Genomic DNA, 56,349 nt, shown 5'->3' with positions numbered 1-56,349 from the left:
AAGGAAAGATCAGCATGGAAAAGCAGGATTCTGAGTCTGAACTCAGCTTGCTCTTGCCTTGCTGAGTGGTATTAGGTGAGTTACTTGACCCTTTCACTACTTATCACTCTGTAAACCATGAATCATAAGTTCTACGTACAAGGATGTTTATTAAGATTTTAAGAACATCTTTACGTGGACAATCCTGGTGCCATGTTAAACTAGTGATGAGGTTTATATTTTGTGTAATTGATCACCTTACGATCGCCAATGTTTTTGACTCCTGTATTGATTGCCGTTTCTAACAGGTACAGACAAAAATATATTAATGTTCCAGTTAAATCCTATATCACAGCCACATTTTTTCAGTGCAGTAATATTCAAATAAACCCATAAACCAACCTCAACAGAGAAGCAAACTGTCCAGCTAACTGGCAATTAAATTGACACGTTTTTTCTTCTGAAAGGCCGTATTCTTAGCTGGCCTCTCCTATCTTGAGCATATGTGAGAAAAACAATTGTGGTGTAGTTGCTTGGCTCGGCTTTGGGACTGCATTGTGTTGGTCATGCAATGACCAAAGTTCAGCTTGAAGGTTTTATGATACAGCCAGTGAGCAGGAGGTCAGGTTTGGGTTATGGTTTTGGTCTCCTCCTGTGTTTGTTTTGTTTCTCCACACACTGAAGGAGAATGAGAAGTGTCACAGCTTTTTTTCTCCTGCCCAACCCCACTACTTTCAGTCTCCTCCCCTTTCTACCTGAACTCCAAACTGTGAACAATTTCTTGCTTCTTTGTTGCTATTACATATTACAGCTCCCTCAAGGTTTGTGAAAAACCCTGGTTAATTCTTGCTTTCTTTTAGGGGTTGCTCCCCATATCCTTCCAATTTCTTTTGAGAAGTTAGAATTCCCTGTAACCATCAGATAAAACCATCTGTAGTAGATGAAAATGTCAGCTGCTTGTGTAGAAAGTCAGTGGTTACCTGTTGCTAAATATTGTGTCACAACGCTAGACTGATTTAAAGAGTCAGAGTTTGGACGGGCAGTACATAGGACAAAACCCAAGAATCTCTGTCAAAGAGCATCTTTTTTGCAATATTCCTGCCACTGGATCTTCAAAGGTGTGTTTTGTTTTGTTGTTTTGTTTTAATAGCTGCCACCAATTGAGGAGCTAGATAGGAATGCTAGCCAAACGTGACTCAAATGAGAACAGGACTTTTTAAAAAGAGAGAAGACAAACAACATGTCTGTAATATTTGCTGGCTCTCCAGTAAAGGCTTACGTAAAAGAAAGTTGGTTGTCAATTATTCATCAGAGAATTTATATATCAGTAGAAACACAGGGGAGTGCTAGATATAACTGAAATCAAAAGGGGAATTAGGTTCATATATATACCAAACATCAAGCAGATCTATGCAACATTAAGACTCCCACCCACCTCTACCACTTCTTTACTGAGATGCATCCTGCATTCCATTAACTGCTGGAGAGAGTCCAGAGGAGGCCAAGATGATTAAAGGGACAGAGCAACTCTCCTGCAAGGAAAGGCTGTGAGAATTGGGTTTGTTCAGCCTGGACAATGGATGGCTCAGAGGTAACCTAATTGTGGACTTCTAGTACCTGAAGAGAGGCTACAAGAGGATGGAGATGGACTTTTCACTGAGGCATGTAGTGACAGGACAAGGGCTAATGGATTCAGTTTGAAAGAGTAGATTTAGAGTAAATTATGAAAAACATGTTTACTGTGGGTGTGTTGAGGCCCTGCACAGCTTGCCCTGGGAGGTTGCCCTGAGTGGCTGCCCCATCCCTGGTGGTGTTCAAGGCCAGGCTGAACCGGGCTCTGAACATCCTGGTGTAGTGCTAGGTGTGTCTGCCCATGGCAGGGGAATTAGAATTAGATGTAGATGATCTTTAAGGTCAGTCCCTACCCAGGCCTTTCTGTGGTTCTATGAACCACATAATTCACCCCTTGCTGACTCTTCATGTGTCATAGCTCCTCAGTTAAATGCACTGTTTCTTTGTAAAGCACATCATTAATGGGTTTTATTGACAGTTTGCTACGGAACAGCCTAGAGCAGGAGTTGGAGTGACTCAGAGTAGGAAAGGCTGTGCAACATGCAACTCCCTGTGCATGAATTTGCAGGAATAATGAGCCTTATTCTGATCATCTGAGTTCAGCTCCACTGCTTTCCACTGGTGCGAATCAGCACTGTTCTGGTGTCTCTGGTGCTGCCCAGGTTAGCCTGTGGTGGTGGGTGCTGTGAGTTAGCCATGACCATACTCCTTCTTAACTTGCTGACTGTCTAGGACCAACCCTGGGTGTGAGGAGGAGGGCAGCTGCTCCCTTGCAGGGAAAGCCCTGTGTCTCTGTGCATGTCTGCTCCCTCATTATCATTGACCTCAGTGCCGTATTTACTTTTACCTGCTGTGTGATAGGCGCAGTAAAAGAGCACTGTTGTCCTAGCTAGGGTGTGATTCCACTCTCTCAGAGCCCGAGAAATTGGCAGTAGGTAGCAGTAGGTTGGTCACTAACTCCGGGACCCCAGAGGGTGCGAGCTGTGGGACTGCCACTGCTTGTGCTATGCTAAGTAGTGGTCACACACCAACTCTGGAACAGCCTTGCTAGTAAGGTCTAAGCTAATCTGTTTCAGTAGCTTAAAGAGTTACTGCTGTGCCACTGAGTCACACTTGCTCACTCATAGCCTTCCCTCACTGCCAAAAATGCTTCCGCACAGAGAATCTTGATGCTAAGCCTTTCTTTCTCATGATCACAAACGAGGACTGGGTATTGTTGTCAGCAGGTCAAGCCATAGTAACTTAATTGTCTTTGGTCATACATGTAACACATTATTTAAGAATAATTTTTCAGCAAGAGAGAGAACTACCTAATTTCTTAATGACTTGGGATCAAGTTTATCCCAGTGGAGATATATATAGGGCTAATCAACAATGGCAAATTTAAGAAGGAAAGAGCAGCCAAAGATTCTTTTTCAATTTAAAATAAATAATAGCTATATTTTTTTCATGGAAAGACTTAGTATTCAGCAGCAAAAGAGGTTAATGGTAAAACTTAGTTGGTAAGGTATTTAGTGGGATGGAAATTTCTTTCAGTGTTTTCAGATGTTTGTAAGGTTTTGGTTCATTGGTAAATCAAATAAAATCATTCTCTGTCCTATAGGTAAATGGTCTGTGTTAGACTCCATGCCTCTGTGAGGAGGAAGGAAATTTTATTCAAGTGTTGAAGCAAGTGAAGTGGGCTGAGGGAAGCTGAAGAAAAAGGCCAAGACCCGTAGAACTGTTACAGCCACCCATGCATGGCACTGATCTCTGAGAGAGCAACCAGTGTCTGACTACTTCCAAATCAAAGAACATCAAGTAGAAATCATTGGCAATTAGTAGAGAAAAATATCAAGGAAAAAGAGAAGGAAGAGATGCTAGCATGGGTGAAATGGCAGTGAAGGAGGTCAGGGGGATGTTCCAGAGAAGCAGCACCAAGAGGTGAGTTGGTGTGGTACAGGGAACAGGGAAGTTTGATTCCATGACATACAGCTACAGATGAGCAGCTGTTAAAGGGGACATACAAAGGCCTTTGGAAGATCAGTGCAATGTGTAGGCTGGGTTTTGAAGAGTGGATTAAAATGATGATATGAAAATTTCAATTTCTATAAAAATTAAGATAGTAGTGGTGTGTTTGAGGACAAAGTGACAAGTCACAAGTTTGGAAATGACAAATCTTTGCCAGAGCCATAAACATGACCTTTGCTGGTTGTGGTTTAATGCTCAGAGTATTTATGTGACCACATGCCCTTTTCAGGGTGGAATAATATACCTGTCAGTAACATGTCACTTCTGCATATGTATAACTTAGGATGATTGAGGAAAAGCCCACAAAGTCATCAAGGTATAATGGCACATTAGTTCAGATACTAAATATCTTTATTTTACTTTTGCATTTCACAGCATGGTAACAGAAGTGTGGTAGATTTTTCTTGGAAAATTAGAATGAATTCCAGCAGAAACAGATGCAGAAACTCCATTTTTTCCTGAAAACTAGCTTCCACTATTTCCCATAGAAGGACTGGGGCCTAACAAGCCACACATCCTTCTTACTGTTGGTTTGGGTTTTTTTTTTTTTTTATCTCCAGGAAAACAAAATTCTCCATGTCTCTGTGTTAAAATGATTGGAAATTAAACTTTGGGGGATCTAGCATGTGATTGCTTTTTTTAGACAGGATTTTCTTCATAGCTGAATTGGACTGAGTTTTTCCCCCTCACAAAGCAGATGGTAAGTGATTCAGTACTTTTAGCAGTAGAAAAATGATTAGTTTTCTTTCCTTGGTAGTTGGTGTGAATGTACTTTTCTTTATCTATTTACATATTACATAAACACATTTTACCAGCATTTCTGTACATAGGTTACAGTCCTGATCCTGCAGAGAGCCTTGCACACATGGCTCATATAGAACTATTTGCATGGAACTCATGACGGTGTTGTAACTTATTTGTGTCTTTATGTGTGTACTTAAAATTTCAACACTGTATGAGGATGCCAATACAATTTTAAGTCCACAAAACAATTGCTTAACTTTGCACACTTTGCTTTCTTTTCAGCTAACAAATCTCTGATGTCTTCTGCTGTGTTCCTGTAGTAGGCTGTAGGTCCTTGGGGCTTTTGAGTTATGCTAAAAGCTTTGTCCTTATTTTACAGTGTAAGTTCTTCCTGGTGTGCAGGGGGATTGAGGTCCTCATTCATGTAACTTTTTGGACCTGTGCTGGTGCTACTCTCTTTGGAAAGGATTGCAGTAACAGTGACAAATATTTGGGAGAATATTACAAACAAATCACACGAGTACTTGATTTATCAGGGTTATCTGCATCTATATTTGTTGGTGTATACATAATGCTAAAGAGAACATATGTGTAACCCATATATGCTGTGTCAGCATGTGGGGATTTGAGGCAGAAGGCTCTGAAGCTGTTACTAGACTTACACTCCAGGCAAATTCTGTATTACAGTATCCAGTCACTCATTCCCTGTGCAAGAAGGTGCAAGTAAGCTTGTCCAAGCAGCCTGACTGATGTCCTTTACAAGCAGTTAAGAGCTGTTTTGTAAACTTGCTCTGCTTTTACCCTAGCTTTACCTGGAATTAAAATGTTGAATGCATAGTCTCATACTGCTGCTTTATTGAGATGATAATACTCCATTTCAAACACAGTGACCATATTCTTGGTTTACAAACCTGGCTGTACACACTTGGAACACAATTATCTGATTCTCTTCTTGATTCCTTCCTCATGTAGGTATGCTCTGGTTGAGTCACTGGGGGACTGTGCACGGAGGAGCTGTCCCCTTGCCTTGTTTTCCAGGCTTACCAGAGAGTTAAAACCCACTTATTAGCATTTTTTCTTGAAAAATGTGACAACCTTCTGCTTCCATGTATTCTAATAAGGAAAAAAAGACATATGAATTAGCATCAGAGATACTGTGCTGTGACACGTCAAGTTTTTCCCTTCAATTAAATTATTCAGTGGAAGGGTGTCAGAAGGAGCTCCTTGAAACTAGCACTATTTATTTAGCATGGATCAGTAGTCAAGCTGGGGCGATTCAGTGTGCCTTGTGTTTGTGAAATAAGTTACTTTTCCCTTTATGCAAGGGGAAGTATTTGGGGGAGTTTTCCTCTCAGGCTGTGTGGTCACACAAGGTGGCAGAAAACTCTGTCTGCAGGGCACATAATCCTGTGGGATTGTGCTGCATGGGGTGGTGTGTGCCGCCAGTCACACAGACTGCCTGATGGGAGGAGCAAGAGCTTGTTCAGCCACAGCCCTGTGTGTGCTGCATAGCAAGGGTTATACCTTCATTAACCTCATTATGGTCACAAATGCTCACATTTCTTATAACTGGGAATTGCTTTATTACATTACCAGAAGAAAATAGAAGTGCAAAGCAATGTTTATGCACTTCCAAATGCTGTGTCTGTAGGAGACAGAGCAGTGACTCCTAACCCAGCTGTTGTGGGCATGCAGAGCAGTGCAATTAAGATTTCTGTTCTCTCAGGCTGGCTGTGCATGCTCTTGTGCTCGTTGTAATTGACTGACTGGCAGCTGCATGCTTCTTTCTCAGTGCACTTGCCCTGGTGCCCACTGGCACCCAGCTGCCTGTCCCTCACTGGCCAGGTGTTACACCAGGAGTGTTCCCATGGCTGTGACATGTATAGCAAAGGGTGTCCAGGAAGTTAAACCAGAGTGATCCGTCAGTCAGGAAGAATGAGCAAAATTTGCCCTCAGTGTGGAGGGCACTGAAGAAACAATGTTGGAGACCAGTTATCTGTTTGCTCCTTTGGGTTCCAGGGAGTAAATACTGTGGAGAAAACTTGGCTCAAAGCTTTCGGGACCAAGTAATTGATGTAAGCCCTGGGTTACATAGGACGTAAGCATGCTTTTATAAGTACTGGAAGTATTGAGGAGAGTTTCTTCTGGTTTCAGTTCATAATAGGGAACATTGTGTACAGTTTGTTTGCTTGATTGGTTCATTTTATTGTGTGTAAATATACTATAGAAACAAGTTTGCCTTTTGTTCAGTGGTACTCAGCTAGCATGCTTCTGGTAAATCCAGTGAATTAAGGGGAATAAGTAACATTCTCTGCTCTGTCAGTGAAACAAAGTCCATTTAAAATTAAGGCCATGAGGAATATGGTGAGGCTGCAGAAGAGTTAGAAGAACAGTGAGCAGAACTGGTGGCCTGTGGCACAGAACAGAAACCTTCAGGTCACATGTGCCGCAGGCACACCACTCACTGGCAAAGTGAGCTGCCTGAGTGAAAAAGGAGTGGTGCTCTCCCATGTATGGTATGAAACTCTGGCTCCACTGATCTTAAAATGATGTGGTTTTGCATTGGGACAAATGAGAGCAGAATCTGGCCACTTGTTAATGGCTTTTTGTATTGGAGGCTGAAATAAAGTGGCTGTGTATGCAAATAATTGTGTAAGCATAACTTCTGAATGACTCCTAAAAGAAGGATTCAATATTTAATTGTTGCAAATACAAACTGTTTGGCACAAATCTCCTTGTTTGGCTGAGCTATACTTGACCTGTGACAGAGAGAGCAAAGGTGATTTTAAGTCCTGGGATCCTGAGAGGCCAGTGTGTAATGTAACTCAAGTCAGAGTCAGTGTGTTGACTGCTTTGTAATTACAGATGCTTGTTTTGTGTACAAAACCAGTTGATTCATTATCTTTTGTTTCCATTATCTCATCTCAATCTTTATGTGTGAATCTGAGCTATTTAAGTTCAAGAGAATGGCATATAAGTAGAATTAAAAAAAAGGGGCATGATAACAGAAAGTCTGTTGTTCTGATATAAAGATGTTCTGATGTAACCAAAATGATGGAATTGGTTAAATCTATCTGCAGAAACTGAAAACTTTGTGAGAAGTCTAAGAAGTTCAAAATAACCTTTCTTTTACTCCATGACCTGCATTTCTTGCAGTACTTTGACCCATGCTTTGGAACAAGGGTAGTTTAGCTCTTAGAATATGAGACAATTAGAAGCAGCCATGATGCTGGTAGCGTAACACTCTGTCATTCTTCATCTGTGCTTCAGGAACCAGCTGAAGTCCAGAAACTCTGCTCTTTATGCAGAAGTCATGTGGTGAAGATGGCTTAAGCCATCTTCATTTTGTTAAATTCTTAAACTATGGTAATCTCACCATAAGTTATCCGCTGTCCCTATGCTTAGAAATGTGGCCATCCCATTTTAAACTCTGGAGAGTAGAGAATGTTTTTCCTGGAGCCAAGATCTGTAATTCTTTCAGCTTTCAAAGAGCCTCCAGTATTTGATAAAGTAAGTTTTACTTTCACAAGTTAAATATTGCCACTTTTAAGTACAAGTGTTGATGGTGTGGAGAGATGTGAAATTTTATTGGGCTACAAGTGTGAGCCCAGAGTTGATGGGGTATGTTTGAAAATAGCTCCTGGCAGAAGTTACACTGTCTGAGAATCAGCTGCTCACACTCATTCCAGCTGACATCAGTGGAAGATGCACACATGAAGTGAGAGTACTGTGTGGCCTTTAAGCTTCTGTTCCTGTGGTACATGAGGTTTTATAGTACACAGAAGAAAGGAAACATTCACTTTTCCAGGTAATTGTTACAGAATGGGTGTCTGATCTATTTCAGTCTGCTCTGTCTGGGGAATGTCTCCATAACTTTAGTGAAGTGCTGTGCATGTACAATAAGGAGGCTTTTTGGATGGAATTTGTAATGCAGGACTCATTAACTGATGATAGTGGATAATTTTGAAAGAGATGAGTACAGCATTTGCTGCTCACTTAGATCATAGAAATAACTTGAGGGAATATGTTCACCAAACGGAGATGTTCTCTAAAATGCTTGCTAACAGGTTTCTCATGCTTCTGTATGCCAAGAGCAGTAGCTTTTTTTCCAAACCAAACATAAAATTAGATTATCTTCTTTTTTAATTGTATGGGGAGTAAATATGAAAATTGTTTGGGTTATGTGCATGTTATGTAAGGGTCACCAGTGGAAAATCAGGCCCAGTGCTTTATGTGTTTAAAGCAAGTGGCATTTCCATTTTGTTTTTCAAGACCCCTGAGGTCTTGCCTGCAACTGTATCAAGAATATAGTCACTCATTCACCACCACACAGAAAAATCACTCAGTCAAGTTTCCTGTTGGTGTGTGTCTCCTCGCTTTGGCTGTTTGTTATTTTAGATGCAGCTCTGTGGGACAAGAACTGTTGGTCAGCGCACCAGAGCCTGTGGGCACTGCTGAAATAAAGACAGCAGCTTTCCTTCCACTCTGCTGCTTCTTGTAGCTGAGGACTGAGCTGGAGGGCTGGTGGTTTGCTTTTCTAGGTGAACCCAGGGAAGCAGATGGATTGCATGAGGAGTCCTGCATCGCTCTGGTTGGCTCTGAGTGTGGCTGGATACATCAGAAATCCCAGAGCTTCTCAGTTCTCAGCCCTGTCTATGTGTCCTGCAGCACCAGTCTTCAGGGAACTGAGGTTACTGGATTGGAGGATATGAGTTGCATAAAAAAGTCCCAGTCCCCAGGAGTTTAGGAGTGATAGCAGAATAAATACTTATAACTTGCTTTCATGTTGCATGGCATGGGACTTGCTGTTCCTTGCAGATGACTTCTCCAGTGCTGTTTGGATGTGCCTGCTGCTCTGTGATTGCTCCTAAAGCCTTGATTTGACAGCAGCCTCTGGCATGCTGTGGGCCACCAGATCTGCATAGCAACAGACCCGCCAGTCTTCCTGCAGAGAGTTAAAGAAATTTTGGAGAAAATCAGCAAGTCAAAAATTTGCCATTCTCTTCTGTGGCAATTACCTGGATTCAAAGTGTCCCTCGGCTCTGGCACAGGTGGGCAGCAGGCTGGGGAGGAAAGCAACACAAGTTTTATTGTCTTTCCAATGCTTGGGGCTGCTGATGTCGGGTGCTTTAAGTGTAGGCTTTTGAGAGAAGAGTTGTAGGTGAGGGAGAAGCATCATTGTTAAGTGAACTGGAGGGATAGTACTTTGACCCCTTGGAACATAGAGCAGGCTGAGGAGAAGGAATAAGATTAAAAGAAAGAAAATCCTCTTAATCTGGGTGATGTCAGCTTGTCATTGTCAGTTTGGTAGTTATGTAGCTGCAACCCTCCTGCTGCTTGCTGTGCAAGGAGCAGATCATTAATTAAAAGGCATGGCAGAGTGCATCATGCTTAGGGCTTTGAGGTGCTGACAAGCTGATACTGCTCAGCTGAACTGCAGAGAGCATGTCCAACATGAGGTACAGTTCTAAGAACTAAAAAACCTGTTACCCAGTGTGTCATCCTTGAGGACATGTAGCATACATGCTGAAACCTAAAACTTCCTTACTGTCTGCCTCCCTAGCAGCCTCATGTATATCCAGCTTCTCTTAAGTGTGAGCCACAAGGCAAGGATCTGTGTAACACAGGGGTTGGGCAAGCTTTGGGGTTCCCTAGGCCGCCTGGCTGTGCAGCAGTCCTGTGCCTTTTGACCTAAGAAGCACTGAAGCACCTGGGTAATGATGCTGGGCATGGCAGAGGGTAGGAGCAGGTGTGCTTCTAAGGTGTATAAATGCCTGGCAAGACTGAGTGCCTGTTCTGAGATGCAGAGATGTGGGTCAGAGAGCGTGGGACTGAGTTAGGTAAGAGAATGTGAGAACATACTCACTATATGGCTGCTAAACAAGGAGCAGGAAAGGATTTAACTGGTTTTGGCTTGAGGGATTAAGCAAGAAGTGATGGATCAGATAGAAAAGAATCTGGTTGGACTGTGGTATCATTTGTACAATATACTCTCAGCTATGCCAGGTTAGATTGTAAATGTTCAGTAGTGTTTACAAGCCTGATCATCACTGCCCAGATGATTTTTGTCCTCTCATTTGTCATACACACTCGCAGATTTAATACTTTTATTTTGGAAAATACAGCACTTCACTGTCTTGTGAAACAATGCATCTCTTCTGCCATTCTCATGGACATGTGATGCAATGATACCACTTCCTACTGAGGGACTGGTGAATTATTTTGTTGGTGTTCACGAATCTCTTCTTTGGTAATAGTTTCTGCACTGGTCTTAATACAATTTTCAAAAGCAAAATCATGTCAGGGACTTTTTTTTTTAACCTTTTGTTAAAAAGACAATACTGCTGTTATTTGTTGCATACCATACTGAACCCAAGCTCTCAGCATGCTGCTGAAGTGCTTTCCCAAAGATGTTTGTGTAACTCAAGGTATTCCACCTATCCTTCTCCAGTAGTGGGAAGTGTGCTTGCAACAAGGTGGGAGACAGAGGACACATATTTGTCTCACAGGCTCAGGTGGGTGGTCTGATAATTAAACTTTGAAGCTCTCCTGTAGATCTTTGCATTGGAGCAAAAGCACTCTGAGCTGTCGTGGCTGGGTGTGCAAAGGCTCTTCTAGTTGGGAGCCTCTGATATTTTATTGTCTGCCTAGGAGGTGTGACTGGTTGTTCATCTCCATTAGCTTTGCACCTCAAGTGGTGTAAAGAAGGTGGAAATCAGGAGTAAGTAGGTCCCTCAGAACTGCGTTGTCCTGGGAAGAAGAGATGGCAGAAGAAGGCTGTGTAAGAGATGGAAGAAGAAGGCTGTGAGATTGAGGCAAATATGCAAGGCCTTTATATCTTGTGCACTGGCTCGGGCATTTTCCTGGGGAAAAAGGAGTTACCTGTGTTGTGAATATGATCCTGTGAAGGTAAGGGCACTTACTCTTTATTATTGTTTTTATTACTAGGTTTATTCTTGGCCAAACCTGAAGCTTCTTTGTTGTCTTTAAGACAGCGCTAATCTTCTGGCAACTGCAGAGTCAGGGAATTGCACGAGAAGCACCAAAGTGCCTTTGCACATTTCCTTGTTTGCTGGGCCAGGCGTCCCTCTGTCACACAGATCCCGCCTGTTTCTCCAAGCAAGCACACAGCGTGCTGCGGCCCACTGCTGCCCTCGGAGGGTGTTTCCTTGTTATTTGTACTGCCCCTTGCGCCTTTCCTTCTCTCTCTGATACATTGCACATTGCCAGCTGGTATTTGTAACATGTTCCGTAGAATTCTAAAACGAAACTTTTTTGGAGGAGGTCAGCACGCTGTGTGGGACACATCCTGTGTGTGGGCTGCATCTGACAGATTCCTGTCGCTGTTATCCAACAGGCTTGTCAGAAACGACAGCACCTGCCCGTGGACTGCCCTAACACAGCAGTACCAGCCAAAGCAGGAAGTGTTAATAGTATTGTTTGCCCCTGTGTGTTCGTATTTGTAGTCTCTCTGCAGTAGGAGAGACGCAGTGTAAATATCTGGATGGATCGTTACATGTTTTGGAATAATGATTCCAAGCACCATTCAGTTCTGAGCAGTCAACGTACAATTATTGCAATAGGACACAGCACAGAAGGTTGCCTAAGAGTTTTTCAGTTATCAGTGACTTTGCTACCCACAGACAGGTAAAGAAGTAACCTGTCTAAAAGTTTTGTCATTCTGGAAATAGTGCCAAAGATCAGATCTTCCTGATCCATTGCTGGGAAGATCTGTTCTCACACTTGTGCCTACATGCTAGGGAATTTTCTGTTACATTTCTTTTTTGTGATGGATGAAATCACTTTTATATCATTCTGTAAGGTCGTTTGACTCCTTCTGCCTGCGTTGCAGCCGTTAGTGCATTTGGCATGTTGTTAGCACACTATAGCAGTGCCCAATAGGGGTTCTTAAAACAGGCATTGCTTCACCCTCTCTCTAAGCTTGTCTGCATTCCAAGCCACTTAATTTTCCATATGGTCCACTTTTAGCCTCCCATTACAAATTATCGGATCTCCTAACTTACAGCCCAATTTTTTCATAGTATATTCAATGGAACTACTGACCACTGAGTTTAGCAGATCCAGGTTGGTGTTATATCTGTGACAATTTCCTGGTTGCATGATTTCTGCTTATTTTGTAAGTTTTTCAAGGCTTTTTGGTTCCCTGCTGCCTTGATTTCAAATACGTGACCTTGAAAACAGTTGATTTGAACATGACTTTTATTTTCATTTGCAGTCCCTAGAGGATTGTACTTGCAGAATTACCTTGTAACTGTGCTGAATTAAGAGCCAGAGCCCAGCTGAAATTCCCAGACCAAAGGATAGTTTCTAGTAACCTTGGTGCCTTTCTTATGCTTTTTTCTAAACAATGCCTTTTTGCCTTGTATATGATCAGTGATTTTGAAAAAAGTAGTTCCTTAGTTGCCTATTACAATTTAAGAAAATAGTGTGTCCTCTTCCCACTTATGTGCACACTTTCTCCTTCCTTTGGTGTTGTAAATTGATAATCTCTTTCCATTGTTATGGGAAAACATTGAATAGACACCATTTTATAAACAAAGTAAGAGAAAATCTAACAACTTGGTACTCCGCCTCTAGGAACTCTCAGTCTGAGTATGGCAAAATTGGCAAATATGAAGTGTAGACCAACAGCTAAGGAGAAGAAGGGAAGAGTTACAGAAGCTAAATAAAGACAGGATGAGGCAAGAGGAAGGACAGGGGATGCTTGGCAAGAGAGCCCCAATGATATGGGTCAGCTTTACTCCCATTGAATTTGAGTGTTACCCCAATTTATTGAGATAGGACATCCAAAGCCTTCCTGGGTGTGGGGTGGGGGGGGGAGATCTTAGCCCGGAGACCAGCATGGGATAAGGCTCAGGAGCACTGAAGAGAAAAGGAGACACGCAAGGACAAAAGGAGTGAGAAAAGCAGAGTGAGTGAGTAGGGAGGAAGAAAAGCAGAGGAGTCAGGAGCAGCCTGAGATAGGACTTTGTAAAGGCCTTGAACCCAAGAACTTGAATTTGACCTGAAAATGAGAGGATGACAGCATTTCTGCTCTATGTTAGGTCTGCATTTGGAATGTCCAGCTTTGTGTTGCCTCTGGAGTCCTGGGTCTTACTCAGTCCCATTAGAGCAGGGGTGGGCAAGTCAAGTTTTAGTGACAGTGAGTTTCCATCCTTGGGCACCTGCACCAGTCATGCCTGGTAAATGTTACTGGTGGAACTAACAGTGGCTTTTTGGAAAGCAGCACTGATACCATAATCATGTTTTCCCCAGCCAAGCACAGGGGCTGTGTGGAGAGCTGTGTTTGATGGCACCTGGGGCAGCAGAAGGACACACAGGTTATTTTGCTACTTGCATATCTACTGGAGAAGGTGGAGGTGTCCCTGTGCTATACTGGTAATACAACAAAACTGCAGTGAAAGCTCTGATTAGAAGATGAAGTGTGATGCTATAAATAAGGTAACTTACTGACTGAAGAAAAACTAATAATGAGATGAACAATTAGCTTATCTTTCACCTTTTTAGATACTTTAAGAGCTAAAGATTTAGAATTAATCTAGAAGAAGCTGGAGAATTAATTTGAAGCTGCTTAAGGCTTCTTGATTGATTTATGGTACTCTTCTGGAGGAAGAGACACTTACTTGAAATTAGCTTAATCCTCACTTTATTATTGTTACTGGTCAAATTGATTGCTGTCTTTGTCAGAGACCATAAACCCTCAAAAATCTGATAATATTTACTTAGGTGTTTTTATTTCTTAAAAGGTGAAGTTGTGAAAAAAAAAAAGAACTTTGGTGGCAGTTTGCTAGAATCTTAGTAATATACATGAATCTATAGAACATAATCTGAAATCTTATTCCTTTTGAGGTTTGCACTTGTTCCTCTTGTGTTTTGTCTCTTTTTCCAATTTTGATTTCAAAAACTTCAGAGTAGCCACAACAGAGCATTTTTCCTGTTCCCACCTGTGCTCTGTGATGTGAAAAAATAATGTTAGTACACAGAGATCTTGACTTCCTCTTGAATGCATCTGGATGATTTCATTATACAGTCCACTGTGCCTGTTATCTGTCTGAGAGCAGCTGGTGATGAGCATTGCCAAGATATTGGACTGGGCTACTGATAATTTTGTGTATTTCAGAAAACTTAAAAAACTAGCTTCATGAAACAACACTTGTACACCACAGCCTCACCATGAAGATGTTAGGGTGGCCATGGCTGTACAAAGTATCTTAACCAGCCATCTTTCACCCTTTCACAAATCTTTTCTTTTTGAAGGTAAGTGTGGGTGGTCTTCCTTTGTCCGATTTCTGTAAATTTGGTACATCACTTTCTAGTTATGCAGCTGATTCTTGTGTTTATGTGAATGGCTATTTTAAAAAAGGAAAGATCAGATGTTTGTTGTTTCATTTCAACATAAATCAAACTTTGTACTCACATAGCAATTCTAGTTTAGTCCCAGGAATAGCTTTAGTATTGCTAAGTGTCTGGAGAGTATTGACTACAGAGACATGATTTTAAGCAGGCTATAATAGTTTCTACAGCTGTTAACAGTTCTCGGAAGAAAGGCAGTATTATTCATCGGTATTTAAAATGTGCATGACTTGCATTGCACAGAAGTCAGATTGGGAGAATGTCAGAATTTTTTTTCTGAAATTCTGCCAGGAAAGTCTTCAATAACTGGAGAAATTCTTTTCACTGGTGAAATCAACATGCAGCACATTGTGTTATTATACTTGCTTATAGCTCACCATGAAAGTTGTCTTTGTATGTGTGGATGTACGGCTTGTACTGTTTTGTTTTTATTTATTCTGCATTCTTTATTATAATGTTCTTTCCTTTTTTCCAGACCAGAAAGATTGTTATTGAGCCTTCCACAAAGCTGAAATAATGCTGTGTGTTAAAAAAATGTTAACAATTCGAAGAAGTTATAAAAATTTATAAGTTGACTGAATACTTTGGAAATTTCTGCATATTTTAATATAAATAGGTAATGCAAATGTTTGTTCTTTGCATTTAGAGGTGGGTCTCTGTTTTCTAAAGGTCTTGTATATAAATTTGATTCTTATAATTACATTAGAACAAAACGAGTATTTTTTTCAGATTGTATAATAGGAAAAATGTATTTGCTAAAGACACAGAAAATACATGGTTATCTCTGAATGTCCTATACTCATGAAATTCAACATAAATAGCATCAGTTGTTTGAATGACTTCATTAAGTGCATTTAGGGGACTGCCTCTTGCAGTCAGCTGAGGTCCTTCCATTCAGTTCTGTGTGTCCTGGGTTAGCCCACAAAGAGATGCTGCAGTTAATGGAGAGAGAAAAGGACATGATTTCTCTACAGGTAATGTGAAGGTTCGGATTGTGCTGGTGGGACTCACACAGAAATTCAGTCACATGAAATCTAAGAAATCACAGAAAATTGTGTTATTTCAGATTAATTTGGTGTTAGTGATGAGTTTGAGATTTATTCATAGCTGAAATCATAATAACAGGACAAGTGAGTCTAAAAGGAAGAGTAGAAATAGGTAAAAGGGAAGAGGTGACTGATAGAATACTGACAGATGGGCAAGGACCTAAATGAAGGCAATTCTAATAACTAGTCCAGAAATATAACAGTTCAAATGTTATATTCACTGGAGGTACTGGCTGGGTAAATGTCTGAAAAGACAGGCATCAAGCTGTTTTTTAGAGAGGCTGGAGGAGGGCAAAATAAGTTTTGGGTCATTGTACAGAGTAGAAAAGATTTGTTAGGTTTGCCTGGAGTAGAAGGAATGTCTGATACTCCAAGGCAATTTCTGCACAAGTGACAGTAGTAGGAGCTAGGAGTGGACCTGTAGAGCTGCATCTCTGCTGAGGTGCCCTGGCCTGCACACCCACACAGGTGTGGGGCCTGTGTGCTTTGCCTGTGCTGCTGGGGTACCTCTTCCAGCTTAGTTCCATCTGAAAGGAGTCTGCTCTGTACTTGGGGGCTGCACAGTAAGTGGGGCATTTTGGCTTCAGAAGCACACTGCTACTCCAAACTTGAACACTGGTGTAATGGGAGGGGGCAGAGGGAGTACTCAAAATGCAGTGTATCATGTTACAGGTGCTGGCAGCATGTGGAGCTGAGAGCAGTGGAAGTCCAAAGGACTAGGGCACCAGAGGAGGTCACCAGGAGCTGTCATGCCTTATAAGCCCTGCAGGAAAGAGAAAAGGAGAAGGATTCATTGGTTGATGCAAGCCTCTGTAGGTAAAGTTGGTGCATATCTGAAATCTACTGTGATTTAGTATTTTAGGATGGATTGCCTTCTGACATATTGCCTGTGAAATTTTGATAGGGCTAGAAGCACTTTGTAGCACCAGCTCCATTAAGTGTGCAAAACTAATGCACAACAGTCCCAGGCTTTTGACTGTGCAGTTTTTATATATCTTTTTCTCAAGACATCCTGGAACATGCTTTGCTGAATTGGAAGGCTTCCATGGTCATTGACACCAGTGCTATGAAATAACATTGCTGCTAGCTGGCAGTTTACTCTGTAGAAAGATGCTTATAATTTTCAAAGACTGCTTTCCAAATGGAATCACTATGGTAAATGAACCCTTTAAAGCTTACAGTCACAAAACTGAATTCAGTTCAGGAGAGTGTTGATTCTTCAGTCTTTTGTGAGTCACTTCCACTGTAACATTCTCTGGAATCATTCATTTTTGGGTGTTTAAGATGACTGATTGGTAACGTGGAGTTAGATTCAGAGGTATTTCCATGTTCCCTGTCAATGTGCCACTTCATACCATATTCTCACAGAGACTGTTATATAAAAGTACCATTTTACAGAGCGGGGGCACAGAGAGAATAAATGATGGCAATAAGTCTGTGTAAGGAAATATGTTGCAGAACTGCTGATCCTAGATTTCCTCATGTTACAATATTTAGCCTTTGGACCAGCTCTCTTGTTCTGCAGCACAGGTTCATCCCCTTTGTGCTGCAGCTCTTGGTCACTCCATCCAGCATGGACAAAAAGGCTGCACAGCATTCAGGTGAGTCTGGAAGCTGATATGATTCTTGGCTTTAGTGACAGCATTATGTCAAATAATGTGATGGTTAGCTGAGACAAATGTATTTAGTGCCTAAGTATAGTGTGTTTCTGTATGCCAGTACTTTGGAAACAAGGAAAATAAGAAATGTATGGGGAGCTTGTCAAGAACTGTTCTTGCTACAGGCACTGAGCACAGCACTGTCTTTAAAGTTTGCTAAAATGATTTGCTGGTAAGATTTTGGCTTGTGAAAGGCGATGAAATGCACCGGCACAACACAGACATCGTTTCTAGATCTTATCAGCAGCTGTGAATACACATTTTAACAATGTTAAGATTTTCCAGGCCTCTTCCAAAATGGCTGTGATGCCTCCCTAAATGTGCCCATTATCTGTCCAAGAGCAGTTGACTTTAATTGCTTCTGAGCAGTATTTCCTTGGAACCTCTCAGATAACTAAGAGTCAATCCAGAGAAGTCTGAATGGATCTCTACTTAGAAACTGGCCATATTCAATCTGTAAAGTATGTAGATTTTTTTTTTCCCTTGGAGAAAGGCTGAAGAGGGCAATAGGTGCAGGATGTGGAGGGAAGAAGCAGTGTCCTGACCCTACAGCATTTCTGCATGTTGAGTCAGGGAGTGACATTTAAACAATTCTCACTGCATCCAGAATGAAAAACTATAGTGCAGATCAAATTGCTGGCTGTGCTCTGAGAGAGATGAAGAGGAAAAAGATCAAGGTATCTGTTGATAGGTAGCCTTTTTTATGTTTTAGGTGTTGGAGGAAGCTAAATGGTCTTGAGGGTCTTTTTTCTCTTCTTTTTTCTTCTTTTCTTTTTTTGAGGTAATAAATGGCTCTGGACTTTCCATCTTTAGAGCTGGTGGTTTCCACACCACAGTGATTCAGCCAGCATGAACTCTTGACCAAATCCCAGTTTGTTTCCTGGTTTTGTTTTTCTAAAATATTTTACATTTAGCAGGGCATAAAGGCCTCCCTACTATGTGACAAAGTAAGGAGAGCCATGGTCCTTCTACTGGCTAGCTCTCAAAGGACAGCTCACTGTTCTTCTGAAAACTTTGCAACTGAAACAGTTAAAAGGAATAACTGAATTTTGACTGAAACGCAGACTGAATTCTTACATGCTCCTGGCTTTTTGGTGCTGTGATTTTATATGCAATTTCCTTTGAGGGTTAATAAGGTCTGATTTTTATTTGAGGAATATGATCTGCCTGAAATGCTCTAAGTTTAATCAGTATGTTATTGCATGGGAAAATCATGTAAATCATGTACATTTGTCTACTTGCAAGATAAATAGATTAGTATTGCCAATGATTTCGGGGGATAGTAGGTTGTTAAAATAACATGGAGGGCCCTATTCCTTTGCCTTCCTGGATGTGTTTTGGTAACTGAATTCTCTGGGGTGCCCTGTTTAGGGAATATGCTGCTTGTTATCCCTGTTACCTTATAAGTGGTAGGCTCAGTAAGGACTTAGAATAGCTTGGCTGTTGAGTTTTGAACACCAAGAGAGAGATAATAGACATTAAATCTCTAGCCTGGGAAAGCTACAAATGAAATATATTATACCCTGAAAATTCAAACTTCTATGTATTTACTGACTTTCAGACTTTCATGTTTTGCAAAATCAGACATTTCACTGAAGGAAATCATTCCAGTCTGCTTTTGAGAAAGCAGGTGTTTGCTTCAGGTGACAGAGAATATTACTAAATTGACTTACTGAAAAGGATCCTTCAGGATATGGTGCTGTCACTGTATTAGAGTGGTATGGCCACAGGTGGGACCTAGGTGACACCTGAGCCAGCACAGGCAGCTGTTCAAGCAGTGCATCGTCCCAGATTAGTCAAGGCATAAATGCTCTGCTCCATTACAGCGTCACTGCTGCTCCCAGGGAAAGAGCCCAGGCCTTGTGTAATTCCAGCTGTCACCCTAGCCTGCTGAGGACCAAATCCCCATCCTGAGGACCCTGGTGAAGGTGTGAGCAGCTGCTTTCTCTTGGCTCCTGGCAAAGGCCTCTGGCTGCCCATTTAGCTGTGTGTAAAAGCATCTTCCAGCCAAGAAAGTGTGAATAATCTGCCCAGCTTCTGGCATTTCTTGGCATGGAGTTAACCTTATGACTCTGAAGGAGGTTTCAAAGGACATGCATTAACCCAGGGATCCAGTGCTTCTGGGGGTGAGTGAAGCATGAATGATCAGAGCATGGTTAGGTTGGTTGAGAGGTAGGAAACTGGTAGGAGACAACACCTCTGCACAAGGATGAGGAGTTACTGCTCCCCCTGAGGGTCAGGAGTGAGTAGATAATGAAATGTGGACCTCCATATGTGGAACTGCCATGGGGAAGGGAGAAGCCAGGGGCCAGGTATGGAAGTCTGCCATGAAGCTGGGATAGATCCAGGGGTTTAAAAAGATATTGAGAGAGATGACTGGAGGGGGCCTTGGGGTCAGTGGTTGAAAGAAGGGCACCATGCACTCTCAGGACTACAATACAATATATACTATTCAGTACCCACTTGCCCCTACAAGCAAGAGAGAGATTCCTATGTGGGTCTGCAGTTTTGAAAGCATCTATTTATTTTGTATACCTCCATGATTAGGAGGCAAATTTAGGGCTTATCTACTTGGGGAAATCCCTGTAAAATAGGTTGGGTGTGAATTTACAGCCTACTTAAGACCCAGAATAAATGCAGTGTAAATTCACACTTCAGCTTACTTCACAGGAGCTCCCCCGCAGAAACAAACCCTCAGAGTCACCTCTGTACCTCAGTCTGGTGCTGAAAGTGAGTGGAAGCTTTTCAAAATGTGGGCCTCCAGTTCCATTTTTATAGCTGGGTTTTTCTGTCTCCTGGGGCTTTTTGCAGCTGCTGTAAATCACTGTTGCTTTGCTGAGGTTGGAGAAGCTGGGCCAGTTTGCGCTGCTCAGGATCTGACCCTTTGCCTCAAGTAACCTTTTATTATCAATTGGCCAGAGGGTATTTTCCTTTTTACTGGCTTCGTTATTAAGCTTGTTCATTCACTCCCACCACTACTGATGTCTTTTTTTCTATTTTTCTCCCTGTGAATTTTATGTTGTGTCTTTCCTCCCATGTAATTTCCTAATAGTGAACTAGTGACAGAGTGGGCTGCTGGTATTTAATCTTGTGGCTGGAGAGGTCAGGGTGTTTTTGATACAGACAAATACTCCATTACAGTAAACTCACAGAAAGTTTCCTTTTCAACCTGAAAGGAGAAGGAAATGCACTCTCCACCAATGGCCTTTCAAGAATTACTTCTGTGAGCTGGACTTATACTAAAGGCCAGTTTGGTAATGTTTTGTGAACAAGGGAAAAAAAAAAAGAGGAAGACAGAATATTTTTTCTTTCTCTTTTTACTGAGATTTGGCTTGAGTCTTGGCTCCTTATCAGATTAGAGTCATGCAGGGAAAATAACAACCCCTTGCACTGTGAGTTGTTGAAGAAATGGATATTACTGATGTCCAGCTGAAAGAACATAAGGATTTAAATCTTAAAGTTCTCTCTCTGCTTCTGGTGTTTAGATAAACTTACTTCTTGGCAGAAAGAGCTAAGTAATAAGGCAAATTCATAGCACAATACATTTCTTGCTGTACTGTATGGCAAGACCAAAAAGACTGCCCCTGTCTACTTGATGGCAGTTTAATTTAAATTTATTAGACTGCTGCTGGCTATACACAGGAGTCTAATCCTGTAATCCATGGGTGACTGTAGGTACACAGTATTGCAGTGCTCCCTGTGCATGGAGTAATTTGACATAAAATGTGCTTTCTGCTTCTTAAGGGAGAGGCAAATATAACATCGTATTGTCTTACTGTTCACTACTTGGACTTGGCTGAGTTGCCCTTTATTAGAAAGGGTTGAAGGAATAGAAAATGCAAGATAATAAATATTTATGTCCCAAACATGACATGGCATCATAAATCATTAATTTTTGAAGACATTAAATTATTCTTTCTGCCTAATTACTTGATTTGTGGCACCAGTTTGCTTGAATTTGTTTCTGTGGTAACCTGAGTTATTTTATTACTCTTTCTTCTACAGAAAATTTAGTACTGATTTGCTGGTTTCCTCTTTAAATGCAGGCAAAAATCCTATTTGCTAAATTAAGAAAACAATATTTGGAATGAAAACATGCATTACCTTGCATTGCCTGAGCTGTTTGATTGTTGACTTTGATACATGCTGTCAATTACTAAAACGCATATTTTTGTTAAAAAGATACTCTTTCATTTTCCCAACTATTCTGACATTAAACCTGTATGAAGAAAATAGATTGAAGCGTAGTAAAAAGTTTGGTTAATTTAAATATGGGAGCATGTTATCAGTTGAAAAATGTTATTTGAAAGATAACTTTGAGGTTGAAGCTGTTCTATTACTGGAATGAACATGGCAAGGTCAGATGCAGACCAAGTGACAAGAAAGTCAATCGATGTGATGTGTTGGCACACATTTCTGGTAGGTGTAAGTCATGACTGTTGCATACTCTTGATAGTCTTCTCCCATCGTTCATTGACTGTTTTGTATTATTTATGATATACTTGCAGGGAAGGAACTGTCCTCCTGCTACTCTTGGTTTGTGATGTATCTATCCACAGCACATACAGAACTTGGTCTAGACAGTCTGGTTAGCTTATAAGCCTTTGAAGTAGGATCCTACAAGGAGTTGTACAGGACAAAGTGCTGTACACAGTAGTGCTCTCAAAGCATTCAGCTTATATTGACTAATACGCATATTTCAATTGGTGGCATACACTTCAGTGTGACTGATCTTTCAAAAGCTGGTTGATGAGGAATGTTGTCATAAGCATCAGGAGCCCAGTGGAGTAGTCAGTTCCTGGCTACCTGATGCTGTGTGCTGACTCAAACAGAAACCCTTTTTCTTTCCAGATGTAGCTGACGTAGACATTTGCTCTTCTGCCTCAGCCACAGGTTAGGTACAAGCTGTGCCCAGCCAGATCAATGTCTCACTGCCATTGCAGTCTCTATGCCAGATCTATGTATAAAGACATCTCAATGACTCTGGTCAAAATTCCCATGTGAAAAGAATAGTTAGGTTTTTCAGAGGGAGAACAATCCACAAGTCAGAGATCAGCAAATTGTTAAATGAAGAATGATGTATGTCACTTGCAGTCTTCATACCTACAAGAAGTTTTTTCAGAGCTTGACTGTGCTGTATTTCATCTAGCTACCTGCTTTGTGTGTTTAGAATGGAAATGCATAAAATCCCATTCCCTCCAGGAGATAAAGGGACATGTCACACCACACAGCTGGATGTTCCAGAGCTGGTCAGACTTGAATCCAGTGCCTGGGCTTGTCCCAATGGGCCTTGAACAGCCCTCTCATGGGCATGGCAGGACCCTCACTGCAGAAGTAGCAGCTGCTCTGGGAACACTGGAGCACAAGGTCTGTGCATGTAAATACTGTGCTTCTGTATGATGTAGTGGATCTTTTGGGTAATTTCTGGCAATGCAACTCTTACTGAGAGAAGCCTGGCAGCCTGCCCTGCCTGGTGTGCCCCGCAGAAACTTTGAAACCTGCAGGAGAGTCTATCTGCTTTCCCACTGGCAGAGCCTTGTTCTTCCCTGCCACTTCCCCAGAAGTGCAGCTTGGGCCCAAGCAGACCCTCTCTGGAAGGTTTAAAAGTACTGCAGAAGCCAAGCAAAGGATATAAATCAAAGCTATGGTGAAAGCATGAGGTTACAGGTGGTTGTCTGGACAGGAAGTTTCATGCAGACACCAGGATCATGCAGAAGGAATCTCATGACCTGGTTTTCAGACCCTTGTATCAATCACTTAATTTTTTTTCTGACTGAAAACATACACAGCATGTGAATTGGCAGTAGCCTTCATACTGGGCAGATACACACAGGCTGTGGCACACTTGAGTTTCATGTGGAACAGCTGTTGACTTCTACAGGAACTGCTGCCTGTGCTACTGTAATTAATACTAGTGTGTTTGGATTACTGCTTTCATTATATCTTTGTAAGGTAATTGTGTCAAAAAGCTACAGTCCGAGTTACTTTTTTATTTGCCTTGACCACTGGGTACATTCAAAAGAAAAGGCCATTCAGGTAGGCTATATCTTACCCTTCTTGAGCTGTCTGGAGGCCAGGTCTGTATTCCAAGCAACATGTATGGGTACTCTTGTGTGTCTCCTTCTTCAGGGAAGGTGGCCAGAGTGCTTCATTATGGATTTAGGAGAGTGAATCATACAGCAGCACTGCCTGGCTCTGTTGGTGGTGGAGAGAGCCAGGACAATTAGCTAAGCCTAGGCATTAACTCTAGGCTAAAGGGGTATGCTTTTCTTGCTCAGGGAAGTATAAGTTTGAGTTCCAATTAGCAGTATTTAAATGCAAATGAGCATAAAAAGAGCCTGGAGTGCTGCATGTCTGCAAAGGCATCTGTTGCCCACAGACAGATCGATTTGCTGCAGATGCTTGAGCATACTGCATATGCCCAGAGCTCCTCTTTGCCATGTCTTCAGTGAGCATCTCTTGTATGATGAGACACAGAGAGATGTTCCCTTTTGCTGACTCTGCAGGGGCAGTTGTAGCTTCTGGCAGTATGTGCATAGACAACTAGGTTGGACATATCTTAAGGCCTAATGGAAGGCGCTAATAAAGTTCATCTATTAGCAACCTCACTCCTAGTTTTCTTTTGCCAGCAGTATGTCTAGCTCAGGTAGAGGTGGAGAAGAGAGAAGTGTACTGGTGTGAAGATGCTCTGCATTGAAAGTTTGTTCCCCTCCCTCGGGGATACATCAACACCTCTTAGGTAAACATTGCTTCATTCATTCACCAAGCAAAGCAGAGGCCACCTCAGAGTTTATGTTGTCAACCTTTTATGCTGCTAGCATGGGGCAAAAAAAGGCATTTGTTATAATTGTGCATTGGAATATAATTAAAGTTGTATCTTACAGTGTCTGGAAGATCTCTCTTTCTCTGAGAAGAATAGGGCTGTTCTGAGTCTTATTTCACTGTGATTAAGTTATTTCTACTGGAGAGTGTGAAAAATCAGAGAGTCTTAGATACCATCTCTTAAAGAGAATGAATCTGGATTCAGTGCAGCTGGATGTAGAAAGCTGAGGCCTAGCAACAACAGCAGGGAGCAGTTACTAGTCCAGTTGTCCTTCTTCATCTTCTTTTTATAGATATGTTATCTGATTTATCTAGTTCAGGCATGTTTTAGTTTTAGGGTTGGCATTCAAATCTAAGACTTCTTCTGGAGATACTCTGAATTATTTGATAATTATGAGAAATCTTGGGGAGGTATCTCAGTGTTTACAGAGGAATATCTTGCTGTACCACACTCCAGATATATCAACACAGCCAAATCTCCTTCTAGTATGTTATAATTTAATTAGCTCCACTTCTTGAGTCATAATCTGTTTCTCTGGTGCTGAAACACACACACACACACACAAAAGACAAAATGCAAAATGTGAAGAAGTAATTGTGATCTTTGCTACTTGGATTTGGTACCATCTGTTAACATGACTTCTTGTATAGTAATTTTCCAATTTGTTTGTTGAATTGGAGTTTCATGCCATGGATAACATTTCCTTTCATTGTGAAGCTGTCAGATGTAGCTCCCATGAGAAAACCATCCTATCTGAGATCCTGCTCAGAATTGTCCTGCTTCTAAAAAGCAGCCGCACAGTTTTCTCTAGCTGAGGATCTAGCCCATAAAATCCTTCAAGGGCAAATTCTAACTGGGCAGTGAGCCAAAATGTCATTCCAGAGGACCAGATACCATGAAAACCTTGGCAGAGTTTCCCTAGATGTACTAGATGCATCTTGACTTCTCAGCCACAGATCTTTCTTTGCCTTCTCAAGAATATTACTTTACTATTAATTTGCTCTATTTACCCCTCTGTTAGAAAGGTTGATATTTCTGATTTTTCATCCTCTTTTTCACTACCTCCATCTTCCAAAAACAAAATGTTGGAGGCATTTCAAGAGTTGATATTTCCAGAGCTGGCCAGCCTGTGCCTTAGGGATGTTTGTAGCTGTTGAGTGCTTCAAAGATGCCTCTGACATTGGGACAACATCACATGCAGAGATCTCTGTGCTCACTAGGGCCGCTGGGTAGTCTGGTCTCCTGGCTGGGGGGAAAGTGATAGATTGCTACATCAGCATCTCTGGGATTCCCAAACCATCCTGCTGTGGAAAAGCAGGGTTTCATCAGCCTCTCCTCATATCAGTTGCTCCTGGGCTTCCCCCACATCACATCTCACTGAGATCAGTGGTACTTACTGATCTCAGTAGTGTGGTTTATTAGGCTCGCTACTCCAGGGCAGTCTGTCTCTGCTGCAGTGTTATTCCTCCATCTGTTCTTACAGTCCTACACTTTGAACCCTCTGCAATTTGCATCTTCTGGTGCTTCACTATCAGCTTTTTGGAAGATTTTCCTTGAGTGTCCTCTTTTCCACATGTTGATTACCACTTCTCATGCTTTTCTAATTATTACTGATGTGCTGAGTCATGGCACCACGTATGACAACTCTCTCCTCTGTCACTGTTAACCAGCAGTCACGTCTCATTCATCATGCCCTTACAGGCTGCAGAGACTGATGGCATCAGGCTAATGGCAACATTTTCTGGTCCCATTTTCTTTTTGGGTCATGTGGCGATCAAGAAAGAGCAGAGGGAGTATGAAACAGTTAAATGAGATCAAAGTCTCTCTTGTAACCTGCACAGAGAGTAACCACCATTCTCCTAGAAAAGGAACAGAAAATAACAGCTCGTGTCACTTTGTAACAATGATTGCAAAAAGAATGGGAAATAGTACACTTCCCTCATGTTTTCCACAGCTTCAGGAGTAGATGAATGACAATTTTTGGTTCCTTCTCCTCAGAGTGAGGAGTGAATGACTAATATCATTGTGACTGTTGCCATCTAATTGGCTCAAAAGAATTTTCTGGTGGTTCTCATGATTAACATCAGTTCTCATCATGTGCAAACCATTGCAGAGCAAAGACCTCCATTTGAACTGTTATGGTATGAAGAAGATGTAAAAGTACTGGGTTTCTGAAGCAATTCAATGTATATAAAGTATGTATGAATCAGTATTCTGATCTTCCTCTGCAGCAAGTCATGATGACTGATCTATTTCTACAGTTGCTAATTATATTTTGTTAAAAAATACTTGATCTTCAAGTGACTTTTTTGCAAAAATTTGGAGAGATTGAAATTTAAGGAAGACTTGCCAGGAGGGTACTACTGAAATACTTTGCTTTGAGTCGGTTTTATCCATTTCAAAACAGTTTGTTGGGCTGGGTTGCTGTGTGTTACTTAATATTGAGTCTGAGCTATTTGTGTGAACTGCTGTGATATTTTTGGGACAGGAAGCATTGTATCCTGATTATTTCTTACAGCCACTCCCATCTCTGCATTATCTAACCAAGGGTGTGTTGCAATTTCTCCTCTTACCTACTGTAGTGCTGGATCATGGGAAAAAGCTTGGACAGAGAGGCTCACATTAGACAGATGAGACAAACTGAAGGCAAACTGGGTCAGATCAAAATACTTTGCTTTGCGTCAGCTTACAGAAAATAAGTGTTTCAATTCAGAAATACCAAACCACTTCATTTTTAAATCAAAAGTTTGGAAATAACGTATTTGGCACTTGCTAATGTCATACTTTGAAGTCAGGGATGTGAATTTCTCATAGGTGATGAAGAAATAGGGCTCTATCACAGTGCAACCTTCACCAGCCTAGTGAGAAAAGGACTTTATGCTCAGTTTGAAAGAGATCAGTGCAAAGGTTTAAAAGAGTGAATATTACAGCAGCATCTTTGGAAGGTTAAGAAGACAACATCAGTACAAATATGGGAAAAGGACTAGACATTGTAGCAATAGAGTCAAATTAAATATTTCATAGATCAGTTACAGGACTGGAACATTCATACAGCTCATTCTGTACAGGCAGGCTTGGAGAAATGGAGAAGTGTTATCCATGCTTGTCCTGAAGTTGGGGAATAATGAAGGACAGACTTGTCTGGGAGATGATAGAAAGAGAAAGAGCAGAGCCTCTTTGACAGGTGGGTGTCATTTAAGCCACTTGCCTGGGACAAGTGGAAAGATGCTTTTGAGCAACTCTGGGAAGCACTTATTAGTGGCAAAGGGACACTTTATGTAGATATTGCTGGGAAAGGCAATATGGCAAAACCCCCTTAATGTATCACCATGGTAGGATATATTGAGGCAACTCTGTTTCACAAAGTAGAACTTATTAGGGAGATATTTTTACTAAGTTTTACAAGGGAAGATTTACTTGTTCACAGCATCACAGGATGGTTTGGGTTGAAAGGGACCTTTAAAGGCCGTCTAGTCCGAGCCCCCTGCAGTGAGCAGGGATATCTGCAACTAAATCAGGTTGCTCAGAGCCCAGTCCAGCCTGACCTGTTTCCAGGGATGGAGCATCCACCACCTCTCTGAGCAACCTGTATCATTGTTCCACCACCTTCATTGTAAAAAATTACTTCCTTACATGCAGTCTAATTTTGACTTCTTTTAGTTTAAAAACATCACGCCTTGTCCTAGCCTACAGGCTTTGCTAAAAAGTTTGTCCCTATCTTCTTCACAAATCCTCTTTAAGTATTCTAAAGAAAGAAGTGTTAATGAAGTTGGGAATCCACTCAAGAAAGAGATTTGGATTTCTGGACGGCTAGTGGGACGGATTTGTCAGACAGTTTGCATGGACCTAAATTGTACAATGATTTAAAAATGTAATTTCCAAGAGTAATTAATATTTAACTAATGTAATTTCTCAGTTTACAGGGCAAGTAGTATGCAATAGATATCATATAGATATTCTGATCTTGGTGTATCTCTTGATCTTGGCTTTCAATGTCTTTCCTTCATTATATTCTCTGACTCTGCTACCAGTCAAAATCTGGGGGATAAAATGGGGTAATCTGACCCAGTCAAAATTGCCTGCTTGGACAAATACGAGGTGATAAAGTGATACACAGCTCAAGTGTTAGGAAAACATTCTCTAATTGCATGAGTAGTAAAATTGTAGATTTTAAGTAATCGTAAGTAAGATTTTTAAAGTAATCATAAGTAAGATAAGTAAAATCGTAGATTTTAAGTAATCATAGATTACTTAGGGAGAAAGTGGCATATTCTTGTCTGAATTTTTGCAAGAAAAAGTGTGATGAATGTTTTTCAGAGGTGGTCTAAGTTATTTATTCTGTTTTAGAGCAAGGAAAGAGATTAAATAATCTCTCCAGATCACTTCTAGGCATGGGTTTTTAAGATTCTCTTAAGTGGGCACTTTGAGGTCTTTTAAGATCACTGCTTCTCGGGTGGGGTCAGGACAAGGATAGACATTGTACTGTGGAAATTTTCCTTAGGGCAGATGGTCATACAAGAAAAAGTTGTGGGTTTTACTGAAAATAATTATTCTTTACCTGCTCTGCAGAACTTCAGACAGGAATGCCCAGTGCATCAGACAGTATAAGCATTCCTGGAAGCTACAACAGATTATGTGAAAGTGTTAAAATGTTTTGTATTAACATAATTTTTATTGAAGAGTTGTGCTCCAATGATGAAGAACAAAGGAAGGGCATGTGATAGAAATGTGTAGTATAAACAGCTCACATTGCTCCTAGCAATTACATGGTTTTAATTGGGTAACAGATCATGAACTGTATTTGTAAAAATTATTCAGCAGTTTCAAAAACCACAAATATTTAGGAAAGCTGTGCCTTTCTGGAGGCACATGGCAACCAGATAAAGAATCAAAGTTCATTAACAGATGAGTCATTGCTTCTATGTCCTTGCCTGAGATATCCACATAAACTCTCACTGGCTTCAGCAGGTGGTGTGGTCAGACTAAAGGAGAGCGTGGTCTCTTGGCCAGGTTCTGGCCTGACTTCAGGCTCACACTGATTTGTTGGTGATTTTAAGCAAACAGAGAGAAAAGAGTGCCTCAACTTGCAAGGTTCATTAGCACTCCTCTTTCTCCCCTTCATCTTCTCATCCCATCCCTCTCATTGCTTCTTCTGCTCTTTGAAGGCCAGGGGACTTGCTGTCCTTTTTTCCGGGTGGTGACCACATGGCCAATCTCTCTACAAAGCCCTGGCTTGCTGGTAACTTTATGGCCATCCTGGTTTCTTCCAGGCTACCTTGTCCTTGCTACATGGATGATTGTTGCTCATGAAGCTGGGTCTGATTTGCAAATTAAAAACTTTCAATAGTTCTCTCTATTTTATATTGAATTACAGCAGTACTGATTGAGTTGACTACATGGATTTGCAACCAGCAGCTCAGCAGCTGCTTCATGAACCATCCTTCCAGGAGGGGAACATCACAAAGATGGGTGAGTTGGATGCTGAGGAGTGGGAATTGATCTATTCATCCCAAGAGAAATCCTCCCCAGTTGTGAGTCAAAGCCTGCTGTCTCTTGCCTGAGATGAGGGGAATCTCCCAAGGGCAGCTAATCTTGCACGATCTGATTACTTGAGATCAAACATCATGATATTGGGTCATTAGATACTTCTAAAAGTGCATGCAAACCTCATTCAAATTCCCATATAGCTCTAGCCAAAACACAAGCCAAATCATGATCCAAATAACCTCCTCCTCAGCCCACCTTCGTTGCCGTTCTGTTTCAGTGGCAAATGCAGCACAGAAAAGATGCCTGAATGCTTAATTCAGAAATTTACTGTTTAAGGCATTACTTGTATGAACACCAGCGTAACACATAGAATACCAATGCCCTAAATTTAGTAGTTTAGTCTGAGTCATTTTCACTACGTGGGAGGGCTGTGAAGACACTCCACAGAGTGGAGAAACTTGCTGGTGGTGTCTGTCCAATGAGATTTTTTTTTTAAAGTCAGAACACAGCAGAACTACAGATATGTTTGTGAGTAAAATGCAGTTCAGTTGCAGGCTCCAGCACAGGAGAGGGGCGGTGTTGCTCTCCACCCACTTCAAAAGCCGAAGTCAGGTTTGACTGATATGTATCTCTGACACTGAAATAGGTACAGAATTTTTCATGACAGCAACACACAGACAGAGGTAAACACTCTGGCTGTGTGATTTGGAGGGACATGGTGTAATCCCCAGATTTGTCTGTGCAATTACATCTTATTTTCAGATTCCCTAGTGATAGCAGCTGGGTTGAAACAATCCTACATGTAACCAACCAGGTGGCAAAAGTTATCCCTGGGTTCATTCACTGAGGGGTGAAATGTCCCACTGAAGACCAGGTGACTTTTGCCACATAAGTCATCCAGCAGGGCTAGAAGTACACAACAGTCTTTGAAATAGATGTGGGCACGAGTCATTAGGTGTGGATGTGAAGGAGGCATTTAGACTTGGTATTCTGAACTGGTAACACCTTCCTGCCAGTCTGGGTTTTATTCTTGCTCCATTAGCCTTTTGGCATGAATGCAGCTGATTTGAAGTTGACACAAATTTAGCAATTCCATTTTGGACAATCTTCCTGGGACCCTATGGAATGAAACTGCTCCTCTCCTCAAATGAAAACCTAACTTCAGTACCTTATTTTAGTCAGAATTGATAATGTTTTTATTTTGAATAAAAGTTAGTTCTAGCTCAACCCCTGCTCTCTGTGTTGAGAGATGAAGCAAGCAAGAGATAAAGGATGTTTTCATGCACTGTATCCTGTCTGATATCAGCCGTGGCAGATGTGTAAACATACTCAGGCTTGACCCTATACTCTGATTTTCATGAGTGGTGCCACAGAGGTCAGGGCTCTGCTCACACAGACTGGAGGATTGGTTGTGATGTGTTTCATGCCAATGAGATGAACTCTGTTCCTAGAGAAACTCCAGTAAAGTCAAAAGCTTGTTAATAAGAAAAGTAGTTAGCTGCTATACTAAACAAAGTAGAATGCCAAACAAAACCCTGTTCTTCTATTTGTTCCTATGCCGGCATTTAGCAGCCAGGAAAGACCAGTCTTATAAATGTGAAATCATATCCATGGCAACATGCAAGCCATGTTTAACTTTGCAGCATGTTAAAAGGTACATTTTAAAAAAAAGTATTTTACTGTTGAGAATAACAATTATGACTTTTAACTCAGCTATTTGAACTCAGTCAGCCTGAGAATGTTGATGGTGAGGGTAAGGGCCAGAGGCACAGCTTGTTCCTCAGAGCACTTGTTGCTAGACATTCCCAGAAGGTATTATTGCTTAAATACAGCTTGTGTTTTCTTTACCCAGATTCCTTTAGCAGGGAAGATATGACAGGTTGTGATATCGGACTGCAGTGAAGTTCCATTGGTGCTATTCTGCCCTTCATGAGTGAGCATTGCTGGGCTGTGCAGCTGGCAAGCACATGCCCTGTTCTTGGGTAAGTACTGGATTCAAGGAGCTTGATTAGTGGTAGGGCATCCTGGGATTATAAGCACCCTACTCAGGTGCTGTTTGGTAACTCCTGCATCGTGCTAAAAAGCAGACATTGCTCACAGAGTAGGAGAGCAGCTGAAGTAGGGAGTAGACTGAATTAGTGTCTGGGCTTGAAAATGTATTGGGAAAACTAACAGAAAGATCCCAACTTGGAGCAAAAGCTGGAGCTGAAAACTGCAGATGGTTTTCTTGCCTGTACGATAATGTCAAACCCAAAAAAAGTGAGTTTTCACACTCTGTTGTCTGTTTAACACAAAGTGAAAATTATGTACTGGAAAATGGAGCCCCGTGACTGGAGAAAGCAGCTCTGACTGTGCCTATACAATACCATACAGGGCTTTTTTGGAAGTTGGGCTTGACTGCTTTTGCAGAGGTCTCTGAAGCCTTGAGCTCTGAAGCCTTGTTTGCTATGGAGTGAAGGGAGGGAGAAAGAGCAATGGGATGTGTCCTCTGTAGTTTTTATCTATTAGCAGCTTCATGATAATGCCATTCAGAGTGAAGAGTGCTGGAATGTCTTCTAAAAACCACAAGTTTCATCTCTAAGGGCAACAGAACAGCCCGTGTTGGTTGTGAGGGCAGTGCCAGAGGTCACAATGGCTACAGCTGGATTTCAAAAGGCATGGTGGAAAAGAAGAACAGGATTTTCTGGTAGGTACTGTCATGTGTGTCTTGAAGCAAAAGGGCTGGTAGATGCAGTAACCTGAGTGTCTGGCTCTGAAAAGACAGCATCATCTTGGAAGAACACACATGTATTTGCTGTCTTCTGTAGCTCTTCATCATGGTTCTGGTTTCTCTCTTTTTTAGCTGCACAGAAGTGAGGCAAAGATGATACAAGGTGCACTTCCTATAGAAATTTAGCAGCATATATATTAGCATTTAGCTCTCTTTACAGAAAAATGGAGATAATGTATCAGTACAACCTATCCCCTCACTATTTAGGAGAGTCTCAGACCTGTGTTTAGCTGGACAAGGAGGGTTAGACTGAGCTGTACCTTTCCATTTTTGTAAAGTGGACACAGATAGTATGTTCCAGCAGGATTAATGATTTGACACTGTACCTCAGTTATTGGAGGTGTTGAGTTCAGTCTGGGGAGAAGTGTCTGAGATGCCTTGCTACTAAGCTGTCTGCATTCTGGTGTGAGGGGAGAGAATGAAGCACCAGGCAGTACCAGAATAGCATCCTGGGGGATTGAATCCACAGTAACTCTTTACATGGGACTTCAGTGAGAGTCGCCTGTTTCATAGTTTTTTGAAATACTTTATCTTCAGATGCCTAAAATGAGAGCCAAGGAGCCTGAAGTACCTAATTTTGACAAGTTACTTTTATTTGTGGGAAGTTTCCTGAAAGGACTTCAGGAGTTATTCTGCGGTGAACTTTGGATTCTGCCTTGGGTGGTGGTATCCCTTGTGGAATATGTGTTGCTCAGTCTGTAGAGTTGTCAATACAAGGCATATTGTTCTGTGAGCCCTGTGGGTGCTTTGGCCTTTGCTCTGGATCTTAGCTTTAGTCATGCAACTCTTCTTTTGCAGGATGTTGGTATCTTTAGATCTGTCTGCTGTGTTCTTCCTGCTTTCATGCTCAAGAGTGTGTGGGAGAAGGTGGCCAGGAGTATAGTGTTGGAACGACCTTTTACTGATGGAGGCACAGTGGTGGTGTGTGCTGCCAACACACTCTGGCAGTGGATGCATCTATTTCAGCAAAGCTGTGCCTTCTACTGTTCTACTGCTCAATCTTGTGGAGCCCGAGAGAAATGGTACTTGCAGAAGCCTGGATTGTAGGGCAGTGGGTGTGTGACAGCTGTGCGGGTGGACACCCCAAGTGGGGGTGCCATGGGTTTTACCCCTCTCATTCTAGTGTACATAGCTACACCTGCTAAAGTCAGTTGTGCCCATGTAGCTGGGATGTCTTCTGCTGCTGTCACTTCTTGGGGAAACCTCCTTTAACAGGTCCTTGAGCACTGGCTAGAACTGTGGCACCCATTGGGACACACAGGGACTCAGAGACCCCATTAACAAGAGGATTTCCCCCTAACCTTAGCAGACCTCAGCAAGACCTCCAGCACTTGGATCTTGACCTCAGACCAAATACCTCCGTCAGGTATCTTTGAGGGGAATTTGGTAGAATTTTCCTCATTTCATCCTTAAGTGCCCACTGGTGGTCTCTTTTGAAGAGGCAACAGGACCCACTGAAAGGCTGTTTTTCCATGAGGGTGACTTCAGCATACTGGTGACAGCTATGGTGGGTGTCTAGTGAGCCAAGAGTGTCAAAGCCAACAGCTAAAATGACCTTTAGGCTGTTTACTCAAAGCAGTAACAGACTCGCCCCCGACTTCCTGATAAGGCCATCACTTATCAAGAAATAAGAAGAGCAAGTGGCTAGATATGGAAATCATTGTGGGAGTGCCTAATTGAAAACACACAGCATCGTATAGAAATAATGCTAGACACCAGTAACCTTTGCCTCTTCTGTGGAATATGTATGTAGAAACCAGGAGAATTACCAGGTATTGGAAAAAAGTTCATTCCAACACAAATAGAAAACCTTTTCTTGGAGAGACAGAAGTGTGTAATTTAAATCAAGTTTCTCCTCATGCTCCATGCTTCTGTTTTGTAGATATGTAGTAAAGTATCAGAAATCAACACATTTCATCTCACTTGAATGAAACATTTTAGAAGAGGAGTCTAAAGTAAAATGAGATTAAGTAGACACTAAAAATCCAGTAAGCTCTTAATTTAATAGCTAGATATGTAGAAAGCTAAGTACCAAATAGAAGCCAATGAGTTGGTTTCCACTCTAATTTAGAAAATCAAGTTCTTTCTTACAAAAAAATTTTGCATAATCATAAGACAAAAATATACTTCAATACATGCTTTAGAAAGTATTGGTATTTTAATGGATTTACCTCATGAAGTTATATTGTAGCATTTTACCATCTCAAACTGAGCTTTGTTTTAGCTAATGTTCACCTGATTTAGTTGGTTTTTTCTTTTAATTAATTTTTATTATTTAATTTATATTAATTGTTATTTGGGGAGAGAATAGCAGCACCATCTAATCCCACTTTTGTATTTGCTGGAGAATGTCTAGACTGGCTCGTGTGAGGGTTTTCATCCTGGAAGGTTTTAGTAAGATCCCTCTGCACTTGGTATATACGTCACATAAGTACCGAAACTGAAAGCTTTAGATGCGATACAACACCTAGTAATAAACTGTTTCAACTTTTTTTTTTAAGGGGAAAGAAATACCATCTTTTGGCAGTGTTTCCTCTCAAACCTCAGAGACTTGCTGATCTGCTGTGTAGATCTGTGCTGTGGTTGCAAAGTATCAAAACAGAACTAAGGATTTTTACATCTACTCTTCCCACCCAGCACTCACAGCTCCTTCCCCCTTCCCTGTCTGTCGGGTAGTTTCTGAAGGCGGTGAGGAGACAGGAAGGGAAGGGACACAGAACTGACCATTGGACAGATAAAAGGAGAATAGTGCCACCAGCTAAGCCTCATTTCTTTAGGAATACAGCCAGAAAATGCCTTGGTAATTAGAATGGATGGTGAATATTGCTGGTTTTCTTTGGGGGGGTAGGGGAGAAAGCAAGGCAGAAGCACCTGGTTTCCATGTCAGAGTAAGGAATTTGCAAATGTTCGGGGCAAATGGTTTCATTTTCTTCCATAAACTCTGAGCTTTTTTAATGAGAATGATGGTTTTCTGTTGTCTTGTGCTGTTGTGATACATCATGGGAACATTTGGAAAGGACACATGTTGGACATGGAGCCCAGTTGCAGCCAATGGGCCATGAAGGATAATGACATCCAAACCAGAACTCCAGTTAAGTCATGGGGATGTTTAATTTCTTATCAGATTTTGGAGTTTTCTTTGCAATTTTCTATGCAAAGCAGACACTTGGAGTGGAAAAGGTCATTTTGATAAAAATCCAACTTTTCACTAAAATCAGTTCTCTTCAGCACCCTGTCCCAAAATCTGTTATGTTCACAGTGTTCCAGAACAGCCTTGCCATCTGTCAGAAGCATTTTTAGGTAACAAATTATTCAACCTAACTGTGCCCTGTCTTTACCACACCAGTTGTGTTGTCTTTGAACTTCCTTGGGATAGACAAGCCTGAGGCTCACCACAGGCAGCAGGAATCTCCAGACACTGGAGGGGAACCTCTAGAGCCAGGAAATAGAAATGTCCTGAGGATGTGGGTGTTTCTGAAGCACCAGCCATCTCCTGAGTAGGGATGTCTTTACCTACTACTGCAGAAAGTGAGTGTGTTCCAGCACGGAGGTAGTGCTGTTCCAGAAAGGAGTGTATGTCTTGCTCTCCCTTTAAAATGGATCCTCTTTTGCATATTTTGTATTCTGGTAGGAGGTGGGAGGTCACACTCAGACTCTTCCTGACAAGATCCAAATTCATATTATCCACCCCCAGTTACTGCCTAAAACATATGAAAAGTTCTCAGATAAAGGATCTTTCTCTTTCAGCCATGTGTTCTGATCACTAGACTGAGGATTCAGCCCTCTTAGGATCAAAGCCTGAATTTTTGTTTAGAGGGGAGTCCCCCTATCCAAAGCCCTGTGGTTAAGGCATTTCTTGAGAAGGTGAGAGACAAGGGTTTGAACTGCTGAATACATATCTCATGCTTCTTTTCAAGAGCATGCTAATTACTAGGCTGTGATATGAGAAGCAGACAGTGTTGCCACTATCAAATTGGTTATGCAGCCTGGGTTTCAAAAGCAAGTGGCCCAGCCAAGTTTGAAGCCCCAGCAGTGCTGGGTCAGTGTGCTCACAGCTGTGCTGCCTCCAGTGTGGGCTCTCTGGGCTTGGCTCTGGGGCTGGAAATGGGTTCTGTCAGCTGTGCGAAGCTGGGGAATATCCGGGGCAGGCGGGATGATATGGGAAGCAGTTAAGGGGCACAGATGGCTCTGGTGGGGGGCAGAGGAGAAGCCTTCTCTAGCCACAGTTAAGGAATTAACTTTCTCCAAATGCTGAGTTGTACATGCAACGTGTCACTATGAGAGCTGTTGAATATTATGTTGTGAGACCACTAATGAACTCGATAGCCACCACATTCACCAGTTGGTGGAACAGATTTACCCATCATTTCTGAGTTTAAGTGATGGGACTTTACTTGTGGTTAAAGTTGTGGGGTGAGGTTTTTTTTTTTTGGGGTTTTTTTTTTTTTTTTTGGTTGTTTGGTTTTTTAAAAATACACTTCAGTCTCACTTAAATACATTTCAGCTGGACTGGAACTTTTAACAGTGTTATTTTGTCTCCTCAAGTCTTCTTCAAGATAAGGTTTTCTTGTATTCTGAAATGATGTGGCAGAAGGCAAAAAATAATCTTGTGACTCATTAGGAAATAAACAGAGGCATAATTGCCATCTGTGTTGCAGTCCATTTAATCTTTTCTCTCTCCAGTCATGGAAAAAAAGTTCATAAAAAAAAAGTTGAGGTCTGGTTTTGTGATATTCTTGAGAGAAGCTAGCATTAAAAAAATACAGAAAAGAAAGGGAAAAAAAGCCCCAATATGGGCACTATACATTATCTTAGACAAAATGGATTAAATTTCTGACACCCTACTCATCAAATTCTGACCTTCATTTGACCCCATTGGCTTTTTACTGTTTGATGTTCTCAAACGATTTGGTGCCACTTTTCCTTAGCAGTGCAGTTAATTTTGAGTGTTAGATAGAGATCAATAGTCATAGCTTGAAATTGGCACTTTTGGACGAAAAATATGTTGTGTGGCAGTAACATAGATTTGATAGTAGTTCAGTTAAGAAAATGGTGTACTCTTTCATTATTGTTTTCAATGACAGTATCCAGAGTGTTACTTCATTCTCCTAGCAAGCTTCTGACAGTCTCTTGTAATATCTTATCTATCAAAGAGTTTTCATTCCTCTCCTTTCATGCTTGGCTTCTGGAGTGGAACTTTATTTAAAAGGTCCCTGAAATTAGAAAGAATGACCATGGCACTTCTGCTATCAAGCTCCTCAGTAAGAAATAAACCCCCTTACTTCTAGACTTGTGTCTGGCCTCCTGCTTGCCCACACTGAAATCTCATTTACAGTGCTGGCTGTGTGGTGGAAGCTTGACTGTCAGGAGGAAGTAAGTGGCCTGTTGGATAGGGTTTAATCTTCTCACAGGTAGGTGGGTTCTGCATACTGCCTTCCCCACCTTTGTCTGTATGAATGTGCCCTGTGCCTTGCTTTCAGCCCATTGCTGCAGTGAGAGGTGGGCCTCCATTCAAGGGGTGTTTAGTCCTCAGCTGCGGCTTGGAGCATCTGCTTAGAGTATACAGCTACTCTGGAGTGCTGGGCTGGGGCTCAGGCAGTCTCTAGGGCGCAGGATTTTTCAGGACTGTGCTCCTTTCTGTGGGGTCCCACTTCAGATCACATAGTCCTGTTTAGGAGTAATGAAGTTCTTCTTCAGGCTTCCATCAATGCAGGTACTGAACATTTTGGGGAGTTTTCAGCAAGCTGCTAAAATCTGACTTCCATGCAGGTGTGTCTTTCCTCCAGTATAACTTTGGATATCCTGACTAGTATAATCCAAATTTGACAGGTAGTTGAAAATATCTTTTTGACTAAATTAAATTAAATTATATATGTGGGGAAGGAGAAGAAAATACAGATGGCTGAGGAGAGGCTGTAGAGAGAGACACTTGGGAGAGAGATGTCATGACAGTCTCAGGTGCAGGGAAATGTCAGCCATGGCTTGTGCCTTCTTCATACCAAAGGAAGAGTACAACCTTTGAACACAGATGAATAAGGAACCTGGCTACAGCATTCTTCTGCTCCTGGAAATATTTGATTAACTTTGACATATTTCCTTGGAAAATAGTGAGCACCTCTGTTTCAAAAACTACTTGAAAAGTGTTCCCATAAGCAGTTGTGGCAGGTGCACCATGATGCTTTTCATGAAGCAGTGGGGACTTCTGTCCCAGGGACAGGCATCTGCAAGTGGCTATATTTTCCTTTTCTGTTTTCTTTAGACTTAAGTCTCTGTAAAGTGTGTACAGATAAAATGTGGACAAAATATTTCTCCATGACTTTCTGGCTATTTAGCAGAGGAGCAATGGCAGTGATGGATAAAGACTGCTGAGAAGGGATATTGTAGGTACCCATGACTCATGCTCTTTACCTGACAGCACCTCTGGGGCCTGTGGATATGAAATGGAGTTAGACCTTGTACTAAGGAGTTAGTATGAAATGGAGTTAGATCTTGTACTTCACATTTTTGTTGTCTGACTCAGGTCTGGAGATGCTTTGTGTACTGCCTTCCTGACATTTATCATGTCCTGAAGGCAATTGCATATAGCATGCTTTTTCAGAGGCTTGTGTTCTTCCACCCATAAGCCCCAGCCCACTGTCAGGAGGGCTTGGAGACATACCAAAGCAAGGCTGTCCTCTTGTGTGACCTGAGTTTAACTGCAGCTGTTTGAGGAGATTTCCCTGATGAGCGCACAGCAAGTGTGCTGCGATACCGACTTCTCAGATGTGTGGCTGGAATTCAAACATCACCTTATAGACAGAAACCCATGGGTGCACATCTACACGAGGACTGAAAACTTCAATTCCTTTCAAGGATGTGTCTTTATGACAGTCTCCATCTGTAATCATTAAACTCATGATAAATCACAAATCCCTCTCCTGGAGACCAAGCCTCGATGGTGCTGAGTACCAGCAATTCCCATTACCTTCAATAGCCACTGTGGGTGCTGAGCATCCTGGTTACATCTGCTCACCTCCCAGGAGGCCACACTGTCCTATTGCCTTTAGGTATATGTACTGTTCTCATTGGCTGGGATTTGATAGACTAAAGTTACCACACTGCTTTAAATTCCATGTAAAACCAGGAACAAAGATTTAGTGAAAACAAACTTTTAATAAAACTTTGACCACAGTTCTCACTGAAAAGATTTTAAGTAGGCTAGCTTCTCACATATCTTCTGTGACTCATCTGCAACCCTGAGCAGCCTTCCTTCCCAGGTTCAATTTTAAACCTAAAAGAAGGCTCAGTCTTGCCTTCCCATAGCCATGTGTGTTTCGAAAAGCAGTGCCACTGTAGCTGCTCGTGTGCCTCGTTTATACTCTTCCTGACTGATACGTTTCAGTGCCTAAGTGCATTACTTGTGAGTTTTTGTAGAGCAGCTCCAAAACTGTGCCAGTGGATTTTTCTAGTTTATAGCATCAGCTATTCAGACAGGTGTGTAACAACTTGCTTGACTATACTTGTAGGTGATGCCATTGATTATTAAAGCAACACATCCACTTACAGGTAAGATATGCTTAAAAATGTCTTGCTCAGTCAGGAGTGGAGCCCTTAATCTGCTCTGCATCCTGCAGTTTGCCAGGAAGGCTGTGGGAGCAGAAGCAAACTCCAGAGCATTGAAGAGGTGAATTGAAGAGAGTAATCACTGGAAGAATTTACATATGAGATTTGATCACCTTGCTGAATTCTGGGGATTACTGAGGGGTGGGATCTGGGAGAAATCCCTGGCATGCTGCTAGTTACATTAAATTGATATTAATAGTGAATTGTTTTTAGGAGGGAAGCTGGCATATTGTAAAAATATCAAATGATAATGCTATGGTAGTTGATATACAGAATGTGCATTTGCAGCCTGGATTGTTATGTGCTTCTAGGTTTGCTAGAAATTTTAGGTACACGCTTACTGCAGCTTTTAATGTAGGCAAAATACCCAGCAATATTTAAGTAAATTATTTGGAACAGGAATTGCAAAGTCAAAATAAATGGTTTATTTGCTTTATTACCAGGGACTACACATGTGCTACAGTTGGGCTGGTTTTTTAGAGCCAGATGAAAAAATGCTGCCTTCAGATAACTCCATCTCTTGCACACTCTCTTACTGTGATGTCTTCCGTGTTAGTGTGGCATGGTTGCACTCTTTGCTTTACTGTACAGAAGGGAGTGCCTGAGTTTGGGGATCTGGAAAGAAGTGTTTTTGTGGACACCCAACTGGTATGTGGGGCATGAGTAAGCACAGCTATGCAGCTTTGTAGATTGAGAGCAGTATTCTGGGAAGCTCAATGGTGCCTGTGCTGTTTTGGCTCAGCTGTTTCGGTCTATGGCTGAGTTTGTCTGAACTGTGGTTATAGCCATGTTGAACAATGGATTGAAATAACATCCTGGGGCTGATTGTAGCAATGGGATGAAAGGATGGATTGTGATAAGTGAAGGAAATACTGGACTTTGGTGCTTTTAGGAGTAATAAAATGTCTGCTCTGCAATATGTTTAGCAATACATACAGAAACAAATTGTCTGTGGGGTTGCTTAGTGTTTTTCCAAGCTTTTGTTAGGTTGTTAAAGGTAAAATCTGGGCCATCTTGAATACAGTGGAAAACTGCCTTTGTCTCTTCTGGATCAGAGTTCCTCCCTTATGTCTGTGCCTACTGTACTTGGTAAATCACCAGAACCCCATGACAGCTAACCTAGGAAAGCAGAGAGTATCTGAGCTGTACTTTGGAAATTCAATGCAGTGCCCCGAGGTAGTGCTCAGGGGCAGGTGCTGTACCTGGGCACTCCCACTGCTTGTCTCCATGCTGAGGGTCTTCTGAGCAAATAGGTGGGAAGAGCCAGCAGGAAACATAGCTGCTTGAAAAGAAGGCTCAGAGATGGCAAGGGACTGATGGCAAATCAGGGCACAGCTGGACAGAGACCCTATTGGACTGACCGCCTCTGATCACATAGCAGTCTGTGTGTGCAAGGAATTTAGATAGGATCACAACTAAGTAAAGTTACATTGCATTAGATGCATCCCAGAAGAAAGCAACTTCTGCTCCAAAATCCTGACAAACAAGCAAACTAACCAGAAAAAAACTCTCAATTGCCCAGAAGTCTTGCTTATAATGGGCATTAGCGCATGGATATTCTCCATAAGTGATAAATATTTGGAGTTGGACTGTGTGAAATGGTGCCGTACCTCATTTCTGAGCAATGCAAGCCTGGACCAGTTTGGCCATGGGCACCTCTCCTCTCGTGCCTTAATTCTAAGTAGATAGATGGTAGTTACTATTCGTACTTTAAATGCTGCTTTTCCTCTTTTGACCTCAGAACACTTCAAAAAGGAGGGATACTGCCTCCTGTCAATTGTGGGCTGGGAATTTCTATATAAATTTTTAACCTAAAGGGCAGTCACAAAGCCTAGTTTATAAATCTCTCAGAGATCTTAGAACAGTACTGCTGATCTCCAAATGATAGCCTCTTGGATATTATTGCTGAAACTTTCTGGAAGTAGTGCAAACCAGGAGGGAACAATTAATCCTCAGAGTAACCCCATTTACTCTAGCAGTTTGGCCCTGAGGGAGTAGGAGCACTTGATGTCTGACAGCAGCCCCAAATGTCAGTATTTCTCCACTTTTTCATTTGCTGCTTGCTGTGGTAGATTTCATGCCGTTATAAGCTGTTTATGTACAGCCTGATCAAAGTACTTAATGACAGGGTTAATTTCTATGTATAATGAGGAAGTCAAGACAGGAGACAGGTACTGTGTAATCGAATTTTTCATTTTGGAATTTGTTTCTCTTCATGTAGGGCTTAGCTTTGATTTTTATTACCATTAATGTCTGCATTTACTGTTATTTCTAGTTTCTCAGATGAGCTAAACCTACTGCAGAAATAGTGGAGGCACTGAATTGTTCCAACAGCTTGCATGAAAATATGAGGATAAAGTAGAAAGAGTCTATAACTTCTCTGCACAAGACCTCAAAGTGCAGTTTGGTTTGGAGGACCAATAAAACTGTACTTCTTGAACAGTTTACTGAAGACATCTAATCCTCCTTTTCTGACTCAGTAGGTATAGGCACAGACATGGATGCTTAGATATGTCTGTACGCAGCCAGAGAGACAAAGACTGTGTTAAAATCTGGAAATCTTATGGTTTATGAAATGTGTGTCTTCAGCAAGACTTTGCAGACATAAATTACTCCCAAGAGCATCCCTTTAAAAGAGCTGATATTGAAAAGGAATGGTTCTCCTTTTTCAAAAGATGGAAATGGTGCATTAGATCTGCATTTGCTGTGCTTATTTTGGTTTTAATTTTTACGTGCACTGAGCACTGTAAATATTTCTGGACATTCAGAAATCTAGGGGTACAGAAGTGATGGAGGCCTTACAAAACACATCTCTGAGGTAGCCAGCTTCAGGAATCAAGCTCAAAGTGGGGATGACATTAAACCTCAGTGTATCCACACTACCCTGCATCTACTGTTTTTCTCTTTTTCTAGCACTCTGTATATTTCAGAAAAATAGGGATTTAAAAGTTCATGCTAATTCTGTGAACCACTGTTACACAAGTTTCCTTATGGCTGAGGTAGAAATTCTTCTTTGTGAGGAAAGTGTGCACCTCTATTAGCACCACTGTTCGAGCTATAGTTTGCAAATTCGGTGGGAGGCTTTGCTCATGCTAATTTGGGCTCAGTCATGCACCTCTTTTCCTCTTTTACATGCAAATAGCAGCTGTGTCAGTCTCTGGGATGCCTGCTTGTTCCTTTAACGGAGAGATTCCAGTTCATACCTTCAACCAGTGCATTTGTGCGTGGGCAGAGGTATAGCGCAGTGGTACAGTTGCTGACAAGGGAAGAGCTGTGACGGAGGTTGGAACAAGTTAGTGAAATAGAGAAGTCTTGAAAGAAGACACTGAGCTTTTCTTGTATGTTTTCATTTATGTAAAAAAAAAAAAAAGGTGTGGGAGTGGAGAAGAGCAGAGATCTATACAAAATGATAGTGCATAATCCTGCCCCCATAAAAAGGGATCTCTTGATTCTCTTGACTGCCAGAGAGATCCATTTCTTTCTTCTGACCCAAAGGGTTCTGGCAGCAGCCATGAGGCTGGAGCACATCAGCCACCAGCCTGTGTGGCTGGGATGGCTGTGGGCTGAGTGCAGGTGCTTGGATTCCTCATGGTGGTGCCCCGGTGCTAAGGGAGTTGGGCTGGTGAGCTGTCCTGCTGCAGGCATCATGCTCCAGAGGGTCCCTGGCCTTGCCAAGCCACTGGCTGTCCTGTGCTCTGCTCTCCTAGGGTTTTACATGATGGAGTGCAGCACATCTGCCCTGCTGTGAAGACAAGGAAGTTCATGGTACTTGCTTAGACCAACAGACAGATTGATTTCAAAGCATATTACTATGATGTTATTTCTTCCTCTGTCTTCAGCCTTCTCCTCTGCTTTTTGGTTATGGCTACCTGAACCTAGCCACCACCTTCTTTTTCCTCTCCTACTCTTGTCACAGAAGTCAATGTAAAATTAATCAGGTGAAATAATTCCTATGACATCACTTCTGATGCTGTTGAACTTGCTGAAGAAAGTTGGTATTAGTACCATGCAGGCTACAGAATGTAAGTGTTGTACGTGGACCAGTTTAAAAGGGTGTTTGATTTAAGGTGCAAGGATTTCCAGACATTTGGAGTACAGAGTTTTCTAAGAAGACCAGCTCAAAAAATATTATATCCCTGTGAAGTTCTCAGTTAAATCTGTGGGCAACTTGTCACAAGGGTTTTCAGAAGATGACAGCTCACCTTTTGGAAAGCCTGGCCCATGTTTGTTTCCTCGCCCAAAAAGAATGCCCTGATGTCAGTGCCACAATTCAGGACTCAGCGTATAGCCAGGATTCAGCTTGCATTCGCTTCAGTGTGTGTCCATGGACATTCTTGAGGGCTGTAAAATGATAACTGTGATATATCTGTCTCTGACCCGTTTTATAATCTACTTGATCATATCCCCTCTGTGTGTGTGCAGGTGGCAGACGTGGGGTCAGGGATAGAAACATGTACATGCTTTAGTCATAGTAATGGCATCAAAGTGATGCCACCTCTGTGTATGAAAGGCCCTTAAACCCCTCTCTAGCCTCTCCACTGATCCAGGGGGAAACAAGGCTGTGACCTGTAGAGTTTCCACCGACTTCAGGTTTGACAACGCTACATTAAGTGGGTAATATATTGTGACACAGCAGGTTAAAATTCTGGCCCTCGTAATGACCGTGGATCTTGGTGTTGATTTTGGAGGTATTTTAGGATTTCAGCTGTAGAAATTAGTGGCAAATTCCATAATGAAATTATCTAGTAATTTCCTATCAAACAGACTTTTCAGCAACATGGCTATTCCAGAAAATACTTCTCAAACATCTTGAGCTATTGACCCCACAAAGAAATACATGCATACAATAGAATTACTTCCTGTCTATTTAACACTCATGTGTAACAATGTGGGTGGATCTGGTTATGTTATTCTCCACCATAATGACAATTTATCCAAAGCAATTTGTTGCCTGGCCTAAATTCTGCAAAAACACCTGGTCTTTAAAACTTTCTGAGAAAGGGTGATATTTGCACCTGACATGTCTACAAGTAACTTAGATCAAGTTATTGATCGGTCCTGTATATGTCGCTTTCCAGTGGGAGGATGAGATGGAGAGGCCAATCCGTTACTGCGGCCATCTACCACTGGAAAGCAATAGCACTAATGATACATGTTTTCAATAGCTGATTTATATTATCCTGCAGTCAACAAGAACTCATGATTTTGTCACTGTACTGTTTAAAGGAACACTCCCAAATGCTGGCAGGCCCCAAATCTGACCCATTGTAACAAAGCTGCTGTGTTACAAGCTGGAGAAAACTGAACAAAACCCCACCAGTCCTCCAGAGTACGGTCTGGGCAAGCTCTTTGCTCACTGAGTGACGGATCTTGTGAGCCCCCGGTTCACGAGAGGCTCATTCTAGGCAATGATTCCTGTTAAGATTCGCTTTAGTTCCACCAGCTGCTCGCCAGCACTGTGCTACCCAGAGGAGAGGAGGGAGTTACAGTTCTTTCTCTGCACTTACCATCTCAGTGACTGACTGCTAGTTTGGTAGTGATTAATGAGAAATATGTGTCAGTGGCTATAAATGAGAGGCTGCTTCCCCTCTTCTTCCATCTAGTGATATGAGTACCTTGGGCAGCATAGAGGAAGTGTGTGCAGAATCCTCCAGCACAGAACAGAGCTCGTGAGGGAGAAGAGTAGCAGCAGTGAGGAGCTGAGTTTGCTGGAGAAAGCTTTTGATGAGCCATGCAAGAGTTGGCCTGGGCAGTCAGTGGGCACAGCCCCATCCTCTCTTTTGGTCATGTTTGAACATGGCAACAGTCACATCAGCTTGGTGAGGCTGAGGTCTTGTTTTGGGAGCTCCTAGGAACACTGGCATGAGGGAAAGGCTGTGTGCAGAGCAGCCAGGCTCTGAGGCAGGGGAGTGGGCATGTTGTGTGGAGCTCTGCATGCTCAGATGGGCTGACCTGCAAGGACAAGCACTGTGTTTTTGGACTTGTACACACCCTGTTTTCACACAAACATTTCATGCAGATTTGTAAAATGCAATAGCTGCTGAGCTTATTTTACACAATCACAGCCTAGTGACTGAAGGATCCACTAATTAAGAAGCCTCTAATTAGGCTTTTAAATGATAAAATGTAATGGCTCTAGTGCAGCTGTTGTAAACTATAGAGTAAATTTTATCCAGTTGAAAGAGGCCTTAATTATGTAATTATATAACATACTCTAAAGACTTAGAAAGATAAAAGAATTTTTAGTATCTGCAATTAAAAAAACCAAGGGAGTAACAATAGCGCTCTTAAACCAATGAAAGCAAGGAAATTCAAAATTAATTTGAAAAGCTGTGCTGGTACTTTCTTTTATTGTCATGTTGTTCTAATGTTTGGAGGGTTGTTTTTGTTCTTTTTTGTTTTCATGATGGATGAGATAAAGAAGTGTTGTCAACCAGGCGTTTATGTCCTCTGCTTTCGTTTTTCTTGCTTTTATAGGTCCGTGTACAGCATTAATGATACTCAGCAAACCTGAGGCTTCATTTTTTCAGAAATCCCTAGCAAGAACACACTTATTAGCCAGCTTGTCTCTTTGCATTCTGATTTACAGAATGGTTGGTAGTTACACATGATTTTCTGAAGTCAACAGGACTCAAATGTTGGTCACATTTGGCACCTAGAGATCATGTTTAGGCTACATCTGGCCTACATGTTGTTGGTGCAGTGTTGGCAGCCATTCTCCATGCTGGACTTACCAAGTGGAGAAAAGGGTTTGGATATATCTGGGACAATTCAGTTAAGTGGAGATTGCACTCTGGGCTTCTTTTTTGCAGGGCTTAGTTCTGCTGGACTGAAACTGGGGAGAATTTATCCCTTGCCCACACTGGAGCTGGGCCATACTCCAGTCTGCTTAGCCTTTAGACACCAGCACTCTTCCCCTTACCCCAGCTCTGCCTGACAGTGCTTCCTTGGGAACTTCACCAGCTCTCACCAAACCTGCATCTGCTCTCAGCGTCCCTCGCTTACCCAGCCCTGTCTGCTGCCCTTCCTTGCCATCTCCAATCACAACTGACACTGATGGGCTGCAGTGAGCAAATGCCTCTTTACAGAGAAAAGGAAAGGTGTCTCTGATGTGAGCCTGGTGGCTTTGCTCATCTATTGCCAGTTTGTTTCTTCAATTACTGCTCCTCGGGACAGGGGCTGTGCTTTTTGTGTCTGTGAGCTGCAACCACATAGAAGATACAAACTGTAGGCTTTGATGTGGAGAGAACTTAGCTCCTACAGCTGTTCTTAGGAATTGGCCTTCACAGCTGTAGGACCAAGCACCCCATGATAGCCAAACGAGCAGTGCTTTTCTTGCTTATTCCAGCCACATCCAAGTATTTTTATCTGGAAATGTCACAGTGAGGGAAATAAGGAATACAGATCTCATAGTAAATTTTTATGGTTGATTAATTAGCCCAAAGAGTATTAAATTGTGCTAATGTAGTTTGCCTCTTCGATGCTGTCTTTTGACTTCAATGGAACTAAATACATGCTTAAAGTTAACTACATGCCTAAGTGCTGTGGTGAATCGGGGCCTAGGGCATTAATTAGAACTTGGCTCAGATTTACTTTCAAGGCTTTTCCCCCCTCTTTTTTTTTTTTTTTTTTTCTTTTTCCTTTTTTTTACTCTTCAGCGCTCAGCAGTTTAATTGGTATGCAGATGTTCCCCTTTATTGCTGGCAGAGGCCTCTGTCACTGTTCTGAAGGTACTCAGACTTCAAGGCTGGTACAGTGGGCAGGAAGAAACCCCCCCTGAGGGCTTTCAAGCTTTGTGGGAAATAATGATATATGAGACAGGGATTCCTTTGGAACCTGAAGGGAACATGACAGACAGAATAATATGGGAGGAAAACATTGTCTTCACAATTGAGACTGATGGTCTCATCTTGTCTCCTTGTTATTGTTACCAACCAAGACTGAGATGAGCTTTCTTATGAAGAACTTCATTTTGTGGCAGGTTCTGTATGTTGGGCACACTGCGCTCAGTGGTAGCTTTCCATCCAAAGTACAGATATTGACAGGCTCTGAGGAACCCTTTGAGGTGGTGGTTTAGCTTAAACCTAAAATTCCTTCCAGCATTGAGATGCATTTTGTCAGGAATGACAGTTGCAATTTGATAATCTTTTACCACTTTGCCTACCTATATGAAGAGTTGTTGGGCACAGGAGTGTCAGCTTTGTGAATCAGATTTTCTCACACTTTATTAATTTCACTTTGCAGTGGTTAGTGCATGTTTGCAAGAAACAATTGATTTGTACAGATCTGTGTAGGATGGAGCAAAGCTGGAACTAAAGCAGGAATGCAAGTTGACAGCAGTGCAATAGCTCTAATTGACAGACACCAAAGGCACTATTTAAAGTGACATCTCCTCTGATGTTTAGGTTAAAAATGACCCTCAATTTGTCCTCAGGTTACTATGTCCAAAAAGAAAGGCTTTTATGTGTACTTATTTCAAATGGATTAGCCAAAAAATCAAGTGCTCATTTTCTATACTTTTATTTTCAAGTTAGAGATGATTAAAACTGCTCTTGTACAAGGTACCGGAAGATGGCTGTTTCTTAACTCCTCCAGTATAAAAGCTGTCTTTCAGGGGATGCTTTGCACATGTGAGATTTATGTTAGAATTTTTTTGGCACCCACAGTTTGCATTCCAGCTAATGGGAGGTAGGACTAATACACATAGTGTACATTGTGGGTCCAAAAATACAAAAAGAAATTACATCCAATGTGGAAAGGGCTAGGAAAATGTACCTTCTTGGATGTGAGCAGGGCAGGTTAGGAAACAACATCTTCCTTTTACAATTGTCTGTTACTCTTTACATTTCTGGAGAACTGGGATCTTGCTGTTAATCTTACAAAAATAGATGCTGTGGTGAAGCCTCAGGCATGAATAAAATTGGATGTTAATCTTAAAGCAGATTTTTTACAGCTATGCACTCAGAGCAGTGAATCCAAATGATTTTGGAAACTCTGTGGTTTTTACTTGTTTAGATCAAAATGCTGTGGGGAAAAAGGTCAGTGGCACAGGTACATATTGTAACATTTGCGGCTCCTGAAAGTTGAGCAGATAAGCATAGCAAATATTAGACATCTCTGACTTGACAGAAATAATAGGCAAAGCTGAAAAAAGCCTGCTGACAAGAGGAGTGGGTGTTGGTGGGTGACTTGCTGCAGTTTTAGAGCTGTTAAGTGTAGGTTTTTTAGCATTTTCATTATTTAAAAGTGGAGTGGTAGTTTCTTCACTCCTTCTGAAAAGTTACTAATTTACTCTGAAATATAGGGTAAGCCACAATGATTTAACAGATTTGTAATGTGCTTTAGAGTGACTTTAAGTAAGATACCCTCCTTCTCTCTGAGCTTACCACTATCTCAGCTCTGCCCTCACTCCTTTCTCTGTGTACATCTGCACCAAAATGCAAAGCAAGGGCTGCCCCCTGCATGGCTTTCGTCTATATCCTGTGCCAGCTGGAGTGCCTGGATGGCTGTGACCACTGGTGCACATGCAGGTTTGCCTCCTTGCCAGAGTTCAGAAAGACTGACAGGCTGAGCTAGCTACATTTTGATATTGGGAATAGCAACTTAGACTCTGGAGTGGTTCAAAAGCTGCTGCTCTGCAGGTGGACAGCCCTTTCTTGGAGGAGCCCTGGCATACAGAGCCTGCCTTTTGCCTAATGCAATGAAAGTGCCTAGTGGAGCATGGCCAAGGACTGTGATTAAGGTCCCAGATATTCCTGGGATACAGGCAGCGTTAATTAATCTGTGGTCCTCCGTGTCTGATGCAGAGAAAGCAGCTGAGTTGTGTTTTCAAGGGGCTGTCCAAGAAGGGAGGCAGCCTGCAGGGATGGAAGGTGCTCAGGACATTTTCTTCTGTTGTCAAGCTGAAAGGGTCTCAGCTGTGTCATGCCCACAACTGTGCTGAGTAGCCATGCCCATGGCAGGATTCTTCAGCTGCAGGCCTTTTGCATGGATGATATTTAAATCTGATGGTGCCTCGCTGAGAAGGAGCTGGTCCTGCATTTACTCAGAGAGATCTCTAGTGGTTTGTGGTAAGGATTTGGGACCTGGGGCTGAAGCCACAACCTCCAGGACCAAACCACAGAATTTACACAGTTGCCAAGGCCTGCCCATTTGCCTTCCCTGATGAAAGTCTGTCATCACACAGCTCTTGCACTTCTGTCTGCTCTAGTCATTATTGGTGGAGGGAAGAATCTGTTTTGTTCAATATAGCAATGATGTCTAGCTCAGTTTAATTTTACTAGCTGCTGCTGATTTGTTGCTATTCAGTGCATCCAGGGATTTGTTTAGTGTAACATGGAGGGGTGTGGGTCGGAGACAGAGCTGACGCACACTCAGTGGTCCTTGTGACAAACAACCCCAAGTTTATTCCCACAGCGCCTTTTATAGAAGCTCAAATTTCCCTAGGCTGCACATGTGATTTGTTGAGGTCTTAGCACTATCCAGCTCTCTGGCCAATGATACATCTGCATTTAGGGCTGAATGACATTGGCTGAGGGTCCTTGTGTAGATTTGAATCCAACCTATCCTTGCCTATCCAACTGTAATGCTACAGTTTAGTATCAATAATCAAGGGTAGAAAGACTTGAATAGAAAGCTAGGTGGAAATTCTGAGTTTCTGGAGGACTCCAGAGTTTCTTTTGCTCTTCTTTGTTTCCCTGTTCTAGGAGGTGTGAAGAACACTTGTCCATTCATAACTGAAACTATTCAAGATGAATGGGTCTGAAAGGGCACTGTAAGTTTCTCTTGCTGTCTGGTGTAGTAAAGCTCTTGTCTTCTAGCTAACATTATGAATGAAAGCTTTTGTTACAAAGAGGTGGTAAGTTTGTGTACTCAACTTCTATTTGGAAGAATATTTTGATGTGAAACCTTTCTTTTTCTAGAGGCTTGAGCCAACTGCTTCTGATCTGGGAGCTTACAGAATGGGTAAGTGCAGCTGTGTTATGCTGGGTAGATGTCACCCTTAGGGATTTGTGCATGGATCTCTCCTTGGCCTGAACTGGAGAAGGGCAAGAGTTTGTTCACTTCTGCTTTGTGTCACTGAGAAAAATGAATGCTGTACTATAAAGCTATAATTTCTTCCTAGATTAGATGATGACTAAAGGCCTGAACTGAGTATAGATAATCTTATATTTACTTGAAATTAATGTAGCTCATAACTCTTATTTTAGCACCGATCTGGAGCACTACTGTGAGCAGATTTACGTCTGCCTCTTCCCTACCTTGGCATTCTGGCATTTATGCACTCATTGCACTGCTAGTGCACATTCTTGCAGTGATACTTGGGAGTTTAATGAAGCCCAAGTGTCTGAAAGGTGAGTATGTAAAAGGTAGATACTTTGAGATCCAAACCTATTCCTTTTGTGTGCTCCACAATCTTATTTTAGTTCTTAAATATGGTTTCATTCTTCTGATACTAAGAGTCAGCACTGATTTCAGTATGTGAATCATCAGGAGAGTTATTAACTATTTTCTAGTTGCATGGTCCTTTTTTGCAGCACTGAAAATACCTAAATTCAACCATGTGTTTTTAGATGAGATACTCACAGGAAACCTTTTCTGTGATTATAGAAGAGCAGATTTAATCTGGAAGTCATTGAGAGAATCCAATAAAGAACTTCCTTGATATGATTTTTGGAGTTACTTGCTGGAATTGAATGGAATGGTTTTGGGTATTGGACATAAAGACACTTGAAAGCTTAAAGAAGCTTAAATGTAGATGATAATGAAAATGTTACTGGTATTTATAGGTTGGTTGAGAATGTCAAGATATTCAAGTGATATGAAATATCTCCTTGATTTTATGGACAGTGCCTTAGTTTATATAGTTTATTTTAATAACATGATCCTTGATATACACTGATGATAAGTTTAGCTTTATAAAATTTTTTTTTAGTAATCCAGTTGCCCTGAAATGCCACATCAAAAGCATGTTTATTACAGAACAAGTAGAGTTACTCTCTGCCAGTGTTCTCTATGAAAGCAACCTAAGCAAAGAAAGCACATTTGGGAAAAAACATGCCAAGCAGAGGTGGTTGGGTTTTTTTTGCCTTTTGTTAGACTTTCTGGGAACATTCATTAATAGTTGGAGATGTGGTCTTTCAACTAAATTTCTTTCACCCAGATTATATGCAAATTGCAGGATTCTTCAAGCATAAAGTCATATGCCATGAGTATGATATTAGCATTTCTTTTAATAAAAATAACTTTTAAATAGGTACCTTGTTTGGTGAATTGCCTTCCTTGTCATTCATCACTGTGTCACATCTTTGTAGAACGTCAGTAACTGGAAGGAAGGAAAATACTGGACAGTGTTTCTTGGAACTGGCATTGGCAGAGGTCTGCCTTTCTGGAAAAGAAATGCTGATTTTGGTTCTTTATTTTGTCCTGGTCTTTTTATGCTGTTGTGTACTGGAAGAAAAGAATAAAAGTGAGCACTAGATGAGCTGTGAGTTCCCTTTGGACCAGACTTTGGGAGTCTCTGCTCTGACATGTATTTTGGGGTTACTTTATCCTGAGGGACTTTATTCACAAAATCTCAGAACATATTCTTCCAATAAGATTTCACATAGTTCGATAAATGTTTGGATAAATTTCATACCATCTTATCAAAGCAGACAATAGTTCTTTCTTGAGGAACTGAGCTTAAGTGAAATGCTCATTTATGTTGGTGGAATAATAATTAAGAGTACAAGATCCAAATCAGTGCTTTGTTATTCTGTTGCAGGAGTAGGCTGAATCAAGCCTCTGTCAAGAAGCACTGCTGAATTACTGAATTAGCATACCCAAGACCAGCACATCAGGAGGATAGCCTTCTACCAAGAATAGTGTGGAGATATACCTTGTTCACAGAAGCTCTGGAAACACTGTGAGACTTGGACAGACGCAGTGCATCCTTAGAAGGCAGAGATGTTGCTGGTCTCTGAGCTTTGCACACTCTGTGTTCATGACTGATGGAAATAATGCCCAGTTTGGGGGGAGCTTGGTGGTATGGGAGACAGTCACAGCAGCTCTAATAGGGTGGCTTATCACTTTCTTGTGGTGCCAGGTACAGCTTCTGTTCTCTTTTGCACCCACAAATCTGGTATAATATTAATTAGATTGATATTAGGTTTTATTAGTGAAGATCCATAAAACAAAAAAAGGAAAAGTTCCATAGTCATTCTAAAAGTTGGTATGTCATTTGTATGAAGGGGGTGAACAGAGATTGGTAACAATGAAACACTGCTTTTCCAGAAATAAGAAATGTTTAGGTAAAATATCTAAGTAAAATTTAGCAGAAATTTGATTACTGCCTGATAAAATGCTGTCTCTTCCCTTCTAAATCAGTTTGATCATCTCCCTTGTGCAAGCCCTGCACCTTCACCTAGATTCCTTCTCGGGCAGCTACAGTGGATCTGCTCACCAAGGGAATTTGTCCCACTGGATTCCTTTTTTTTTTTCTGTGCAGTTGAATGAAAAGTGTGAGCCTTTTGAAGAACAGCAACTGAAAGAAATATTGATGACTGCCAGGGCATCTACAGAAAAAGATAAGAAAATTACTACAACAGTGAAAACAAAGGGGCTTTGTTAACACTTTCTTGTGTTGTATATATTAATAGTAACAAGTAAAGTTTTGTATTTTTTCAGAGAAACACACAAGGCCTTGAATTGTATTGTTTTAATTGCAACTAACTGAATGAATTAAGTGGAAAATCGCACACAGTACTTTGATTGTCTAATTCTCTGTATGTGAGGCTTTGGGAACAGTTTGTTATTATAAAAGAACAGCACTAACCAGAAATCAGCCAACATGTAATTGCTAGGCTGAGGGGCAGTTTGGGGAAAGCTGATATTTATTTATACATTATTAAATAAAAGCACATAATATGAGGATCATCTCTCACTGCCTCCACACTTCATACATTACTCATCTTCCTGAATTTCATGGTTTTGTACTCCCTTAGTACATTTCTGCTTATAGCCAGTGCAGGCATCAAAACCACCCACATCCAGGAAAGGAGATGCCTGTGCATTTGTTATGATAGCAGATTTGGTTATGGGACTCATCAAAGATTATGAACCTTCAGTTCAAGGAAAGGAATCTTGACTCAAGTTTTAAAGCTTGTTTTCAGTACCTAAAATACACCTGGGCACCTGGGACTGTTCAGGTGGCTGAAACTCTGGCTGGTGTTTCCATTTGACTATGTATCTTTAGAGATTTGCAGTCAGCCAGTACCCTAAATAGAAGACTTAAGAGCAATTTTGGCATTAAATTTGACAGAGTTCCCAAAAAAACACTGGTTATGTAATTCCCATCAGTTTTGGTAAGAATCAGGTAACTTCTGATTATCTCCAGTGGTTCTCACTGCTCACTTGTGCCTTACTACATAAGAAACAGCCACTTGCAAGACACAGAGAGGAGGTAGGTGGTGACTGGACTCATGAAGAAGGTAGAGCAGTACTTCATTCTCAGTGGTTTTGGCTATTTCAGCTCTCCTGGAAGATGGAGCTGCCATTTGTTCCTTTAGCACAAATTTGAGGGCTTTCTTCTAGGAAAGCAAGGTCAATTTCAGAGGACACAGAAGCAGTTCCTTGTGCCACATAACAAGGGGTTGGGGAGTGTCCCACAAGTGAGATGCATGTCTAACAGACCAAGAGGCCTTGGTGATCTGCAGCAGAGAGTCTATGGATGGGAAGGTGTGCCAGCACCTGGGGAGTTGGCACTGCTGGACACATCTCTGGACTTGCTGAGCTGCTATATACAATGACATTCATGCTGTACAAACAAACCCCACTATTAAACCACTTAAACACTGTTTATGCAACTTTAAAATGGTAGAGGTTTGATTTTATGACTTCATCTGCAGGCTTGTTGAAACCTACATGTCCACGCTGAAGTGGTGTGAAGATTAAATTGCTAATCGAAGTTACCAGTGTAGACTGTTGTACAGAAGGTGCCTGAGAAGTGGAACTGGGCAGCGTTCAGCTTTGCACAGCTCTTGCCAAGAGTTATTTGGTTTCCCTGTCACTGCTTTTTGAAGTCGAAAAATATTTTCCCCCAAATAACCTATTTTTCTGCAAGGGAACACAGCTGCATTTATGAAAGGTCTTGGCTTTTACAGTAAGTCTGGTTTGTATCGTTTCCTCTCTCTATGTATGTTGTCTGCATAAGTACCAATAGTCATAATGAAAAACGCAGTTTTGTTACAGGGATTTTTAACATTGGTAGTTTAGAAAACATTGGAGCTACTTCCAACAAATGAAAAAAACCAAAACAAAGCAGCTTTGAAAATGTTTATACACTTTGGCAGATAAATCTTTGGTTTTAACCCTGCTCTATTATTCTTTCTCTGATACTAAAACCAATGTAAAGCATTATTGATTTCAACCAGCTTACAGAAGATACCACATAGATTTCACTCCACTGTTCCCTGCACTGGGGGGCTAAATCTTGGCTGTGCTCTTGTGCAGCCTTTGGCTGAGGGTTCTGAGACATCTTCTATTCAGTGCTTGTGTGCAGTATTAAAGCTGTCTGCACTGCACCTCTTTTTCCAGCACGACATAGGAAGTTTCCTGGATTGAATTCTCAATCACTAAACTCATATGGGAGGCATTCAAAATGTAAGACCTTTCAAACCCTTGTGAGTTCACAGCATTTGAAGATAAGAGCACAGTATTGCCAAGAAATGTGTCTTGTTGAGGCCCACAATTAACTTTATCAAAAGAAGGAATCTTATTTTTGCCTGCTGCAGATAGAGGTTGCATCTCAAAGCAGCCTAAAGTTAGAGATAGCATCTGGTTCAGATCACGATATGATGAAAGATTCAGGTTAATTAGTATTTATTCTTAGTTGGTAGTTATTCCTTTTGGCTTGAGCTAACAAGCAGGAGTTGGAGTCCCACAAAGTTGTGTCTCCTGGGATGAGAGATGAATGAGGGAGACTGTCTCCATGGTGAAAATGTATTTAGGGATGGGAATGTCAGTAAGAAAAACTGGCCATTGCCTTGGATTCTGATAGACTGAAGAGAGGATGCTCTGAGGGATAACTCAGTGCCAGCAGGGAGGATTGGATGTAGGCATGGACTGAGGCACCCCACAGGGCCATGGACAGGGGGAGGTGTCCTGGTTCCCTGCTTGATGCAGTGTCCTCACATGTCCCTGCTCACAGAACCTGTCTGCCACCAATTGCCCTGACTGGGTGGTTTTGGCCCCAGGGAGCAAAACCTGGGGAGCAGCTGTGGAGAAGGTGGCTTCTCAGTGCTA

The 56,349-nt window shown here is 41.6% G+C and overlaps 1 long non-coding RNA gene across 4 annotated transcripts; it reads left to right on the top strand.

Annotated features, from left to right (window-relative positions):
• Positions 1–17,285: 17,285 nt before the first annotated feature.
• Positions 17,286–53,976, top strand: LOC128791844 (uncharacterized). 4 transcript variants are annotated; one of them, XR_008432176.1, is made up of 8 exons: positions 17,286–17,326; positions 29,581–29,675; positions 31,546–31,675; positions 32,205–32,379; positions 50,772–50,839; positions 50,988–51,030; positions 51,276–51,419; positions 52,832–53,976. It is a non-coding gene; the product is annotated as an uncharacterized LOC128791844 (long non-coding RNA). The 4 variants fall into 4 exon arrangements; XR_008432175.1 differs by having other exon boundaries at positions 32,202–32,379; XR_008432178.1 differs by lacking the exon at positions 51,276–51,419 and having other exon boundaries at positions 32,202–32,379.
• Positions 53,977–56,349: the final 2,373 nt, after the last annotated feature.

The sequence above is a fragment of the Vidua chalybeata genome, chromosome 8 (assembly GCF_026979565.1).
Source record: "Vidua chalybeata isolate OUT-0048 chromosome 8, bVidCha1 merged haplotype, whole genome shotgun sequence".
NCBI lineage: Eukaryota > Metazoa > Chordata > Aves > Passeriformes > Viduidae > Vidua > Vidua chalybeata.
This window is presented reverse-complemented; position numbering and strand designations above follow the sequence as displayed.